The sequence below is a fragment of the Coregonus clupeaformis genome, chromosome 35 (assembly GCF_020615455.1).
Source record: "Coregonus clupeaformis isolate EN_2021a chromosome 35, ASM2061545v1, whole genome shotgun sequence".
In the NCBI taxonomy this organism is placed as follows: domain Eukaryota; kingdom Metazoa; phylum Chordata; class Actinopteri; order Salmoniformes; family Salmonidae; genus Coregonus; species Coregonus clupeaformis.
This window is the reverse complement of record NC_059226.1, coordinates 15,011,018-15,072,340: the sequence shown is the minus strand read 5'-3', so window position 1 is coordinate 15,072,340 and position 61,323 is coordinate 15,011,018. Positions and strand designations below refer to the sequence as shown.

The window sequence follows — 61,323 nt, the reverse complement described above, 5'->3', positions numbered from 1 at the left end:
GGTCAGTTTGACAGTTTTAAGTAATTCATGAATCACTGCAATGCAGGATCATGAAATGTAAATGTAAATAGTGAAATAATTATATATGTATTTTACATAAAATGAATCGGTATTTGAATTAATTAATGATACATTTAATTACACATTTATGTATTTAATTCTAATTTTAATTAATTAATGACACATTTAAGTAATTATTTAATGGTGTATTTATTTATTTAATTGTGGCACTTTTAGTCCTCCATATCAAATAGCCACCCTTTGCCTTGATGACACCTTTGCACACTCTTGGCATTCTCTCAACCAGCTTCATGAGGTAGTCACCTGGAATGCATTTAAATTAACAGGTGTGCCTTCTTAAAAGTTAATTTGTGGAATTTATTTCCTCCTTTATGTGTTTGAGCCAATCAGTTGTGTTGTGACAAGGTGGGGGTGGGGTGGGGGGGTGGGGGGTATACAGAAGATAGCCCTATGTGGTAAAAGACCAAGTCCAAATTATGGCAAGAACAGCTCAACTAAACAAAGAGAAACGACAGTCCATCATTACTTTAAGACATGAAGGTCAGTCAATACTGAAAAGTTCAAGAACTTTAAAGTTTCTTCAAGTGCAGTCGCAAAACCATCAAGCGCTATGATGAAACTGGCTCTCATGAGGACCGCCACAGGATTGGAAGACCCAGAGTTACCTGTGCTGCAGAGGATAAGTTCATTAGAGTTACCAGCCTAAGAAATTGCAGCCTAAATAAATGCTTCACAGAGTTCAAGTCACAGACACATCTCAACATCAACTGTTCAGAGGGGACTGTGTGAATCAGGCCTTCATGGTCGAATTGCTGCAAAGAAACCACTACTAAAGGACACCAATAAGAAGAAGAGACCTGCTTGGGCCAAGGAACATGATCAATGGACATTAGACCGGTGAAAATGTGTCCTTTGGTCTGGAGTCCAAATTTGAGATTTTTGGTTCCAACCGCCGTGTCTTTGTGAGACGCGGTGTGGGTGAACGGATGATCTCCGCATGTGTAGTTCCCACCATAAAGCATGAAGGAGGAGGTGTTATGGTGTGGGAGTGCTTTGCTGGTGACACTGTCTGTGACTTATTTAGAATTCAAGGCACACTTAACCAGCATGGCTACCAGAGAATTCTACAGCGATACGCCATCCCATCTGGTTTGGGCTTAGTGGGACTATCATTTGTTTTTCAACAGGACAATGACCCAACACACCTCCAGGCTGTGTAAGGGCTATTTTACCAAGAAGGAGAGTGATGGAGTGCTGCATCAGATGACCTGGCCACCACAATCCCCCGACATCAACCCGATTGAGATGGTTTGGGATGAGTCGGACGGCAGAGTGAAGGAAAAGCAGGAAACAAGTGCTTAGCATATGTGGGAACTCCTTCAAGACTGTTGGAAAATCATTCCAGGTGAAGCTGGTTGAGAGAATGCTAAGAGTGTGAAAAGCTGTCATTGAGGCAAAGGGTGGCTATTTGAAGAATCTCAAATATAAAATATATTTTCATTTGTTTAACACTTTTTTGGTAACTACATGATTCCATATGTGTTATCCCATAGTTTTGATGTCTTCACTATTATTCTACAATGTAGAAAATAGTAAAAATTAAGAAAAACCCTTGAATGAGTAGGTGTGTCCAAACTTTTGACTGGTACTGTTGTATATACTGTATGTGAGTTGAGTAGTAGATCAACGTTATTCGGTTCAACCTGTAAAATGATTTGAGTATGCCTATCACATATTCTTAGCACTTATTATGAAGGTCTAAACATATGTTTTTAATTTAATGTACTGATAAGTTCCTTAATTATCCTAAATCAAAGACAAATAACCCACTACAGACAAATTCCAAAAGAAAGAAAACTGTCCTCATTTTGATGATTATTACATGCAGAAAATGAGATAGTAACCACAAAAGTAACACCATTGGAAATTATAATTAATTGTACAATTAATTATTCAGAGATCAATGCCCCAAAAGACACAAGTTATCAATGTTTGTGTTTGCTTTAAAGTTCCTAGGCCTCGTTGAAAAGGGTGCATGAAGGAGAGGCTCCCATCACTGATCCCTTAAAAGACATCTTTGGGATCACAGAAGACACAACTCTGCAGTCACTGGGTGACTCTTCCTGTGGCTCACCTGAATTTACCAGAGCTCTCGTGGGGGAGGCTGTGCATCAACTTAACTCTTCCCTCTCAGTAGTAGTCTCCAATTCACCTTCAGGGAAATCTTCCCCACTGATAAGTGACAAGCAGTATGCCATGGAGGCTGCTGAGAAGATTATGTGTGTGATCTCTGACACGATGCAGAAGATTGGAAAGGAAGTGGCAAAATGCAAGCTCACTCCATGTGAATCTGATCAGGACATTGAGTCCTTCCTTGGACCAATGACAGGTAAGGTCCTGACAGTCATTGTTGACACAATGGGAGGATGCAGCAACACATCTAGAAATGGACAGGGGGCAGTGGACATTCTTCAAGAACTTGCAGAAAAAGTCCACATTTTGTCATCACCAAAGGATCTGGAAGACACATCTGCAGCAGAAGAGACCAACAATAATGTAGGGACTGACTCTATGGTGCGCCAAAACATTAGAATACTTTCAAGTCCAGAGTTCAAGACAGAAGCTTTGAGGGCTGTCAATGGGATTCTCCAGAGGTAAGTCAACAGTTTGTCACCCTCTAGCTCTCTTCATTCCTTTAAGTCGTCAAGTGCTGCTACTAGCCTAACAAATATGCATGACTCTGCGGCTCCCCCATCAGCCCTCACCTCTCTGCAATGTGTTCATTCTACAGACACTGTTATTATACAGGATTTGTAGATTATATAGTCTTTAGCAGAATCCATTCAATGCACTTCAGAGGTCAATGCAAATCCACTCAATGTCCCCCAACCTGGTCTGAAAAATATATATTCTCTGAAATATACAAGTTTGTCTCTGGTTGAAGGCTAACCAGAAGAGTTTTTCAGTCAGCCTCTTTTATCTCATGGCAAAGGTGTGAGCAAATCTGTCATCCCTGAACAGCCACAGGATAATTTGCAATCCGCTGAAATGGTTGCACCATCCATCCATGATCTACCACAACCTAGCCACAGTGAGGCCCAGTTGTCAGAGGTCAGCCCAGTGGAGGATGTAGAGATTGACGCCTGCAGCAAGGAAGTTCTCAGTATGATCCTGACTTCCTATAAATCTGAGGACCAAGAGGAAGAATGCTCTCCTGTCATGAGTAGAGAAGCATCATCAGTCCCCAGTGCCATCCAGTATCTGGACAGTGTCATCACCCAACTGGATGACTTCACTACTTCAAGCTTTTCTCTTTCTGCTTGTGAGTCATCATCCGATGTGTGTCCACGGGAGAGCGCAACGAGCACCAAAGCCCTTAAATCTTCATCTGGTCTCCTAATCCCAAGCATCAGGAAACTATCCAGTCAGAGTTTCCAGAGAAAAGCCCAAGAGGGAGTTTGCGAGGTACTCCTGAGATCTGAGAAAAATGTAAGTCTTAGAACACCCTCTCAGAACTCAGAGCCCTGCAGCAAAGCCGCTAGCCAGACCAAGATGCCCACCGTGGTAGACGACATTGTCTCTGTGTCGTCTATGAATATTGATTCAGAGTTATCTAAAATCATAGACACATTTGTGACGGATGCAGAGAACATTGTAGAGGCCTTTGAAACTGATGACAACATGGAGCAGGCTGTTTTAGATTGGCCAGAAAGCACAGAACCCGCAGAGTGGACATCATACCAGGAAACAGAAAATATTTTCTGCCACCCTTGGTATATGGAACAACATGTGAAGCAACCTTGCAGAGTTTTTCAGCTTGGGGTCAGCCACAGTTGGAAAGGAAGCCCTTCAGGAGGACAGCTCTGGGGACATTGAGGTCCTCCGTAGAAGTCAAAGTGACTCTCAAGTAAGCCAAGGCAACCTTGACACCAGTACCAAGGAAGTCCTTGGTGAGATCCTGACCAATTTCAATGCAGAAGTGGCAAAAGCTCAGTCCTCGACCTCTATTGGAACAAGCTCTCTTGACGAGTCCCTTGCAGCTTGTCTGTTCATGGAGGTGTAATATCAAACCTGGATGCTTTTTCCATCTCAAGTTCCCCCTCACCCTCAGAATTTATGTTATCCAGTTATAGAGATTCTTCTGAATCCTCTTCTCAACTCTCCCCTGCAAAGCGGAGTGCCACCAGTGCAAAACTAAGTGAGACCGCTACAAATATAATTGGAACTATCGAAAGGATCTCCAGTGAGGACTTTAAGTCCCAAGCCACTGAAGATGTGACTGATGTGTTACAATTTGTATGTCGCTCTGGATAAGAGCGTCTGCTAAATGACGTAAATGTAAATGTAAATGTAGAGTACATCTGCCAGCAGATTAGTCACATCACTTTCCTCTATCAACGCAGATCAACCGTCTTTCACCACTTCTCTGAATGTGGAATCTGAAGCCACTAATATAGTGGTGACATTTGTAACTGACATGAAATGTATCGTACTGTCTGCCGGGCATTCTGCAAACCAAGGCAGTCTCAGACCTCAGACTCAAGCAACGATTACAGGACAAGCTGCGTAATTTTTACAGTCGGCTTTTGGCCCTTAAAGACACAGATCAAGTCACATGTCAAGGAGAAGAGCCTTCAGAGCAAGGTGAAACCAGGACTGCTCCTGCTTTGATCCAAAGCTCTACTAGCTCCAGTAAGAGTTAGCCCATACTCTCAGGAGTTATAACTCTTCGTAGAGGGCAAAGCAAGAGTTCCAGACCAATGGTGTCTCCTACAGGCCCTGTGATGAGTCAGTTCATTGAAAATAGCACCAAAGAGGTCATCAGCCGGATTCTGATCTTACATCAGAAGTTAAAAGAGTGGTCATCTTCCGATGGTAAAAGGTAATCTGAGTCCATTGCAGCATCAGAATTTGTAGACAGCATTATGAACTGGGTAAAGAATGTATCTGCTTCTAGGTCCTCATCTTCACAGAATTTGTGTGTTTCCTCAAATGAAGTTATTTGTGAGCTTTCGAATGAGGAATTTCAGAGGAACGCCACTCGACGAGTGGGAAGATTTCTCATGAAGTCCAGTTAATGTTTTTCAACCACAGTGAGTTCAACTACATAACATTTTGGGAACTATGATGGAAAATGTAGCTCACTGTGAAGGCAATGACTATCATTCACCAAGGACCACCTCCAACTTATCAAAGTCTTCCTCAAAACCATGCAGGTCAGAGGACTCATTTGGAATGATGACACTCTCATGCAATGTTCCCTCTAAGCTGCGCACGTGATTTCCTCCAGGACTGCCACGCAGAAGAAATGCCATGCTGCACAGAGATGCAATAGATTGAACTTCACTGAGTTCGCCCCATTAGTTTGCACTATATAGATCAACGTTTTTTCTGTGATCGAATCAACATTATATCAGCCCTTTTTCAATGCAACAAATCAAAACAAATCTAACTTTGCAAGATTGAGTCTGTGATGTTGTTGTAGGCAGAGCCAGAGCGCAACGGAGTAGAATTATATTGACCGGGGGCCTGTTGCACAAAAGTAGAATTAAGACATCCGGGATAAATGACTCAGCTGAGCTCAATGAAGCCAAAACATGTGCGTCCAGGCTTAATTGGTTGCACAAAGACCAAGCCAGGATGAGCAGACACGGATTAATTAAGCCAGGTGAAACCAATCCTGGATAGGTGCGCGCTCACGGCTCACTCAAATAGACCCCGCCACAGATCACAGATTAACTGATTTACCATGGCAACTAGAGCCGCGTACTTTTCCCCGTCGGAAGCACAAATCCTCATGGAGGCATACGAGGAGGTAAAATATATAATTAAGAAGAAAGGCAACACCGCCACAGTGATAAAGCAAAGAGAAAAAGCGTGGCAAAGTATTGCAGACCGCCTGAATGCGTAAGTAGTGCACAATTACACACTCACCGCTCCGCTGAAACATCACAATTACAATTCAAATATTTAATTCACATCTCCAAAAATGCAGTTGTACTGTATTTATGAAACGGTTAAATTTTTTAATTGAAATGCACTGCAGATATGAGTGAAATTGTGTAAAGTAACTCCATCACACTGTATAAAGCTATGATAAATTTTTTGATATTTTTACTGAAAACAAGACAAAAATACCAAGTAATTTTTTGCAGTGTGACTCCATTAAATGTGTGTGTGTGTGTGTGTGTGTGTGTAGATTAAACATGAACGGGCCAAAACGGACATGGCAGCAGGTCAAAATCAAATACAAGAACATTCTGCAGAATGGTATGGTCCCTGACTAATATTTAACAAAGCACAAGCATATATTGTACCCAGAAGGTGCCTGCTCACACATTGTCTGTACTGTTTTAACAGTGAAAAAGAATACCCACAGACAAGGCACGGGTGGTGGGTCACCAAAGGCTGACCTTACCCCAGCAGAGGACATGGCCTTGGAGCTAAATAAAGGCAGGCCCGTCTTAGAGGGGATCCCTGGGGGGAAAGAGACGAGCATAGGTTCCTCCCAAGATGCCACCCGCTTCATTCAAGGTATGTCCTTCCATCTCTACATGGGATACAACCACATTCATATTGAATCAATTTGGACTGTCTGACTTTGGTTTACCTATTGCCTTGCAGTGTCTGGCAGCACTGTGTTCCTGTTAGAGCCACCAGCACAAGCACCAGACGATGCTGATCCAGTGAGTACTCCATCAAAGGCATACTGTAGGCCTGGCATGTCTTGTCTACTAGCTTCAATATGAATCCGATTAAATGTGATAGGGTGAAGGCCCCAGTGCAGCAGCAACAGCACATGATGGAGACGATGATGAGGAGGAGACCATCTCTCTGGATTCCAGAAGGCATGAGGTATCATGTTAAGACTGTGAAAGTACTATTTACTCTACAATGGTGAGGAGTCCTCATCAAAATCAAAAAATCTAATTTCTTTTACAGGACCCAGATGCTATACAGTGGGAAAACCAGCCTGGCAACATAGTGCGTATTAATAAAAGGACACCACATCCTGCCAAATTCCAGCTGCGCTAATTGTATTGTGTTCACAGAGCTCACAAGCTATCAGAAAGTTGTATGGCAACCACCTCCGGCGCCAAATAGAACTGGCAGACATAGACATTCAGTACAAGAAGAAAAAGATGGAAAATCTTGCACTGGAGTCAATTAGGAAACTGGACCTTGAAATAAAAAAACTTGAGAGGGAGGTGAGATATGCCTTCAATGTACACTGTATGCTAACTGTAACACAAATGTATTAATCATTATTTTTCTTTCCTCCCCCAGCTCCAAGAAGATGACACAGCTCAAAATAAAAATTAGGTATATTCTCGTAAAGTCAAGTGAGCCATGACATATGAGCTCTTATTGTGAGCACACAGGACGGTGGCATCTTTCTAAGGTTTTTTTTATTTTCCCAGCAATCAGTACAACCAAGTCATCGTTATAAGGCATCGCCCTCTTTTGCCCACCCCCCCAGCACCAGGTGTGGCCACTAGCCTATATGAAGGCCCAAAATTGTGTGTTCCTTTCTGCTCTGACAATGGCATGCCCATTCGTGCGAGATGTGGTGGATGAAGAAGCACTTGTGCTGAGGAGAGCCTTCAGGCGAGAAAGGGTCTTCAGGGACCGGTTGGACCCACTGGCCTTCCCTGATGACCATCTATATGAAAGATACAGGTTTTCTGCAGATGGCATCAGGTATCTATGCAGACTACTGGGTCCCAGGATTAAGCACCGCACTGCACGGAGCCATGCACTGAGTGTGGAGCAAATGGTTTGTGTGGCCTTGCGCTTTTTTGCTAGTGGAGCCTTCCTGTACTCAGTGGGGGATGCAGAACAGCTGAACAAGGCCACAATTTGCCGCACAATAAGGAGTGTGTGTCTGGCTATCAAAGCATTAGCAGATGTCTTCATCTCCTTCCCTGGCCACAGAAGACTCTGTGACATCAAAGAGGAGTTCTATAGGATTGCAGGTAAGAGGATCTACAAATTACAGGACAACTGTTAACACATAGTAGGATACTCATTACTTTGTGTGACAGGTTTCCCCAATGTCATTGGTGCAGTGGACTGCACACACATAAGGATAAAAGCCCCCTCAGGTGCCCATGAGGCCGATTTTGTGAATAGGCAATCCTTTCACAGCATTAATGTTCAGGTGAACATAACTTTTTGATATTGTCCATTGACGAACACTCTGCATTGCCAGTGATGTGCATTGATTGGTGTAATATTCCTCATCTTATGATTTCAGATGGTCTGCAATGCTGACTGTGTGATCAGCAATGTTGTGGCAAAATGGCCTGGCTCAGTCCATGACTCCAGAATCTTTCGGGCCTCTGAAATCTATCAGTGCCTATCACAAGGTAAGCCACACAACCCCTATTTATAACCATCATGGCTGTGTCAAGAATATCACTGTGTTTATGAGGTAGTAATGATGAGATTTTGTGTTGACAGGTGAATTCTCTGGTGTGTTGCTGGGAGACAGGGGGTATGGCTGCCAGCCTTTTCTCCTGACACCTTTCACAGACCCCCAGGAAGCACAGCAGGCCTACAACCATGCCCATGCCAGGACCAGGGCCAGAGTTGAAATGACCTTTGGCCTCCTGAAGGCACGCTTTCACTGCCTTCACAAATTAAGGGTCAGCCCTGTTAGGGCATGTGATATTACTGTGGCTTGTGCTGTCCTCCACAATGTGGCCTGCCTGAGGAAGGAGAGGGCCCCCAGAGTGCCACCAGCCATGGACTGGGACAATCCGGCAATCTTCCCTGATGACGACAGTGGTCGGCTGCTGAGGGACCAATATGTGTTGAATTATTTTAGTTAGTATGTGTGCTTTCAATTTTGGTTAAATATGTCCTGCGGTGGCAGAGGAATTTGTTTTTTTTGGGTTCGTTTTTTACGAATTTGGCCTCATGATGTTTGTGCGGTATACTGTGTGTAATACAAGGCTGCAGGGAGGCTACTGCATCCATTCATTTGTCTGTTCAGTTGATGTGTATGGATTTGTCCTGCATTTATTTTAGTGTGCAGACATGCAGGGTGTGTTATATACAGACCTTTGAATGTGTATGTATCATTTTGTATAATATGCTTGGATTCTGTGCTTTCCATCTTGTAGAGTCACTGTGACTTCAGTTTCGAAAGGAGCTGATGGTTTACCTGCTTTGTTTTGTCCTTATTCAATAAAGGAACATAATGTTACACATTGTGTTTTTATATTCATATGGAATGTGTATTTGTTTATATGACAGAGTACTAGGGCCACACTGAAGAAAAAGGATAAAGTCATAAATTTATGAGGCTGGTTCTTTCTGCAGAAAAGCTACATATTGTTTTTACAGTTTTGATACTTATGACAATGTGATACTTAATATTCTGGCACATCAGCATGTCTTTGTTTATGAAACCATACTGAAGTACAATTTCACGAAATGCCCCACATCTGTCATTTTAACAACTGTCCTCCTTTAAAACAACTGGTTACAATATTATGACTTGTGTTTTTTTCCCTCTGTGGCCCTAATATTCTATCATTTTATATATAGCCTTATAGTCTATGGGAAACTGTAAATTATCTAATGATAGCAACATCATCTAAAAATCATTTTTTATCCAAAATCATTGAAATTAATGATCACAAACGTTTAAATAATGACAGTGGGTCTAGTTATATGTGATAACAATGTATAGTGAGCAGTGAAATAACTATTGGTTTCCATTTGTGGTGACTGCTGACTGACATTAGGGATGAGATTAAATAGATCCTGGAATTTAGCCTGGTCTGGAGCAGGCTAGCTCCACAGAATAAATCTCCATGGTAATTTATACCATAACATATCCTCCTGCCCCCTATCCATCTTTAGTGCAACCGGATTACGGATCAATTGAGCCAGGATCACCAAGATATCCTGGCTTAATCCCTTATCCTAGTTTTGTGCAACAGGCCCCGGGGTAGCCCACAAGCCGTCTTTCAATCACCCGCGAGTGAATGCTATTTTCAGATCAAAGCCGCTCGTGTGCACATTTGTTGATATTCTTTGCTAGTTAGCGAGTTATTAGCCCAGTTATAGATAAGTATAGTCCAGCAATGGGGAGTTAATAATTAATGCTTCCTACGAGAGCACAAAACGTGTATGCTACGTTTGTCTTTGAAAAGCCAGTCAGGTAAAAAGTTGATGCCTTAATTAAAGGGGCAGTGTTGTATTTTGAGGCAGGCTTGAATATGCAAATAAGCCTATAGGCAGAGGTGTAGCCTAAATTGTCTAATTCTCTGTATGGTAATAATAATTGATTTGATTTTGTAAAGTTGTTTATTGCATAATACAACACAATACAATGCAATTTACAATCACCTATTTGTAGTGGTGTAAAGTACTTAAGGAAAAATACTTGAAATTACTACTTAAGTCGTTTTTTGGGGTATCTGTACTTTACTTTACTATTTATATTTGTGACAACTTTCCTTCTACTTCACTACATTCCTAAAGAAAATAGTGTACTTTTTACTCCATACATTTTCCCTGACACCCAAAAGTACTCGTTACATTTTGAATGCTTAAAATCACACTTATCAAGAGAACATTACATTTACATTTTAGTAGAAGCTCTTATCCAGAGCGACTTACAGTTAGTGATTACATATTTTTTTTATACTGGCCCCCCGTGAGAATCGAACCCACAACCCTGGCGTTGCAAACGCCATGCTCTATCAACTGAGCTACATCCCTGCCGGCCATTCCCTCCCCTACCCTGGACGACACTGGGCCAATTGTGCACCGCCCATGATTCTCCCGGTCGCGGCCGGCGGTGACAGAGCCTGGATTCGAACCAGGATCTCTAGTGGCACAGTTAGCACTGCGATGCAGTGCCTTAGACCACTGCGCCACTGCGCCCTCGTCATCTCTTACTGCCTCTGATCTGCTTCATTTGTAAATGATGTCTGAGTGTTGGAGTGTGACCCTGGTTATCTATAAATTAAAAAAACAAGAAAATGGTGCCGTCTGGTTTGCTTTATATAAGGAATTTGAAATTATTTATACTTTTACTTTTACTTTTGATATTTAAATATATTTTTGCAATTACATTTACTTTTGATACTTAAGTATATTTAAAACCAAATACTTTTAGACTTTTACTCAAGTAGTATTTTACTTGGTGACTTTCACTTTTACTTGAGTCATTAAGTATTAAGGTATCTTTACTTTTACTAAAGTATGACAATTGGGTACTCTTTCCACCACTGCCTATTTGACCCATGCTGTTACAGACCAAGTAAAAAATCATTAATTAATGTCAAGCCCTTCATAATGTAAAAACGTTTTTAAAAGTCTCATGCAATGTAGGCCTGCATTGAAAGTCATAGAAGTCAAAAGCTATTTCCATTTGATCATGTTATGGGATTTGCTCCATTGGTTTGGCTGGAAGGCCTACATTATGCTCAAATAGCCACAATAGCATATTGGCTACTGTCTGAAACTGTAAGGGTACAGCCTCAGTGTTCACTGTAAACGCGCGCCGGAAGTTGCACAACATTCTCACAAAGTTCAAGTTTCCGCTCACAAAAAAAAAATGCTCCCAGGGACTCCCATTCCTAGTGAGTTACCTGTCTATAGTTGTCTGACTGTATGAAGTACAATTATTGATTACTGATGTAGTTAACACAATCCTGGATGTTGTAAAATCCAGCAGGACTACAGGAAGTAATCTCCAAGGGTAAGATCCTCACTCTATCCAATCATCTAGTTGATGAACTCCAAAACCTGATTTTGAAACACAGAAACCTGTTTGTTATGGAATCTGTGGCAGCGGGGAAAAGTGTGTTAGACATTGTTCTATCGACTTTCGCGATGAGGGATAAACAATCAGGGAAGCTCTTTTCCTCTGAGCCTGTGTATGCCTTTGCTGAAGGGTCACTGAATAAGTTACTGTTCCCTCTTCTCATCCCTTGCCTCTTGCGAAATCTCTGCAGTCTCCAACAGCTCTTCACAGCTCTATGACAATGTTGGGAATCTGTTCACAATGGTCCATCAAGTCAATGACAACATTGGAAAGCAAGCAACATCTGAATCCTCTGTTCTCCCCACTGAGTCCGAGGTTGAGAAACAGAGTGATGCCAATCTTCCTCAGATTGAGGCTGTTCAGCTTCAATTTAAAGGTAGACAAGAGATGGAGGTTCTGGTTAAAATGTTCCTATTCCATTTTAAAACACTTGTATTACAACACTATTGCAACACTATTATTGAAGTGTTGATCATGGGTATGCTGTTCTCTTGCCACACAATATAATAATCCAACAATAACAATATTCTATCTCAGTTGCTAATGACTAGCAATGTGAAGTGTAGAAGGAGTTAAAGAAATGCACTAACCATTTTGTCCATTAACATTGTCTTTTTTTGTATGGTAACAATTAGCGCTCCAAAAAGATCAACAAGAAGAAAAGCCATGCCTCAAATGAAGCACAGGACCAGGCTAAGTTTCCACACGAGGATGACTATTGCATACGTATATCCATACATTAAGACCTCTCTGCTATATATGTTTAACTGTGTAAATAGAATTATAAATATATAGTCCCCTGTAGCTCAGTTGGTAGAGCATGGAGCTTGCAACGCAAGGGTTGTGGGTTCGTTTCCCACGGGGGGCCAGTATGAAAATGTATACACTCACTAACTGTAAGTCGCTCTGGATAAGCGCATCTGCTAAATGACTAAAAAAAACGTTAAGTTTAAATATTCAAAACGAACTGAAGTTATGGGACAGTCCTGTATTGCAGCCCCTTTTGGGGCTAGGGTTAGGGTTAGGGCTGGTGCTAGGTTATATATTGAAGATGTAAAATGACACTCTAATAAAGGCTCTAAAATTTGCTCTGAAAGATTTGGAGGAGGAAGTTGGAATGGGTTGGAATGTTTATAAGGGCAGCTCACAATTGGCTTTCCAAAGTGACCAAAGTGCATACTGTAGCTGTAACAGCATTGGGAGCGCTCCCTGCTTCTTCCCAGGAAACGAAAAAGGCATGTGAACAGCCTGGATGCTTACATTGTGTGTATATTTATGAGAGCTGGAGTTCATAGGAAAGCTTAGTCAGCCAACATTACATTGACATTTTAGTCATTTAGCAGACGCTCTTATCCAGAGCGCCTTACAGGAAAAATTAGAATGAAGTGCCTTGCTCAAGGGCACATCGACAGATTTTTAACCAAGTCGGTTCGGGGATTACAACCAGCAACCTTTCGGTTACTGGCACAACGCTCTTAACCACTAAGCTACCTGCCGCCCCGTCTGGATGCTTCACACGAGTGTGTCTTCACACATTCTCCTTATCTTTTGCAGAACCAATCCTTCCTGATTACACTGTATGGATACAGGTAGCTCCCATTCTGACCAAACAGAGATTAGAAAAATTACACATTTCTTGTTACACATTAAAGGTTTATTATATTTACATTTTAGTCATTTAGCAGACGCTCTTATCCAGAGCGACTTACAGTTAGTGAGTGCATACATTTTCATACTGGCCCCCCATGGGAAACGAACCCACAACCCTGGCGTTGCAAGCGCCATGCTCTACCAACTGAGGGTCAGGGGACTACATGCTGGGGGGAAAAACACTTTAGTGCAAAATATATGGAATCAACCGATTTAAGGCAAATAACAGATCAAGTATAGTACAACAATTGTAGAAAGTTATTTCCCCATCAGGTTTACTAACAAAACCATTCTGTTAATAAGATCATTTTAAACAAGGACACACTTGATCCGCACTAGACCTATATAAATACAGTACGTTGTCACAAGTACCATTCAACCTTCTTAAAATACACACATTAGAACATGTACAATGTCTTACTTACTTCAGCGTGAAGAGGATCTTTCATCATCAGGGCTAGACTAAATATATAGATAACACCTTTACAGACTTTCAGCAAGCGTGATGTTTATGACACTGTAAGTGATGACTAAAACACACACAATGCTGGTTAAGATCAATTCACACTTCTCATTCTGATTTCCTCATTCTGTGTTCTTTCAGAAGTTGTAAGAAAACAAATTCCCTGAGGAATTCATTGTATGAGTGAGTCAACACTGATTTCTAAAGGGAAGAATACTGGTAACACAAGAAAATGGCTGGTGGGACGTTTCCACTTGTTACGTTTGTCTTGTGTTACTAAACACTAGAATAGGAACTTCCTAAACAGGGGATGACACATCTCTTGACACCTACCAGGAAATGACTTTAGGGCTGACTAATAACCCTCTGATGCCGGAGTCTGGTTGAGCGGTAACGCTCTCGATTCCCAGACCACACATGCCTCCAAGGCGACGGGATCAAATCGCAACTCGGCCGTTCGTCTAAAGCCCTTCCTCACTTTTTGTCTGTACATGTCTCCCGACTTCCTACTGTCCTGTAAAAATATATAATAATAAATAAAACAAAGGGAAGGAGATCGGAACTCCTGGTCTATAAAAAAAAAAAAATCTCTCTGCCAAACCACATACAGTACAAATCTCTTGACACCCACAAGGAAATTACTCTAGGGGTGACCATTTCAAACAATAAAAAAAACACATAAAGTATAAATACATTATAAATAAATAAATACATGCATACGCAAACATATAAATTCAAATACACAAACAAATGATATCCCAGTACTTCATAAATATATAAAAAATTAAAATAAGTTTAAATAAGTATCTCAGAGACTGTCAACAGACAAATCAAATCAAACAGCGGCCATTGTTTAGCTCACATCAGAGTTAGCGGGAGTGCAGGCGGGGACTTGCCACTATCTGCCAGCTATCCGTGTTGCTTTATCTCAAGGAAACTCTGAGACAGCCATCAGAGGTGGGGTCGAGTGACAGGACAAGCTAAGAACAAAACCCTCATGGGGAGAAAGAGATAAAGAAAAGCAGGCACTCAGTCCTTGACCAGTTGCTATTGTACCAATTGATGGGGAACAGATAGAGCAAGGCTTGAACCAGCTCCCTGCAGTTACAGGATGAGGTCCAGACGTTGGCAGATAGAGGGACGCTACACAATTGGTTTTGATGCCATCCCCTATCTCAGATAAATAAAGTGCTCCGCTTGCTTCATGTTTTCCAATGTCCCGTTTGACCTTGATTGACAGATTAGATAGAAAGACTGAAGAAGACTTGAACAGAAATGAAATATGTTTCAGCCAGGCTACATCACTACGCAGTTGCCTCAGAAGTCCAATCGGCTTCTGGCACGGACGACCCACCTCCGGTCCTCCATCCATGTCTGCACAGGTTTTGCTGCTGCTGTAGGGTGCAGCACAGCCCCTTTGTCCTGGCCTGAAGGGGTGCCGTTCAGCCCCTCTGTCCTGGCCTGGAAGTCAGGTGTTCGACGTTGCGCAGGCTGCGTTTTAGGTTCTGTGTGAAGTCACGGAGCTGCAGCAGGGTAAAGTGAGTGGCAACCTGAACCTCGTACTCCCCTGGGAGGCGTGAGGCCAGCCCCGAGGCCTCGTACTGGGCCACACTGCTCATCTGGCCCGGCTCCTGCATCTGAACAACACAAAAACACACACATACAGAAGGTTATTAACCAAAACGAACATCTCAAGTGTGATGTTATGAGTGTAGGACCTCTATGATATGTGTGTATCTGTGTGTGATCTTGTGCCAGTGTGCATGCATCTACTTCTATTACTCAGGGAGTTTGTGTGTGTGTGTGTGTGTGTGTGTGTGTGTGTGTGTGTGTGTGTGTGTGTGTGTGTGTGTGTGTGTCAGTCTCACCATGTTGACCTGGGCCAGCAGGTCTCTGATGTCAGCCAGGAGTCCTGTCACCTCGTCAGTGGTCACACGCTCCTTCAGCACACCCAGCACATCCTGATACAGCTGCAGTCCCGCAGACATACTCCTCAGACACACCTCCTGTAGGGGGAAGCACACAGCAGGTCAGACAACTAACCTGGACCATGTCCAGTAGGCTAGGACACAACGCAATAAGGAATCGTGTCAGAACTATTCATGTCAGCTTTATTATTCTATCTGCAACATTCAGGAGAACCATAGCATTGTTTCACCTTCACAAACACATGCAAACACACACACACACACACTCACCAGGGTGAAGTCGATTTGGTTTACGGGTCTGCAGACCGTCCTGAGTTCTGGTGCTGCGGGGATGCCCAGGGAGGTCACCATGGTCTGGTACTGCATGTTCCTATACTGGCTGGACGGGTCAAGGGTCAGGCCCTAGGAGAACAGGAGTGGTGTGGTTATAGAGCTGGAGCCAATATGTAATGCATGATATACACTACCAGTCAAAAGTTTGGACACACCTACTTATTCAAGGGTTTTCTTTATTTTTACAGTTTTTTACATTGTAGAATAATAGTGAAGACATCAACACTATGAAATAACACATATGGAATCATGAAGTAACCAAAAAAGTGTTAAACAAATCAAAACATATTTTATATTTGAGATTCTTCAAATAGCCACCCTTTGCCTTGATGACACCTTTGCACACTCTTGTGTGCACTTGATGGTTTTTGCGACTGCACTTGAAGAAACTTTCAAAGTTCTTGAAATGTTCCACATTGACTGACCTTCATGTCTTAAAGTATTGATGGACTGTCGTTTCTCTTTGCTTATTTGAGCTGTTCTTGCCATAATATGGACTTGTTCTGTATACCCCCCTACCTTGTCACAACACAACTGATTGACTCAAACGCATTAAGAAGAAAATAAATTCCACAAATTAACTTTTAAGAAGGCACACCTGTTAATTGAAATGCATTCCAGGTGACTACCTCATGAAGCTGGTTGAGAGAATGCCAAGAGTGTGCAAAGCTGTCAGCAAGGCAAAGGGTGGCTATTTGAAGAATCTCAAATATAACATATATTTTGATTTGTTTAACACTTTTTTGGTTACTACATGATTCCATATGTGTTATGTCATAGTTTTGATGCCTTCACTATTATTCTACAATGTAAAAAATAGTAAAAATAAAGAAAAACCCTTGAATGAGTAGGTGTGTCCAATCTTTTGACTGGTAATATATATACATAACCTGGTTGTTACTGAGTTAGTGAACGGTGGGGAGGGACAGAGGGGTATGTGTGCGTTGAGAGCACTGGTTAACAGAGAGTCAACAAGCCAGAGCAGCACACGCGCACATCGTGACAACTTTTTACCAGTTGTCGGTAGGCTATTTAGGTTGGTAATTATGGAGACACCCTTTTTCCATAAAACATATTAACGCGCTAGAACTGATATAACGGCGACAAAGCATTTGGAAATGACTTTAGGCGCACTAGAGCGCTTTAGATAAATTCGCTCCGTGGTGGTTTAAATAAACTGCATTCTAATGTCGACCTTTCTTATGGATAACCGTATCAAGCGAAGGGTTTTACTCAAGCTCAGGTCTATGGTCTGGAACGCTGCGTGCGTGAGTGAGTGGAAATTCGAAATTCGAAATGGAAGATATGGAACTCCCTCGCGTGCTTCTGTTATGGGAAAAAGTCCACAATGAAAATGACATTAAATGTGGAAAATGATACGCTGCATTTGCATCTGTTGGCCATCAAGTATGCGATTAATTGATTTGCTATTGTAGGCTACTGTAGCCTAGCATTTGATACAGTACAATAAATATGTTGAAATGACGATATCACTGGAGTCATGCAAATCAATTTGTGCCACTTGTGTAGCCTATCTGGAGCTGCCAAACGGATTTAATAAATAGCCTATTTATCAGTGTTATGTTGTAGCCTTGTGTTATTATGCAATTGTTAATGGCCATGTTAGTTAATTAAATTGGAAGTTATCAATTGTGATCATGGTCACAGCTCTATCGCGAATGTATCATTCTGCATATTTAATGTCAGTTTCGTTGTGGACTTTTCCCTGAAATTAGATGTTGGCCTATCAGGGGCTATAGGCTACCTGCATCTAGCTCAGCAAACCATGGCAAAAGTTTAATTGCAATTATAAACCCAGATTTTAATCAGTAGTCTATTGAAAAAACAAGTAAATCTCGAAAATAGGCCATTTATAATGGTTTGTAGTCTTAACATCTGGCACATAATGAAGGCACAATTGCCAGAAAATAGTGTAACATTCGTTTTTTGTAGTCCACATGTTTCTTGCACAGAGATTGAGATCCTCTGTCCAACTTTCATCACTCAAACTCTCCTGCCAGATGTATCTATAGTTATGCACACGAGCAAACAATATTTATTTACCATTATATAAACTCTGTGGTTTGAGCCCTGAATGCTGATTGGTTGAAAGCCATGGTATATCAGACTGTGTACCATGGGAATGCACAACAATTATTTTTACATTTAAGTCATTTAGCAGATGCTCTTATCCAGAGCGACTTACAGGAGAAATTAGGGTTAAGTGCCTTGCTCAAGGGCACATCAACAGATTTTTTTTCGGCTCAGTAATTACAATTAAATTTTTACTATTGTAATTACATTGTTAACCAGTTTAGAATTGCAATAAGGCTCCTCAGGGGTTTGTGGTATATGGCCAATATACCACAGCTAAGGGCTATGTCCAAAGAGCAGCCCTTAGCCATGGTATATTGGCCATATACCACACCTCCTAGGGCCTTATTGTTTAATCATAGCTGTCAAAACAATTTAAATCTACATTGATGGAAAATGATCTGAAGAGTTTATTAAGGGCGATTTATATTTTCTCTTGCAACATTCTTAAACTTGCAATAATTATTATTTTGATGGAAACCCGAATTTTGCTTCTAAGCCTACTTTGTTAAAAATTAAGTTGATATTCCTTCTTAATTCGCTCAATAATGTTATGGAAAAAAGGTTTCATGGATAAATGTGGCAACTCCTCTGTTTCAATTTTTTTATTTTAAAGGGCTAGTTTTCAGGCCTTGTGGGCGTTGAGGGGGGCAACACCGGGACACAGGGCCCTTCCTCCTACTTGACAAGCACTAGGCCTACTGTCCTGCAACAGTATGGGAAGTAGCTACCTAGTAGCCAATATCAGGGTGACAGGCAGAGTAAGAACATGCATACAACGCATGAAGTAACATCACACATATCATAAAAATAAAAATAGTACAATTTGTAAATTAAAATGTACAATTATTTGTGTAAAACTAACAGTGAAATACAACTCAGACTCATCCTCTGGCTTATAAACAGAAGAAACTCGCAGTACGGTAGCTCAATAGTAGTTGCGTGAAAAGAAACGGAAGGGAAAAAACACCGCTCAATCAAAACCATCAAACCGACACACCCATTCCTTTCGACACCCACTAGCCCATAATCCGGTCGTCATATTGGGATGCAGCTACCCTTTCTCGCCCAAAAGGGAATTTCATTTTTGTCTAACGGTCTAAGAACATTGGTTATGTAGTATATGATGAATGGTGGTCATCATTGCTGTCAACAAAAGGAGTCTGCTCATACTGAACATTGATCATAAGGTTTATTCAGACCACAAGCTTCAGCATGAGTAACAGACTTGCAGGGTCTGGAGAGCAGTGTCCTCCAATTCTAATGGCTGCTCTGGGGTTTATTGTCTAAAACCCTTCTTATATAGACAATACCAAAATAAGGGTTACCCCCTCTTCTGGCCAATCACCAGTCTCCCCTCGGGCGTCACCCTCCAAGCGGCACATTTCAAATAACATCATAAACCATCCCCCCTCTGGCCTGAACAACCAACATTCCATTTCGTCATGAAAAACATTTAACAAAGGCATAATCTTCAGATACGATAGTTGCTCCCGTGGGACACCGGAGTTCATATCCCGCGGGTTACAAGTGTTACACATTTACCTCCAGCTATAGGTGATAGGTATTGTTCTTTATGAGATAGCCTGCTTTGCATTACTCAGTTTAAATGTGCCCTGCCGCCTGCTAGGACTTGTTTTATGCACAAATGGTTTAACATAATCCAACGGTCATTTCAACTAAAATCGAGCATTAAAGACCATACAAAGCTGCGTATTTTTACCAATAAAAGTTGGCGAGAAATTACATACAGTAAAGACAATACATGCTAGGTATAAACAGGGCATCATCGCCGTCCCATGGACTTACCGTGATGTTGACACTTGACCAGTGAACCACAGGGATGTTGCCTAGTATTTTTTCGACCAAACTCATTGCGTCCACTGACTTCTCCGGAATAGGTGCGGACCGTGCCAGAAAAGCTAAACAGCAGAGCAGACCTACAACTTTGAGAAAGAAAAAACTGTTGCAGAACGATTGTACGATGCTAGAGATTATTAACAAGTTGAACTGTGAGGCACAGCCAGTGCCGCTCAGAACCGTATTCAAGGCACACATGCCATAGTTCATTGGAGGTACGCAGTAGCCACGCACAATAAAAATGCTTCCGAGCCTTCCACTCAAAATACGTCGAAACTATTCTGATTTTCTTCAGACAATTTTGCAAAACAGAATATTGTTTCCAAGTAAAAAAAAAAGTTTCATCAAGCAGAGTAAATACACTAATTAAAAATATAATATAAAATAGCACTTACTTTTGAGAGTGTTCATTCCGCCTCTGTATGGTTAGTCTATTTTGCTAAATATTCTTTCTTATCTGCCATTTGAAGGAAACGTGAAGTATTTATATGAATGAAAGTACGTTTCATGGGAATTTCCTCTGAAGGGTTATTTAAACCTGCAATAGTGAGTGACTAAGAGATGATTAGGCTACCTCTTGAACAATGGCAGTACATTTCACAATATAAATTAATTGAATTAAAGCTGCGCTTATGATTAAAAAAAGGCAAATAGCCCATTAGGCTATCAATACAGAAACTACATTTAAGCCTAATTGTTCTATTCTGCTGTTTTATATTTATTATAATCTATTGTTATATTACTAGGCCCAATATTATTTTATTTCCAATTGCTTATTATGAAGCACTTTGAGCTGCATATTATGAGACAAATACATGAAACAAAGCTATTAATTAATTACCATAATCTTTAACTGTATTTACATTTCACATTCGTTTTTGAATAAATTAAATAGCCTGAAGTGGACGGTCGCGCTCCGGACAATAGGCGATACTTGAAAATAGCCATCTGCGATTTATAAAACAGTCGCACAGCCAAACACACTTCAGATGTTGACATCGTGGCGAGCTATGACTGAAAACAACCTCAATACATTTTAGTGACGTTCATGTACGCTACATTACTCAGAAAAAATAAATGTACTTATTTTCACAACTCCAGTTGTAGCTGTTTGAAGTTTCACTGATGCTACCCTCTGAGTAGGCCTATATAAAGGAAATAAGGTTGGTTTATCTAATGCAATTAAAGATTAATATCCCCATTTGTGAAATCTTTATTTCCGCACCAAGAACAGTAGTCCTCCCACTGGGCACAGACGTCGATTGGTGTTGGCATGGGCACTTCGCTTCATGAATGTGACAGGAAATGACTGCTATATTATATGACTGGTATATGACTGCATTCTTTGACTAGTTGTGATGAGAGGCAGGAGGAACAGGAGATTTGAACAATGGGGTAGAAAAAAATCAAACTAGCTGAGCTCAATGACGCACAGTTCTGAAGAGTACCAACACATTCTTTGATTTTCTAAAGGTATTTTGACATGAGTTTCCAGAGAGCTGCATTTCAGAAAGCAGTTGTCAAGATGTTTTATTGCATTTCGCAGGAAGAACAATCAAGGAGGCAACATCATTCCTGACGGAAAAGCTACAAATACAAGGTGCTCTGTGCCAAATGGCTCTGTACAAATGAGTGTTCCACAACGAGGAATGAAATTGACAAAGATGTTTTATTTCTGTTCCGGCCTCAGTCAGTACAGATACACCAAATGCTTCTCCCAGCAAGTACTTAAAAAGTAGAGGGGACAAGGTTACAGTGACACCTATGACCATGTCTAAAACAGGGACAATGAGGACCAGTGGTAGGGTTGAATTGAGATGTTCTGACTGTATGTTAGAATTGTAACATACAGTGGGGAAAAAAAGTATTTAGTCAGCCACCAATTGTGCAAGTTCTCCCACTTAAAAAGATGAGAGAGGCCTGTAATTTTCATCATAGGTACACGTCAACTATGACAGACAAAATTAGAAAAAAAAATCCAGAAAATCACATTGTAGGATTTTTTATGAATTTATTTGCAAATTATGGTGGAAAATAAGTATTTGGTCAATAACAAAAGTTTCTCAATACTTTGTTATATACCCATTGTTGGCAATGACACAGGTCAAACGTTTTCTGTAAGTCTTCACAAGGTTTTCACACACTGTTGCTGGTATTTTGGCCCATTCCTCCATGCAGATCTCCTCTAGAGCAGTGATGTTTTGGGGCTGTCGCTGGGCAACACGGACTTTCAACTCCCTCCATAGATTTTCTATGGGGTTGAGATCTGGAGACTGGCTAGGCCACTCCAGGACCTTGAAATGCTTCTTACGAAGCCACTCCTTCGTTGCCCGGGCGGTGTGTTTGGGATCATTGTCATGCTGAAAGACGCAGCCACGTTTCATCTTCAATGCCCTTGCTGATGGAAGGAGGTTTTCACTCAAAATCTCACGATACATGGCCCCATTCATTCTTTCCTTTACACGGATCAGTCGTCCTGGTCCCTTTGCAGAAAAACAGCCCCAAAGCATGATGTTTGCACCCCCATGCTTCACAGTAGGTATGGTGTTCTTTGGATGCAACTCAGCATTCTTTGTCCTCCAAACACGACGAGTTGAGTTTTTACCAAAAAGTTCTATTTTGGTTTCATCTGACCATATGACATTCTCCCAATCCTCTTCTGGATCATCCAAATGCACTCTAGCAAACTTCAGATGGGCCTGGACATGTACTGGCTTAAGCAGGGGGACACGTCTGGCACTGCAGGATTTGAGTCCCTGGCGCCGTAGTGTGTTACTGATGGTAGGCTTTGTTACTTTGGTCCCAGCTCTCTGCAGGTCATTCACTAGGTCCCCCCGTGTGGTTCTGGGATTTTTGCTCACCGTTCTTGTGATCATTTTGACCCCACAGGGTGAGATCTTGCGTGGAGCCCCAGATCGAGGGAGATTATCAGTGGTCTTGTATGTCTTCCATTTCCTAATAATTGCTCCCACAGTTGATTTCTTCAAACCAAGCTGCTTACCTATTGCAGATTGAGTCTTCCCAGCCTGGTGCAGGTCTACAATTTTGTTTCTGGTGTCCTTTGACAGCTCTTTGGTCTTGGCCATAGTGGAGTTTGGAGTGTGACTGTTTGAGGTTGTGGACAGGTGTCTTTTATACTGATAACAAGTTCAAACAGGTGCCATTAATACAGGTAACGAGTGGAGGACAGAGGAGCCTCTTAAAGAAGAAGTTACAGGTCTGTGAGAGCCAGAAATCTTGCTTGTTTGTAGGTGACCAAATACTTATTTTCCACCATAATTTGCAAATAAATTCATTAAAAATCCTACAATGTGATTTTCTGGAGAAAATAAATCTCATTTTGTCTGTCATAGTTGACGTGTACCTATGATGAAAATTACAGGCCTCGCTCATCTTTTTAAGTGGGAGAACTTGCACAATTGGTGGCTGACGAAAAAAAAATGTAGACCTCCACAAGTCTGGTTCATCCTTGGGAGCAATTTCCAAATGCCTGAAGGTACCATGTTCATCTGTACAAACAATAGTACGCAAGTATAAACACCATGGGACCACGCAGCTGTCATAATGCTCAGGAAGGAGACGTGTTCTGTCTCCTAGAGATGAACGTACTTTGGTGCAAAAAGTGCAAATCAATTCCAGAACAACAGCAAAGGACATTGTGAAGATGCTGGAGGAAACAGGTACAAAAGTATCTATATCCACAGTAAAACGAGTCCTATATCGACATAACCTGAAAGGCCGCTCAGCAAGGAAGAAGCCACTGCTCCAAAACCGCCATAAAAAAGCCAGACTACGGTTTGCAACTGCACATGGGGACAAAGATCGTACTTTTTGGAGAAATGTCCTCTGGTCTGATGAAACAAAAGTAGAACTGTTTGGCCATAATGACCATTGTCATGTTCGGAGGAAAAAGGGGGTCTCTTGCAAGCCGAAGAACACCATCACAACCGTGAAGCACGGGGTGGCAGCATCATGCTGTGGGGGTGCTTTGCTGCAGGAGGGACTAGTGCACTTCACAAAATAGATGGCATCACGAGGAAGGGAAATTATGTGGATATATTGAAGCAACATCTCAAGATATCAGTCAGGAAGTTAAAGCTTGGTCGCAAATGGGTCTTCCAAATGGACAATGACCCCAAGCATACTTCCAAAGTTGTGGCAAAATGGCTTAAGGACAACAAAGTCAAGCTATTGGAGTGGCCATCACAAAGCCCTGACCTCAATCCTATAGAACATTTGTGGGCAGAACTGAAAAAGTGTGTGCAAGCAAGGAGGCCTACAAACCTGACTCAGTTACACCAGCTCTGTCAGGAGGAATGGGCCAAAATTCACCCAACTTATTGTGGGAAGCTTGTGGAAGGCTACCCGAAACATTTGACCGAAGTTAAACAATGTAAAGGCAATGCTACCAAATACTAATTGAGTGTATGTAAACTTCTGACCCACTGGGAATGTGATGAAAGAACAGAAAGCTGAAATAAATCACTCTCTCTACTATTATTCTGACATTTCACATTCTTAAAATAAAGTGGTGATCCTAACTGATCTAAGACATGGCATTTTTACTAGGATTAAATGTCAGGAATTGTGAAACACTAAGTTTAAATGTATTTGTCTAAGGTGTATGTAAACTTCCGACTTATATAATGTTATTATGGCCTTGTGCCTGCAGAGAAACAAACAAACAACTATTACAAGAGGGAGGGAAAGATAAAAAAACAACAAGGCATCTTTGCACTCTCTCCTCTCAGAGGATCATGGGAAACGACAGCACTCTCTCCTCTCAGAGGATCATGGGAAACGACAGCCCTCTCTCCTCTCAGAGGATCATGGGACACGACAGCACTCTCTCCTCTCAGAGGATCTTGGGAAACTGTTGACATCATCTTCTGCCATCTCCTTGGCGACACTCCAGGTCCTGCTATCCTTGCCAGTGATATATGTGACTACGACAGGCTGATCATACGCACACCTACAGGGAGATACACAGTGAGAGATGGTGTTAAAGGTATACTTCAGGATTTTGGCAATGTATGCTAGCATGCTAGCAGATACCCATAGACTTCCAGTCAACACTAGTTAGCATTGGCTCACGAAACTAGCTCTAACTTCCTTCATACTGGACACAGACACATACAAATGGTATCCACAAGTTTATCTATCCCTTTAAATATCAACAAGTCATGCAGGTATTACAAATGAAGAGCTATGGCCAAAAACTGTTAAAAAGAAGAGGAAGACATTTGAAAATGTGAAGTGAAAGACTTGGCCACTGACCTGTCTTTGAGTGCATACATCTTTCAACTTTCAAAGATGGAGAGGGACAGTTCATCGCTTGATCAGTGGAAGGTGGTCAGGGAGATCGTTGATGAAGATTAAGTCTGGTGATGATCTTGTAGAGGGTTACTGGACTTCTACTTCACCCACTTGGGTGATGCCTCAGCAGCTCTGTGTGCCAGAAAGCTCCCCACACACAGTTCAGAGTAGTAGCCACTAGTATTCTGGCTGCAGTACAGACGATGATGACAGAATGGCGCCAGAGGAGATGGCTGCCGTTTTACGGGCTCCTAACCAATTGTGATATTGTGTGTGTTTTTTCGCGTTATTTGTAACTTATTTTGTACATAATGTTTCTGCCACCGTCTCTTATGACCGAAAAGAGCTTCTGGATATCAGGACAGCGTTTACTCACCTCGTACTGGACAAAGATTTTTTCTTTAACGAGTCGGACGCGAAGGATTTTCTTCAGACTCCCGACAAGGCCCAAATCCCCGTCATTCGCATGAGAAAGAGACAGAGATATCGGGGACGTAGGTCGGGTGCCTTGTAAGGATCCGATGGTGAGTAATGTGCCTCTACCATCAGTCCTACTAGCCAACGTACAATCATTGGATAATAAAATAGACAAACTAAGATCAGGGATATCCTACCAACGGGACATTAAAAACTGTAATATATTATATTTCACCGAGTCGTGGCTGAACGACGACATGGATAACATACAGCTGGCAGGATATACCATGCATTGGCAAGATAGAACAGCTGCCTCTGGTAAGACAAGGGGTGACGGTCTGTGTACATTTGTAAACTGAGGTGGAGTATTTGCTCGCCTGAGGTGGAGTATCTCATGATTAGCTGTAGACCACACTATTTACCAAGAGAGTTCATCTGTATTTTTCGTAGCTGTCTATTTACCACCACAAACCGATGCTGGCACTAGGACCGCACTCAATGAGCTGTATAAGGCCATAAGCAATAGGAAAACGCTCATCCAGAGGCGGCGCTCCTAGTGGCCGGGGACTTTAATGCAAGGAAACTTAAATCTGCTTTACCTCATTTCTACCAGCATGTTAAATGTGCAACCAGAGGAAAAAAAACTCTAGACCACCTTTACTTTACACACAGAGACACGTACAAAGCTCTCCCTCGCCCTCTATTTGGCAAATCTGACCATAACTCTATCCTCCTGATTCCTGCTTACAAGCAAAAACTAAAGCAGGAAGCACCAGTGACTCGGTCAATAAAGAAGTGGTCAGATGACGCAGATGCTAAGCTACAGGACTGTTTTGCTTGCACAGACTGGAATATGTTCCGGGATTCTTCCGATGGCATTGAGGAGTACACCACATCAGTCACTGGCTTCATCAATAAGTGCATCGATGACGTCGTCCCCACAGTGACCGTACGTACATACCCCAACCAGAAGCCATGGATTACAGGCAACATCCGCACTGAGCTAAAGGGTAGAGCTGCCGCTTTCAAGGAGCGGGACTCTAATCCGGACGCTTATAAGAAATCCCGCTATGCCCTCCGACAAACCATCAAACAGGCAAAGCGTCAATACAGGACTAAGATTGAATCATACTACACCGGCTCTGATGCTCGTTGGATGTGGCAGGGCTTGCAAACTATTACAGACTACAAAGGGAAGCACAGCCTCGAGCTGCCCAGTGACACAAGCCTACCAGATGAGCTAAATTACTTCTATGCTCGCTTCGAGGCAAGCAACACTGAAGCATGCATGAGAGCATCAGCTGTTCCGGATGACTGTGTGATCACGCTGTCCATAGCCGATGTGTGTAAGACCTTTAAACAGGTAAACATTCACAAGGCCGCAGGGACAGACGGATTACCAGGATGTGTACGCTGAGCATGCGCTGACCAACTGGCAAGTGTCTTCACTGACATTTTCAACCTTTCCCTGACCGAGCCTGTAATACCAACATGTTTCAAGCAGACCACCATAGTCCCTGTGCCCAAGAACACTAAGGTAACCTGCCTAAATGACTACCGACCCGTAGAAGTGCTTTGAAAGGCTGGTCATGGCTCACATCAACACCATTATCATTAGTCCCACTCCAATTTGCATACCGCTCCAACAGATCCACAGATGATGCAATCTCTATTGCACTCCACACTGCCCTTTCCCACCTGGACAAAAGGAACACCTACGTGAGAATGCTATTCATTGACTACAGCTCAGCGTTCAACACCATAGTGCCCTCAAAGCTCATCACTAAGCTAAGGACCCTGGGGCTAAACACCTCCCTCTGAAACTGAATCCTGGACTTCCTGATGGGCCGCCCCCAGGTGGTAAGGGTAGATCACATCTGCCACGCTGATCCTCAACACGGGGGCCTGTCACGATCGTCGGGAACAGAGGAGGACCAAGGCGCAGCGTTGCAGGCAAACATACTCTTTATTTAGCGATATTACGACAACATAAACACAACGATAACGTGACAGTTCACGGTCTAACACAAACCAACTAGAAACAAGATCCCACAAACACTAAGGGACACAGACTGTTTAAATATGGCTCCCAATCAGAGACAACCAGCAACAGCTGCCTCTGATTGGGAGCCACTCTGGCCAACATAGAAATAGCACCCATAGAATACACCATAGAACATAAACACATAGAACTTACACACCCTGGCTCAACATATAGAGTCCCCAGAGCCAGGGTGTGACAGTACCCCCCCCCCCAAAGGCGCGGACTGCGACCGCGCCTCAACAAAACAAACCAGGGGAGGGCTGGGTGGGCACTCCGCCTTGGAGGCGGATCCGGCTCTGGGCATGATCCCCACTCCTTCTCTAACCCCCCACAGTACCCCTGGTCCGGTCTGGCCCTGCTGGCCGGAGCTGGACTGAACACTGGTGGAGCGGATTGCTCTAGCTCCGACGTGGAGCAGCTGACCGGTACCGGACCAGGCACCGGTGGAACAGGCATGGGCTGTGCCGGACTGACGACGCACACCACTGGCTTGGTGTGGGGAGCAGGAACAGGCCGAGCCGGGCTGACGAAGAGCACCACTAACTTGGTGGGGAGAGCAGGAATGGACCGGGCCGGGCTGGCGACGCGCACCATAGGCTTGGTGCGGGGGGCAGGAACAGGCCGGACTGGGCTGGCGACGCACACCACTGGCTTGGTGTGGGGAGCAGGAACAGGCAGAGCCGGGCTGACGAAGCGCACCACTGACTTGGTGGGGAGAGCAGGAATGGACCGGGCCGGGCTGGCGACACGGACCATAGGCTTGGTGCGAGGAGCAGGAACAGGACGGGCCGGGCTGGCGACGCGCATCCTAGGCTTGGTGCGAGGAGCAGGAACAGGCCGGGCCGGGCTGGCGACGCGCACCCTAGGCTTGGTGCGGGGAGCAGGAACAGGCCGGGCCGGGCTGGCGACGCGCACCATAGGCTTGGTGCGGGGAGCAGGAACAGGCCGGGCCGGGCTGGCGACGCGCACCATAGGCTTGGTGCGGGGAGCAGGAACAGGCCGGACCGGGCTGGCGACGCGCACCACAGGCTCGATGCGGGAAGCAGGAACAGGCCGGGCCGGGCTGACGACGCGCACCACAGGCTCGATGCGAGGAACAGGAACAGGCCGGACCGTACTGGGGACACACACCACTGGCCCTACGCGGGGATCAGGAACGGGCTGGACCGGACTCGTAACACACCCCAGTACCTCTCGCCGTGCCTCTACACTTTCCCTCCCCTTTAATACCAGTGGCCCCCGTAACCTGGCGGCCTCCTCTGCCAACCCGCTGGACAGCTCTATCGCGGCCTCCTGCTGCCCCGACGTCCACGTCGTGAGCCCCCCCCCTAAAAAATTTCTGGGTGTCTCTCCTCCCCGTGGACCAGGCCTCCCTAGTTCTCGCCAGACTCTCACCCCACTGCTCCAAAGTCCAGCCACTCTGCTCTTCACTTGGCTTGGCCCAGTCGAGACTCTTAATCCACTGCTCCATAGTCCAACCTCTCTGCTCTTCACTTGGCTGGGCCCAGTCGAGACTCCTACTCCACTGATCCCAGGTCCATCCTCTCTCCTCTTCACGCTGCTTGGTCCTGTCTTGGTGGGATCTTCTGTCACGATCGTCGGGAACAGAGGAGGACCAAGGCGCAGCGTTGCAGGCAAACATACTCTTTATTTAGCGATATTACAACAACATAAACAAAACGATAACGTGACAGTTCACGGTCTAACACAAACCAACTAGAAACAAGATCCCACAAACACTAAGGGACACAGACTGTTTAAATATGGCTCCCAATCAGAGACAACCAGCAACAGCTGACACTCGTTGCCTCTGATTGGGAGCCACTCTGGCCAACATAGAAATAGCACCCATAGAATACACCATAGAACATAAACACATAGAACTTACACACCCTGGCTCAACATATAGAGTCCCCAGAGCCAGGGTGTGACAGGGCCCCTTAGGGGTGCGTGCTTAGTCCCCTCCTGTACTCCCTGTTCACCCATGACTGCGTGGCCAGGCACGACTCCAACACCATCATTAAGTTTGCCGACGACACAACAGTGGTAGACCTGATCACCGACAACGATGAAACAGCCTTCAAATGATTTTCTTAAACCCACCTTGGTCAGAATCAATCCAAAGGTTCGCCTCTTGGACTTGGGTTTTGAGGTGATTCATGCATCATTGCCTATCTCTCCAAATTGTAATTTGTGAGAAAATACAAGTGATTATTACTTGGCCTTTGTCTTATTAGAAGTTCTGTCTTATTTAACGTCCTAAGCATAAAATAATGGTTGTTTTAACTTATGCTCCTTCCAACCTCCCTTCCAATTGCTGGGTAGCATTTCTTACAGAAATATCTAATTTGATAGGCCTACATGTAAAAGAGGAGAGGTGTCATATCCCCTCAACCAGTATGAAAGAGATTAAATGATACACTACCACTTCAGAAATACCTTGCATATCTGGCAATGCATGGATTTGTGGTTGATGTGACACTAAACTATTACTTTTCTCATCGGTGCCCCCATTTTAGAAAACAGTCAGACATCAGCAGTTGTGGTGTTTATGTGTGCTTATTCTCTGAAGCAGTTTTATTAGAGGACAATGTGAATATGCTTTTTCACAATGGCATGCGAGAGTATGTTTTATATAATAATAAGCCATTTAGCAGACACTTTTATCCAAAGCGACTTACAGTCATGCGTGCATACATTTTTGTGTATGGGTGGTCCCGGGGATTGAACCCACTACCTTTGCGTTACAAGCGCCGTGCTCTACCAGCTGAGCTACAGAGGACCACATATGAGTTATCAGAGAGAAAATTACTACGTAATACATTTGAAACTCTACAGAAAATGCCTTTGCTGCCCTTGATAGATAATCATCACATCTCTGTATTATGTATTATCTTTCAATCTTGTCTCTGTTATTGGTTTTGAAAACTTGGTTAATAGGCCGTCACAGTAGTCTGCTAACCTTGATAGAAAAGCAACACATAAAGGCCTATAACTTGTTAATAATGTTCTCCATTGTTGTTCTGAAAGCTTGATTATACTGTGTACTGTTAGCCTTGTTGTCTCTTTTAATACATTTTAAACTCTACAAAAAGTGCATAATCATGACAATATAGCTTGTAAATAATTGATAAATAAGAAGCACATATCAGCCTACAACTTGTAAATAATTGTATCCATTGCTGTTCAGAAAGTCCCCCTCCAAAACGAATCATATTTGGTTAGTAGAGACCCTACTGAATATTTTACACACCAATTTAGCTGAGACAGGTAGAATAGTTTCCTCTCTACAAGCCAATATGTATCTCGTGTAGAGTCAATTACAGTGTTGCATTGGGGTTATAGAGGGGGCAGTGAAAAGCCAGCAGCAGGCAGTGCGACCCTACTGAGTATTTCCCACCCAATTTCAGCTGAGACAAGTAAAAAAGCTTTCTCTCTACAAGCCAACAAGTATCCCATATACCGCGTATTATATTGCAGTGAATGGAGTTGGTGGAGTAAGGAGTCACAAGTACTCTGTGTTAAACCCGTTGCCCAGCACAAGAGACCCATTTCAGTTTTGCAGACTATATTGTGTAATTCCAATAACATATATTAGTATTTTATTAAAAAGTATATTTCTAAAAATATAGCTTACACAATAGCTTTCCACATGACAGTATTTGTGTAAACTTTCAAAATAAATGCTGGTATAAATAATACGGTAAAATCCGTCAAATGTCCATTTATTTTTTCGAAGGTGGCTGCAATGCTGTGAAAAACAGTTAATATATATAATAATAAATAATATAATATGCCATTTAGCAGACGCTTTTATCCAAAGCGACTTACAGTCATGCGTGCATACATTTTTTTTGTGTATGGGTGGTCCCGGGGATCGAACCCACTACCTTGGCGTTACAAGCGCCGTGCTCTACCAGCTGAGCTACAGAGGACCACATATATATATATATATATATATATATATATATATATATATATATATATATATATATATATATATATATATATATATATATATATATATATATATATATATATATATATATATATATATATATATATATATATATATATATATATATATATATATATATATATATATATTTCCCAACGTTTACCATGTTTTTGCAGGGGGACCGTTATTATCAAAATAACAAAAAAATAATCTGCGATCCTGCTGCCAGCAAAATATCTGGCTGCTAGGAGAACGGTAATGTAGTAGCCAATCATCTTCATTACGAGTCCTCTGCCTCAGCACCAAATTCCTCTACTGCATCTCCCATTACTCTCAAGCTTCAGGTGACTCTTAAATTGATAGGCCTACATTGTAGGCGTACGGTAACTAACTCAAGTTTACTCCAAATGCTAGCTACTTAGCTACCGTTAGCCCAAAACAACAATGCTTAAGGTCACTGGGTGGAGCTGCAGACGATCCTTTCCGGTTCATATGAAGGAGCCGTAACTGATTGTGCGTTCAAGACAACTGGGTACTGTGAAAAAACGATGTCAAATCATGACATCAGTGATCTTTATGTCGGAATGTCGAGCTCTAGAAAGAAGCCAGAAATCCCGACTTGGAATTCCGAGTTGGATGACCGTTTTTTTCAGAGTTCCCAGTTGTCTTGAACGCACTGAAGTCAGAAGTAGCCGATTTCAGACTTACCAGTTGTTTTGAACATTGCAATGGAACTCAGATAAAACGTGCTCCGACTGGGATTTTTTTTTTGAACGGTCATCCAACTCCTGGAGCTCCGACTTTTCGACTTGAAGATCAACGCGTTAACGTTACGATTTTTGCCAGCCTGAACTCGTTTTGTTTCCGAATTCCAAGTTGTCATGAATGCACCAAAAGTAGTAGGCCTGCATTTCCATCATGGCATAATGCATACGTTTTATTACATTTGACATTTTATATTTTATATATACATTATATATTTAGCAGAAGCTCTTATCCAGAGCGACTTACAGTTAGTGAGTGCATACATGTGCTAAATAGTGCATAGTAGGATTACTATGCCTTCACAGTATGCAGTTTAAGTAAGTAGTAGGCAAGCCAGATTTCGGACACACCCAGTGACTGAAAGGCAGCATTTACGGTGATATGGCCTCTGCAGATGTCAGGGCATTCATACTTCTTGTGCATCGCAGAGCAGCGCAGAGCTGTTGTGAAGGAAGTTGTCAAGGAAGTGAGTTTGTGTTTATACAGGACCTCCCGCCCCCACCTAAGGTCAACCAATCATGTCAATGCGGAGCTTTATGTAGCCCTCCGCATTGTAAATACTGTAATGACCCAGCTGGGTCATAAAGTAAAAGAGAGACGGGCACCAGGTGTACAGGCAGAACACAGGTTTATTCCTAAATGGGCTATTGTTCAGGCCACAACCCACGCCGCTAAACCTCGAACATACACAAATAGAACATGTCAAATCAAGGGTCCCGAACCGAAGCGAGAGATATGAGACCGTAACCCCTATTTAATCATTCCCAAAATCCCCCGGGATTACCCAACGATAACACATCCATGAACACAGAACACAATACAGGGTCGTTACATAGCCCCCTCCTTTCTAAACCCTAGCCCCTAGGGTTACAAAACAAAATCCTTAAAACGACCCGGAGGTCGCATCAGTCTCTTGTGCCTCCCCTTGACTCCCACTGGTGGACCCCCAGAACACTCATCTGCCCCAATGTCATTTCCAGCACCCCGAAGAGGCAGCCCCGTCCCAGGCTCAGCTTGCATTATAGTCTCCTCGCTAGACTGTCCCCGTGTGCTCACATCAGAGTCCTCACTTCCATTCCCTACCGTTTTCCTCCCTCTGTAGGGCGCCAATCGGGTCCCGGTGGACCACCACCTTCCTGCCCCGTGGGGAACCTCCACCGGTACGTCACCTCCCCCCACTCTCTCTATCACCAGGCACGGCCCCACCCAGGCACTGTCCAACTTTGGGCACCGCCCCTTCTTGCGCGTGGGGTTGTGAAGCCACACTCGTTCTCCCGCTCCAAAGTGCCTCCCCCTAGCGCGTGAGTCATAGTGGCGCTTTTTGGCGCATTCCTGCGTTCTCGAGTTGCTCTCTTGCGAAGGTGTGAGCCGCTTCTAACCGGTTCTGCAGTCGACGAACATAGTTCGGGCCAGGCAAAACCCCGTCGTCGTTATCAGGAGGGTGGCCAAACGTCAGTTCGGCTGGGGTGCGCAACTCGACCTAACATTAGTAGCGCTGGGGAGCACGCAGTCGATTCCTGAACAGCCGACCTACATGCCATGAGAATAAACGGTAAGTGGGTGTCCCAATCTCTCTGGTGTTTTGAGGTAACGATAGCCAGCTGTTGTGCTAATGTTCTGTTAAATCTTTCCACCAGCCCATCACTCTGGGGATGAAGCGGAGTAGTGCGCGTCTTCTCCGCGCCTAACCGTCTACACAACTCTGAGAACACCCGTGACTCAAAGTTTCTCCCCTGGTCGCTGTGTATAGACTGTGGCACCCCGAACCGACTGATTATTCCCCCTACCAATGCATCAGCTACTGTTTCTGCCTCCTGGTCTGGGAGAGCGTAAGCCTCTGGCCACTTGGTGAAGTAGTCCATAGCAGTTAGAATCCACCTGTTACCGCTGTCTGTGATTGGAAACGGTCCAACTATGTCTACCCCCAGTCTCTCCATGGGCTCCCCTACTGGGAATTGTTGTAGGAGGGCGTGTGACTGACCTGGAGGTCCTTTCTTAGCAGCACACTCATCGCACTGCCTGCAAAAGTCCTCCACATCCCTCCTGTGCCTGGCCCAATAGAAGCCTTTACGTACGCGCTTTAACGTTTTGGAGACCCCAAAATGCCCTGCGCCTACTCCCCGTGAAGCTGCTGTAACACGCTCCTTGCAGCCTTTTGGGAACCACTACCTGCCACGTCATTTCTCCAGTAGCTGGCTTTTTCCACCCCTCTGGAGCACTCCCTCAGCCACTCTAAGGACTGAGAATTTAGCCCAGAGTCCTTTGGTGACTGGTGATAGAGGGCTACTTCCCCATGGCGGTCGTCTTCTCTCTTCCACCCACCCCAGCACAGGACGCAGCTCTGCGTCCTCCTCCCTGGCGACGCCTCCACTCCCCGACGTCCACAGCCTCAAGCTCCCGGCACTCTGTCACCCTCAGCTGACTCACCGTGGCGGTGACTCCCTCCTCCATGCACAGTTCCCTCTCTCGCTCCACCCGTTTGGCGCAGTACCCACAGCCGTCCTCAGCACACGGGCGGCGGGACAAGGCGTCTGCATTGCTGTGGCGAAGGCCGGCCCTGTGCTCCACCTGGAAGTCGTAGGGTTGCAGCTCCTCCAACCAGCGGGCGATCTGACCCTCTGGCTCCTTGAAGGAGAGAAGCCACTGCAGGGGCGGAGTGATCCGTCCGCACCACAAACGGCAGGCCCCCAGGTAGTACTTGAAATGGCGTACTGCTGCCACGACAGCCAAAAGCTCCCTCCTTGTCACGCAGTAGCGTTTTTCAGCCTTATCAAAAGTTCTGCTGTAATAAGCTACTACGTGCTCCCCGTCAGAACCACGCTGAGCCAGCACGGCCCCCAAGCCCTCATTGCTTGCATCGGTGTCCAGAATAAACGGACGGTTTGGGTCTGGTGAGGACAGGACAGGGGGCCTCCACCAGGGCACGTTTGAGGGCCTCAAACGCCCGCTGGTGCTCTTCGGTCCACTGAAAGACAGTGTCCTTCTTGAGAAGGTGGTTCAAAGGAGCTGCTATCCCCGGCAAACCCTTTCACAAACCTACGATAGTAGGATGCCAGACCCAGGAAGCTCTTAACCTCTTTTTTTCCTTTGGAATTGGCCACCCCCTCACAGCCTCCACTTTGTCTGGCAACGTGCTGATACCCTCACCACCCAGCTGATGACCCAGGAACGCCAACTCCCTTTGCATGAAATGGCACTTTTTCGGGTGTAATTTTAGCCCCCCCCCGAGATCCTCTCCAGCACTCGCCTAAGTGCCCCCAGTGCCCCCTCAAGCGACGTGCCGTGTACCAATATGTCGTCTAGGTACACGACACACTCGTCTCTCGGAACCCCCGCCAGCACTCTGTCCATGAGCCTCTCAAAGGTGGCAGGAGCATTACAAAGCCCGAAGCACAGCACCTTGAACTGCCAATGGCCCCTATCCGTGGAGAAGGCCGTTTTTCACGTGCCCCAGGCGAGAGGGGCACCTGCCAGTAGCCACTGCGCAGATCAAGGGAAGAGAACCACGAGGACCCTCTGACGTGGTCTAGCGACTCATCGATCCTCGGTATGGGGTAAGAGTCTTTAATGGTGACAGAATTTAGGCCCCTGTAGTCCGCACAAAACCTAAGTTTACCCCCTTTCTTAGGCACCATGACGACCGGCGCGGACCACGGGTTGTCTGATGGCTCAATGAAATCGGCCCGCAACATGTCAGCAATAGCTGTGGCTGCTGCTTCCCTCTTGGCAAGGGGAATGCGACGGGGCCCGAATTTTAATGGGTTGGTTGTCCCCAGTGTCGATGTCGTGCTGAACCAGGTGCGTTTGCCCTACCTCATCTTCCCCCCAAGCGAAGCTATCTTTAAAGTCAAACAGCAGCTGCTTTAATTGTCTCTGTTGTCCCTCGTCCAGACCTTGACAGTTTTTCAGCCACACAGCCTCAACGGCGTCGATAACTTCCTCCTTCCCCCCGTCGGGCTGATGGGGTGAAGGAGCCAGTGTGTTTTGGGCTACTGGGATGCCTGTGCTTGCACCATTATGGGAGTGAAGGTCGTTGCCGCCGGAGACAGCTGCTGGGATGGAACAACGACCAAGGAGCAGCCGGGACGACCAGTGGAGTTTCGGCAAGCTTGGAGGAAGACGGAGGGACAGCCCTGCCCCCTGCTGGCCCTCCCGTGGCGACATTCCCACTGTGGGCCCCCCGACAGCCTCAAAGTGCCCGAAGCTAAGTCCAACTGAGCCCCACAGCTTTTCAAAAAGTCCATTCCTAGTATACAGGGGTCCTGTACCGCTGCTACCCACACCGGACACCCCACAGTTCTCCCCCCACAGTCACAGACACCCGACACTTCCTAACATGGGGGCTAGCTCCCCCGTGACAGTCCGTAGCTGGACAAAGGTCGGCTCACCCGCACCCCAACAGGTAGTATGTCTGGTCTCACCAGGGTTACTGTAGAGCCCGTGTCGACCAGGGCCAAACATTCCACCCCCTCTACCTTGACGATGACATTGCAGAAGTCCCCAATGGTGGTACGTCCCACCACAACTACCGGACTAGGAAACACGGTGGCCGCTACACCCTGGGGAAGCAGGTCCCCACCCTCTTGCCTGCACTGCTGGGTACATCTTCTGCTTACTGTGGGTTCGGGGCGGAGGAATGGGCCCGCGCTGCCCCCTGCGCGAGAACCCGCTGTCGTTTCCCTGTTGACTGGAGAATCTGCCACACTCCCGCTGAATGTGGCCAGTCTGGCCACAACCCCAGCAGACAATGGAAGTTGAGCTGACACTGCGATGTTGTCTGGAGCCCTTCTCAATGACAAGCGAAGCGGTCTTGACTAACCCTCCCAACTCGTCGACCCACTCTGGTTTGGTGACCCCCAGCACCCCGGCCGCCGCTGCTCTCACCTCTGGTTGACTGGCAACTTCCACTCTCACTCCCTCACCCCCAGATCAGCTCCCTCTTCCTGGCTATCTCCACTGCAGCCCGCAGAGATGCTGGGTCCGACATCTGCACATGCTTACCCAGTTCGGTGGAGGAGGCGCTCTAATGAAACTGTCCCGTGCCAGCTGCGTCTTGCACCCCAATCGACATATTTGCATAAGCCCGCCTGGTCAGGCTCAGAATATCACTTGCCAACGCCTTTAATGATTCCCCCTGAAGTCTCTTTTTGTTATTCAGTTCAATCCGCAGCATGTTGGGCTGTGCATCGCTGCCCAAGCTGGTCCCCCAATGCCTCCACTAGCGCACCGTAGTCGCCCCTCTCGTCGGGGCTAGCGTTAGCAGGCATTCCGACGCCTCCTCTGACAGGCTCAGGGCAAGCTGTAACCCTTTCGTCTCGTCAGACCACCTCCCGGCTCTAGCCAACAACTCGAATTGAGTGAAAAAACTTCCCATTTACCTTGTCCATTGAACTTTGGAAGTTTAGCCGCTACCGTGGCTAATGGCAATAGGGCGCTGCCATCTCTGTTTACATAAGGAGGTCCAGCCATTTCCGCGCGCGGTGACGTCGATATCTCCGTCGCCGTGACGTCTGTTCTGGTCGAGCGGTTTGAAGGAAAACCCGCCCGTTCTGCCATCTTGCTGACTGACAATTTAACTCCCGCCATGTGGCTCTCCAGCTCTTCTACAGCCGTCCTCGCCTGACCCTCCCGACCGGGTACACCCGAGCCCCCCAACGGCCACTTTGTCCGACTCTTCCTTAACTTTCCGCCTCGCCCCGATCATCCTGACCGTAGATGCGAGTCACGCTAAAGCTAACCACGGCCTATACTGAAACAGCTAACTCGCCTAATCTCGATCTATCCCGTCGTTCGAAAGCACTTCTGACACCAATGTAATGACCCAGCTGGGTCATAAAGTAAAAAGAGAGACGGGCACCAGGTGTACAGGCAGAACACAGGTTTATTCCTAAATGGGCTATTGTTCAGGCCACAACCCACGCCGCTAAACCTCGAACATACACAAATAGAACATGTCAAATCAAGGGTCCCGAACCGAAGCGAGAGATATGAGACCGTAACCCCTATTTAATCATTCCCAAAATCCCGCGGGATTACCCATAAGAACGATAACACATCCATGAACACAGAACACAATACAGGGTCGTTACAATACATTTGAGAGGCACATGGTGATTTCCTACAGACCTTGATTTGGCCTCTGCATACCTCTTGAGGCTCCGCAAATGCGTCACACGCGCAATACGAAGCCTCCAACCACATTTTCAGATCAATCATAAATTGGCTTTAATAGATGATAAGGCTACCCACCTCCTGGTGAACTTGCTATACCTTGGCGTGCATTCAAAAACCAGAACAAGAGCAAATATATACAGATAAAGATATAAAGATAAATGAAGGTGACAGAAACTATAGGCTATATAAGACACATTTTTCTATTCGGCTGTATTACATTTATTATAATGCTATTATTGTTATATTATTCGGCCCAATGTTATTTTATTTCCTAGTGCAAAATAAATAATTATTTTACTCTTATTTGTCATTTGTGGATGGGAAATTCATTGTAGCCTATAATCTAGAAAAATGTCACGAGTTTTTTATTCAATTCAATAGCCTATAGTACACGGTCGCGCTGCGACAATACAGTATGCGTGAAAATAGCGATCTGCGCTCTACTATACAGTCGCACAGCCAAACACACTTCCAGGGGAAGTTCGCATGTGTATCTGTGTTGACATCATGGCGAGCTGTAAGTGAAACAATTTCAAGGAATTTTCAGTGACGTTCATGTAGGGCTATTACTCAGGGAAAATACATGTGTATAATTTCACAACTCCAGTTCTAGCAACCCTCCATGTAGGCTTATACAAAGGATATACGGTTGGGTTATCTAATGCTTACTTCATATGTTGATGTGTCAGAACAATTCAAGACGAATATCCCCATTTGTGAAATCATTATTTCCGCACCAAGTACAGTAGTCTTACTTCAGGCTGTGCTATGGGCATTGCACAATGAGTTCAAGCCCAGACATTCTTGATTGCAAGGTGTGCCCTCTGTGCTCTTGATTTACAAATCACTTTCTTAGGTAATAACCGGCCTCATTCCCAGCTTCTTAATGTATCAATTTTTCATGCCGTTTATTAATAGCCTATATCACTTCCAGGATTGGAATGACAGTGCTATAGGCACGTTTTGATTGTATAAATAATTTTCTAATGTAGGCTAGGGCTTTTCCAGTGGTTGTTGTTTTGCATAATGCTAAGCTCTTGAATATCAAATGTATCATTATGACTGATCCCTGACAATATAATCTACAATACATGACCAAAAGTATGTTAACACTTGCACGTCGAAATTCCCATTCCAAAATCATGTGCATTAATATGGAGTTGGTCCCCCCCTTGCTGCTAACAGCCTCCACTCTTCTGGGAAGGCTTTCCACTAGATGTTGAAATATTGCTGCGGGGACTTGCTTCCATTCAGCCACATTGGTGAGGTTGGGCGATTAGGCCTGTCTCCCAGTCGGCGTTCCAATTCATCCCAAAGGTGTTCGATGGGGTTGAGGTCAGGACTCTGTGCAGGCCAGTCAAGTTCTTCCACACCGATCTCGACAAACAATTTCTGTATGGACCTTGCTTTGTGCAAGGAGGCATTGTCATGTTGAAATAAGAAAGGGCCTTCCCTAAACTGTTGCCACAAAGTTGGAAGCACAGAATCGTCTAGAATGTCATTGTATGCTGTAGCGTTAAGATTTCCCTTCATTGGAACTAAGGGGCTGAGCCCGAACCATGAAAAACAGCCCCAGACCATTATTCCTCCTCCACCAAACTTTACAGTTGGCACTATGCATTGGGACAGGTAGAATTCTCCTGGCATCCGCTAAACCCAGATTCCTCTGTCAGACTGCCAGATGGTGAAGCGTGATTCATCACTCCAGAGAAAACGTTTCCACTGCTCCAGAGTCTGATGGCGGTGAGCTTTACACCACTCCAGCAAATGCTTGGCATTGCGCATGGTGATCTTAGGCTTGTGTGCGGCTGCTCGGCCATGGAAACCCATTTCATGAATCTCCCAAAGAACAGTTCTTGTGCTGACGTTGCTTCCAGGGTCAATAGGGAACTCGGTAGTGAGTGTTGCCACCGAGGACAGACGATCTTTACACGCTACGCACTTCAGCACTCGGCGGTCCCGTTCTGTGAGCTTGTGTGGCCTACCACTTCGCGGCTGAGCCGTTGTTGCTTCTAGACGTTTTCATTTCACAATAACAACACCTACAGTTTACCGGGGCAGCTCTAGTAGGGTGGAAATGTTACGAACTGACATGTTGGAAAGGTGGCATTTTTTACATTTCATTTTTTTTGTCATTTAGCAGACACTCTTATCCAGAGCGACTTACAGTTAGTGAGTGCATACATAATTTTTTTATTTTTCATACTGGCCCCCCGTGGGAATTGAACCCACAACCCTGGTGTTGCAAACGCCATGCTCTACCAACTGAGCTACATCCCTGCCGACCATTCCTTCCCCTACTCTGGACGATGCTGGGCCAATTGTGCGCCGCTCCGGCTACGACAGAGCCTGAATTCAAACCAGGATCTCTAGTGGCACAGCTAGCACTGCGATGCAGTGCCTTAGACCACTGCGCCACTCGGGAGGCATCCTATGACGGTGCCACATTGAAAGTCACTGAGCTCTTCAGTAAGGCCATTCTATTGACAATGTTTGTCTATGGAGATTGCATGGCTGTGTGCTCGATTTAATACACCAGTCAGTCAGCAATGGGTGTGGCTGAAATAGCCGAATCCACTAATTTGAAGGGGTGTCCACATACTTTTGTATATATAGTGTATTTTGCCGAGCACCATGACATGTTCACTATTCAATTTGCACCTTAGTAATTGAGTAATCAAGCATGATACTCTAGAACTTTGTTCTCTTTAAATCTTATTGTCCACTTTGAACCGATCCATTTTCTAAAGTATTTTTTTATATATATATATATTTTTTTATGGGGGTAGATCAGCTTAATATTGCAGATAGATTGTAACTTCCATCAATGTAATTGTCTGCATCACTTCCAATCCCCCATGTTTTTTATATATATACTCCCCTTTATTACTTTTCAACCCCGCCATCCTTTCCCTACTTGGGGTAAATTAGTGAACAACAATGCCCAGGCCTCTACTTCCAGCCTATACTTACTATCTACACCTTATGAACATATTCAATTTTACAATAATTCAATTTGATTTGTTTTTGCTCCTGAACTTCTTCTACTCTCAACCTCTCTGATCATTTTCATGATGTCCATCCGGTTTGCTTCTATATGCCATATCTTTCTAACTGTGCTCTTTCCCAAAAGCTCCCAACATACAATCTATATACTTATTATGGACACAGTATGCTTACATTATTAGTTATCTTGTTATTATTTATTGTTATTTGTTATTAGTCCCATCCTTCAACTCCATTCAATACCTCCCATCTACCTTTTTTACACCATCCATATAGGATTTCTATTTGCCATATATATTTCAACCGTACTGTGATGTTTTACAAAAGTTCTGAACCTTTCTATTCTCATTGATTCTACAGATTGTGAATTAAAAATAAACATTTTTGCTAAAAGTATTATTATATTATTGATCGATTGACTATGACTTTTCAGATCACCCAGTAATGCTATCTGCAAGGTTAGCTTCAGGTAAATATTGCAATCCTTTAGCCATTCCTGGACCTGTGTCCAAAAACAAGCTACAAATGGACAGAACCAAAACAAATGATCTAATGATTCTGTCTCTTCACAGCAAAATCTGCAGAGCTGGGAAGATTGTATCCCCCATATAAATAACATTCTATTGGTAGCAAGAATTTTATATAATAATTTAAATTGAAAGATTCAAATTTTTGAATCCAGTGTCATTTTGCGTGTCAATTCATAAACACTATGCCATGGGATCGGTACGTCAAAAATCTCTTCCCAACTATTTTGCAATTTATATGGGACAGCTGTCAATCCTTTGGTCCTTAAGTGAAACTAATATACTTTTTTATTTATCACAGTTTTCCTTAACCAATTATGTTCTTTAATGCAAGGCCGACAGACAAGTTCCTTACTTTCTCCCCCTTCCACTTTCCTCTTCCACTTTTGCGGTAAGGCTGCAATTATTTGGTTGTAATTTTGGGTAGAGCAGACATTTCCATATGTTTTTGTTAGCTGCATGTGCGACATAACTCCACCAGTCCTACCGATGATATCATTTACGAAGATTATACCTTTTTTAAACATTCTGTCAAAAAATTTAGTTTTTTTGTCAATTAGTATATTTGAATTTAACCACAATACGGTGGGGGGAAAATTATTTAGTCAGCCACCAATTGTGCAAGTTCTCCCACTTAAAAAGATGAGAGAGGCCTGTAATTTGCATCATAGGTACACGTCAACTATGACAGACAAAAGGAGAATTTTTTTCCCAGAAAATCACATTGTAGGATTTTTAATGAATTTATTTGCAAATTATGGTGGAAAATAAGTATTTGGTCAATAACAAAAGTTTCTCAATACTTTGTTATATACCCTTTGTTGGCAATGACACAGGTCAAACGTTTTCTTTAAGTCTTCACAAGGTTTTCACACACTGTTGCTGGTATTTTGGCCCATTCCTCCATGCAGATCTCCTCTAGAGCAGTGATGTTTTGGGGCAGTCGCTGGGCAACACAGACTTTCAACTCCCTCCAAAGATTTTCTATGGGGTTGAGATCTGGAGACTGGCTAGGCCACTCCCTACTGTATTTGTTGCATTATTTGTTCTGTCATTTCTGGAGGATTCAGTTGAAATTTCAACCAACTTTCTATGGCTTGTTTTAGAAATAGTGATACTTGGGAGATTATTTCCTTTTCAAATAACTGAAAATGAGAGGTTGTAATCTGAATAAAGGGAAAAGGGCCATTCTTGAACATTGGGTGAGACATTCTTACTAATTTGCTTGAGAACCAGTTCGGATTTAAGTATAACTTTTGTATGACTGAAGCTTTTAGTGATAGGTCTAATGCTTTAATATTTAATAATTTATGTCCTCCGAATTCATATTCATTATATAAATAGGCCCTTTTAATTTTGTCTGGCTTGCCGTTCCAAATAAAATTGAATATTTTTTTCTCATATAATTTAAAAAACTGTTCGCTAGGCGTAGGCAAGACCGTAAGCAAAAAGGTAAACTGGGATAATACTAAAGAGTTAATCAGGGTGATTATTCCACAAATTGACAGGTATTTACCTTTCCATGGTAGCAAGATCTTATCTATTTTTGCTAACTTTCTATTAAAAGTTATTGAAGTGAGATAATTTACTTCCTTTGGGATATGTATTCCGAGTATATCCACATCACCATCAGACCATTTTATTGGTCAACTACATGGTAATGTAAAAATTGTATTTTTTAGTGATCCAATACGTAATATAGTACATTTGTCATAATTTGGTTGTAATCCAGATAGGTTACAAAATGTATCTAGATCCTCTATGAGGCTGTGGAGGGATTCTAGTTGTGGATTTAAAAGAAAACATGAATCATCAGCGTACAATGACACCTTTGTTTTTAAGCCCTGGATTTCTAATCCTCTGATATTATTATTGGATCTGATTTTAATAGCTAACATCTCGATGGCCACAATAAATAGATATGCCGATAGTGGACAACCTTGTTTCACTCCTCTTGACAGTTTAAACATTTCTGAGAAATAGCCATTATTTACTATTTTAAACTTAGGGTTACTATACATGATTTTGACCCATTTTATAAGAGATTCTCCAAAATTGAAATGCTCCAGGCATTTATATATAAACCCCAGTCGTACTTTATCAAATGCCTTTTCGAAGTCTGCTATGAATAGCAGGCCTGGTTTCCCATATTTTCCATAGTGTTCTATTGTTTCCAATACTTGCCTTATATTATCTCCAATGTATCTTCCATGTAAAAAACCTGTCTGATTAGAATGAATAATATCCGACAATACCTTTTTTAATTCTATGCGCTATACATTTTGCTAGAATTTTTGCATCACAACACTGAAGTGTAAGGGGCCTCCAATTTTTTAAATGGACTGGATCTTTATATTTTCCACTTGTATCCTGTTTCAGTAATAATGAGATCAGACCTTCTTCTTGAGTGTCAGATAATCTACCATTTACATAGGATTGGTTCAAACATGCTACTAACGGTCCTCTTTGTCACGCTCGTCGATAGAAGTGGACCAATGCGCAGCGTGATGAGTGAACATACTTTTATTTTAGATTCACCACACGAACAAAACAACAAAACGATAACGTGAAGTCCTTGGTTACAATACAAAACCAACACGGAACAAGATCCCACAAAACACTGTGGAAAACAGGCTGCCTAAGTATGGTTCCCAATCAGAGACAACAAGCAACAGCTGATACTCGTTGCCTCTGAACCACCCCGGCCAACACAGAAACACATGAGCTAGATAATCAACCTAGAACACAAAACACATAAAAACAACACACCCTGGCTCAACATAACTGAGTCCCAGAGCCAGGGCGTGACACTCTTAGTATATCAAAAAAGGTTTGGTATACCTCGACTGGTATGCCACCCAACCCTGGAGTTTTCCCGGACTTAAAGTCTTTAATTGCATCCAGAAGTTCATCCTCTGTAATTTCACCTTCACATGAGTCTTTCTGTATGGCTGTTAATTTGACATTATCAATAGAAAAAAATCTCTACAATTAGCTTCAGTTAGAGGAGATGGAGGCGACTGAAAAGAAAACATATGCTTAAAGTACTTTGTTTCCTCCTTCAAAATATCATTTGGTGAATCATGGGTGACTCCGTCAATTGTAACCAGTTTCATTAAGTTATTTTTGGTAGCATTCCTATGTTGAAGATTAAAAAAGAACTTTGTTCATTTTTTCCCATATTCCATCCAGTTTGCTTTATTTTTATAATACACTGCTCAAAAAAATAAAGGGAACACTTAAACAACACAATGTAACTCCAAGTCAATCACACTTCTGTGAAATCAAACTGTCCACTTAGGAAGCAACTCTGATTGACAATAAATGTCACATGCTGTTGTGCAAATGGAATAGACAACAGGTGGAAATGATAGGCAATTAGCAAGACACCCCCAATAAAGGACTGGTTTTGCAGGTGGTGACCACAGACCACTTCTCAGTTCCTATGCTTCCTGGCTGATGTTTTGGTCACTTTTGAATGCTGGCGGTGCTTTCACTCTAGTGGTAGCATGAGACAGAGTCTACAACCCACACAAGTGGCTCAGGTAGTGCAGCTCATCCAATATGGCACATCAATGCGAGCTGTTGCAAGAAGGTTTGCTGTGTCTGTCAGCGTAGTGTCCAGAGCATGGAGGCGCTACCAGGAGACAGGCCAGTACATCAGGAGATGTGGAGGAGGCCGTAGGAGGGCAACAACCCAGCAGCAGGACTGCTACCTCCGCCTTTGTGCAAGGAGGAGCACTGCCAGAGCCCTGCAAAATGACCTCCAGCAGGCCACAAATGTGCATGTGTCTGCTCAAACGGTCAGAAACAGACTCCATGAGGGTGGTATGAGGGCCCGACGTCCACAGGTGGGGGTTGTGCTTACAGCCCAACACCGTGCAGGACGTTTGGCATTTGCCAGAGAACACCAAGATTGGCAAATTCGCCACTGGCGCCCTGTGCTCTTCACAGATGAAAGCAGGATCACACTGAGCACATGTGACAGCTGGAGACGCCGTGGAGAACGTTCTGCTGCCTGCAACATCCTCCAGCATAACCGGTTTGGCGGTGGGTCAGTCATGGTGTGGGGTGACATTTCTTTGGGGGGCCGCACAGCCCTCCATGTGCTCGCCAGAGGTAGCCTGACTGCCATTAGGTACCGAGATGAGATCCTCAGACCCCTTGTGAGACCATATGCTGGTGCGGTTGGCCCTGGGTTCCTCCTAAAGCAAGACAATGCTAGACCTCCTGTGGCTGGAGTGTGTCAGCAGTTCCTGCAAGAGGAAGGCATTGATGCTATGGACTGGCCCGCCCGTTCCCCAGACCTGAATCCAATTGAGCACATCTGGGACATCATGTCTCGCTTCATCCATCAACGCCACGTTGAACCACAGACTGTCCAGCAGTTGGCGGATGCTTTAGTCCAGGTCTGGGAGGAGATCCCTCAGGAGACCATCCACCACCTCATCAGGAGCATGCCCAGGCGTTGTAGGGAGGTAATACAGGCACGTGGAGGCCACACACACTACTGAGCCTCATTTTGACTTGTTCCAAGGACATTACATCAAAGTTGGATCAGCCTGTAGTGTGGTTTTCCACTTTAATTTTGAGGGTGACTCCAAATCCAGACATCCATGGGTTGATACATATGATTTCCATTGATAATTTTTGTGTGATTTTGTTGTCAGCACATTCAACTATGTAAAGAAAAAAGTATTTCATAAGATTATTTCATTCATTCAGATCTAGGATGTGTTATTTTAGTGTTCCCTTTATTTTTTTGAGCAGTGTATATTACACTTGATCTTTCTTGAATTAATTTCTCCATTCTTTTTGTTTTTCCTCTAATTTATTCTGAGCCTCTATGTTACAGTTTTTATTGCCATCTATCTGTTCTGTTAGACTTTCTATTTCCTTTGTTAGTATAAACTCTTTTGACCTAAATTGCTTTTGTTTTCGAGATGAGTACTGAATTGCATGGCCTCTAAAGGTACATTTAAAGGTGTCCCATACAATAAGTGGATTTGCTGTACCTATGTTATGTCGGAAAAAGTCAGTTATAAATTCCTTTGTTCTAATTATAAATAAATTATCATCCAATAGGCTTTGATTACATTTCCAATATCCTCGCCCACGTGGAAATTCAGTAAGAGTAATGTATATGCCAATTATATGTTGATTTCTAAAGTATTATCAAAGACATAAGTATTATCAATAGAAAGACTTAAGTATTAGCTGTATACTTTAACAAATGAAATCAATAGCACATTTGACAAATAATCACAACCGGCCAGTAGGTGTGTATATATATATTTAAAAAAAATAATAATACAATGGATCATCCCTCCCATTGATAAATGGCCAAAAAACATGCACCAAGGTTCTACTGTCACCCTTCACCAAAGCCAAACATTTTTTATTTTCATAGATGCAATGACAATTGTTAGTGTATGAATTAAAGGGATACTTCGGGATTTTGACAATGAGGCCCTTTATCTACTAATAGGTAGTTTCACGAGCCAATGCTAACTAGCATTAGCGCAATGACTGGAAGTCTATTAGTATCTACTAGCATGGTTGCCTCATTGCCAAAATATCCCTTTAAACTGACTTTCCACAACCATCATTACCTTACAATGGGCCTTGAACTGTACAATATATCTGTGGTTGTGTCCCAATAATCTCTCCTTCCTGCTAAAGTGTGACTCGTTCACTAGTCTCCAACATATTGAAAAGCATTGGATTGGTGATGACATGGGCATTTGTTCACTTGAATTTGACAGGAAATTACTGTTATATTCCATGACTGGTTTACATTTTACCAGTCATTAACTTTAAAATCCATGAAGCGAAGGGAACAAGCGCACACTTCGTGAGAAAAGGAAATTGGGATGCAAACTATGTGATGAGGCAGGAGGAAGAGAGGGAACTAAGTTAAGAAATCAGAGGAAGGAACAGGAGCATTGAACAACATGCACAGTTCTGAAGAGGGCCAACACATTCATTGATTTCCTCAAGGTATTTTGAAATATAAGTTTCCAGATATCTGCATTTTAGAAAGGGCAGCGGTCAAGATATTTAATTGCATTGCGCAAGAACAACAATCAAGGAGCCAACATCATTCCTGACGGAAAAGTTTACAAATACAAGCTGCTCTGTGCTAAACGGCTCTTAGCTTGCCAGACATTCACTGTACAAATGAGTGCTCCCCAAGTGAGAAATTCAAATGACAAAGAATGTTTATTTGTGTGCTGGCCTCAAAGTCAGTACAGATACACCAAATACTTCTCCCAGCAAGTACTTAAAAAGTAGAGGGGACAAGTTTACAGTGACACACGCATGACCAAGTCTAAAAACAGGGACAATGAGGACCAGTGGTAGGGTTGAATTGTGGTGTTCTGACTGTATGTTAGAATTGTAACATACTTATAAAATGTTATAATGGCCTTGTGCCTGAAGAGAAACAAACAAAAAAAATTATAAGAGGGAGGGAGTAGGGAGGAAAGGGAAAAACAACAAGGCATCCTTGCACTCGCTTCTCTCAGAGGATCATGGGAAACTGTCGTCATCATCTTCAGCCATCTCCTTGGCAAACTCCAGGTCCTGCTGCTCCCGCTCTCTGCGCTCCTGAAACGTAAACACACAAGCATTATGTCAACACAGCTGCCATATGGCACTTTTTGGGACCCCTAACCAAATTCACATAGAAATCTGTGTTATAGATTTGTCATTCTCATTGAAAGCAAGTCTAAGAAGCGGTAGAGCTGTTCTATGTGCGCCATATTTATGCCTCCCGTTCTTAAGTTTTATTTTTGCGACGTTTACATTCGGTTTTGAAAATATATTTTTGGTTATGGAAAATATATTTCACAGTGGTTTAGATGGTACCATGATTCTCAAACTGAAATTAGGCAAACTATTAGCAACCAGAAAATGGCGGAGTGATTTCTGCATAGTGCATCCTTAAAATGATGAAGTTTGCAAATAGTTCACATTTTAGAATGACAGTAAGCATTGTCTGAAATTCTAGTCCCAAATAAACATTTGACAAAACTAGTTGACAACAATGCCCCCTTGTGGTCACAATATTAAAATGTAGTTCTGCAGCACAGATGTCTTACCATGTCCTACAACAGAACCCTCACTAGGGTCAATTTCAGGGGCTAATACAAGGAGTAGTACAATGTTGGTACACACCTCTGCTGATTCTAGGTCCTTGTTGTAAGCCTTGGGTGGAAACCTCATGGCCTTGACAGACATGTTGTGTATGTCCAGGCAGAAGGAGATCCTCTGGTGGAAGGCCAGCTGGGGCTCCCTGGTACCGTAGATGTCCATGGTCTCTTTAGACTGAACATAGCCCTTCTCATGGTTGATGCTGGCCTCAATCACTCCATCACGGATAGCCTGGAAGAGAGGGATGGAGGTTGGGAGAGAGAAAAATCAGAAAGAGACTGCGGTAGTGTTCCATTGTGTCACCTGTGACTTAGGACAGTTGAGGACTGCATGCCGTATTTATCACACACAAGTGATGTGCTTTTCTATTAATTTAATAACTTTAGGAAATCCTTGCATGAGCTGACGTAGCGCAGGAGGTGGGGATAAGGTAAGGGTATGTAGTAATTCAGGGGGACTCAACTACTATTTGAGGTCCGGTCGCATATTTCCTAGGTGGCAAAGGTCCGGATGAATAATGTAGTTTATTGGTGTGGTAACAAACCCCCACTTCGCAACCCATGCGACCCCAAACTGTTCATCCCCCTCTTGTTGGCGGAGAGAAAAAGCTAATTTCTTGCAATTCAACACATTTTTCCATGTCTTGTGTGTTCATGATACCCGAGTGACTCAACAAAATCAAATGGGGGCATCCCTGGGGTCGAGGCCCCTGGGCCCGCAATCTGGCCAAGATCACTACAAGATTTAGATAACTGGTTAGCCTAACTTACCTATCTAGCTAAAACGGCCTAGTAATTGATCAACTGGACATTTCAGACAAATTATAAATAGCTCTCTAAGGTCTGTCAGTGAATGACAGAGGAAAACTGCCCATGCACTACAACATTTCAAAATTGCGCATTCTACTATTACAACTCTCAACAGCAGTAAGTTGAAAGCCAGACTAAGTAAAAACATTATTATTATTATTTTTTCATCCACTTCTTATTGATAAAGTAGGGCCCCGCGGTCCGTATCGACCCCGTTCTGAGTCCGGTCCGGACCAAGGTCCACCAGTTGAGTATGGCTGTAGAATATCATGTTACCTTGGCCACTATGAACTCAGCATCCTCTGGACTGTCCAGCTGCAGCTTCTGAGCGATGTCTGCCAGGGATATACGTGAGTATGACAGGCTGATCATACGCACACCTACAGGGAGACATGGTGTTAAATATGAACAAGTCATTCAAGTATTAAAAAACGGTTAAAAAGAAGAGGAAGCCATTTGAGAATGTGAAAGAATAGCCCAAAGTGAAATGCCTGGTCACTCACCTGTCTTGATGACATTGTGTCGAAGGCGGATGATCAAGGTGTAGGTGCCGTCTGCCTGGAACTTCTCTCCAAACTGATCCAGGGCCTGGTTGAACTTGGCCAGGTTACCCGTCCTAACGGCTGTGTGGGAAGAGACCAGGGTTCACATCTTACTCACACTAAAGACTCATTCTCTTGACCCAGCTTGCCACCAATTTACCCTGAGTGAGCAGGAAGTAGGGCGCTAAGGATCGCTTCAGGGGAGCCTGGCGGAACTGCAGCCTGTCTGGGATCTCCCCAAGCAACAGCTCCACCACAATCAGCAACTTGTGGACCTGGAAGGGATGGAGAGAAGATGTGAACAACCTGAACTTTTTTGTGGTATACAGTGGGCTATTTTATTTGTTAAGCACTTTGAAATGAATCCTGTGAATTACTAATTCATCCCTGAAAAACGAGTTAATACAATTTACGGCCAAGTGGCAAACAATAATGCAGGCATTAGGGATGGAGGTGTGAGCATGCTGGTCTGGGCAGATGAGATGTAGTCATTGTGTGCGTCTAAGTTGTTGTTCGTGTGTGTAGGTTTGTGTATGAAGTGGAGAAACTAAATGAAGAAATGTCAAACTAAATATTATATATTTTAAAAAAAAAGAAGAAATGCATCATCCCCTGTAAGAAATGTGCTCTATAAATAAAGTTTGATTGAAAATACTTTGTCAGGCAATACATTATGGGAAATTTGAGAGTCAACTCTTAATAGTTTCTCCTTTTTAATAAGGTAGCCTAGTGGTTAAGAGCATTGGGCCAGTAACCAAAAGGTCGCTGGTTCAAATCCCTGTGACGACTAGGTGAAAAATCAGTCGATGTGCCCTTGAGCAAGGTTCTTAACCCCAATTGCTCCTGTAAGTCGCACTGGATAAGAGTGTCTGCTAAAAGAGTAAAATGTAATAAATTCACTGAGGAAAAACTGCATGCTGTGTGTGTACTGACTGTCTGTTTGAAGCCCACAGCTGTGTGTTGGGGGGCCTTCCTCAGGGCGTTGGTCAGGGTCCTCCTGGCCTCTGTGTACTCCAGCTGGATGGCCTTGATACGACCTGGAGGGGGGAGGGAGAGAATGGTCAGAGTGGAAAAGCAGAAAACTAAGGCCATAACTACAAATTCATTCATATTCTGAGGCAGTTTATTATAGTCACTTCAAAACCTGTAGAGGCATATTGGTCTGAAAAACATAATTCAATTGAATGTGATTAAACTAAACAACTTCTGATGTCTTCAACTAGTAAAATGTTTAAAATGTATCACGAGTGACACCTTATTTCAACAGAAATGTGTATGCTTAGGGCACCTCCCCCTCTCTCTCCTTCCCAGTCTCTCTCACCGGTGTAGTAGAGGTAGCGGGCCCACTCATTGTTGTTGGCCAGTTCGGGGAAGACTGACTTGGACACCAGCTTCTCAGCCTGGTCGTACAGGTTGTACTGCAGGTAGTTCCTCAGCAGCAGGTTGAGCAGCGTGGCCTGGCCGTCGGCGTCGTGCCGCAAGGTGGCCGTCCTCAGACGCGTGTGCAGGAAACTTTGAGAAGGGTTTTATTTAGTTTAATATACACGACTGGCCTACTGCCTTTTGAATCAACCTCCATCTTTCCCCACCGTCATCCTCTCCATCTGTTTAATTAAGTCAGAAAATACTTTAAATATATCTAAAAAGGAAGAAAAACAGTCAGTGATAAAGTGTTGGTGGGCTTACCTACGCACGGTGTCCAGCTGGTTGAGGAACTCGTAGACGCGGGAGTGGTAGTAGTAACACTTAGCGGCCACCAGGTCCAGAGCCCGCCGGTTCTGAGGGCCGATCTTCTGCAAGAGCTCGTCTGACACCTTCTGGGCCTACAGAGAGAAAAGTGAGAAGCTAAGAACCAAGTCAGGCAGTCGGGCATTAACACAGTCATCATTTATTTCTAATGACTACGGTGTGATGGTGAGCATTGTAAATATCAAAGAGAATTCAGAGCTCAATCCAACATAAATATGTACTGTGCATGCATGAGAGCAAGACAGAGGCATGAGAGAGTGTGTGAGCTCAGTCAGCCCACCTCTGTGTAGCGTTTGTTGTTGGTGAGGTAAACCACCAGGAGCAGCTGCAGGTAGGCCTCCGCCTCAGGGATCAGGGGGGTGGCAGCTGCCTTCCCTGTACGGGGCCTGAACTGGACATCTCCCTCGGTGTCCATGGGCTGGATGGATGCAATAGATGGAGGGGAGAGGGTGTTGGTAGAGGAGGGGGAAGGAAAGACAGAACCGGACAGAAAGGGACCAAAGGAGCCAAGTGGGCAAAGGAGACAGAGAAAAAGGCCATGAGTAATAGTTCATAGCCAAGGTTTCTCAACAACAGTAGTAGTAATAGTAGTACCACAGTCGTTTCTATCTGATGCGATCTGCACTCATCGTACCTCCTCCAGGAAGCTGAGTAGGAACTCCTTGCCGGCGGCGTTGGAGGTGTAGAAGCCAGACACAGCCTTGTGCAGCACGTTGGGGTTGAGGCGGCGGCTGGTCGAGGGCAGGGCGCGCAGGGCCCTCAGCACAAAGCGAGGCTCCTTGCCCGACACAGCCTTCTCTATCTGCTTCACATGCTCCTTGATGTCTATAACGGGAGAGGGGGAGTAAGGTCATAAGGAGAGACCTTTATAGAAGAGGGATGAAAAAAAGCTGACAGCTAATGTCAGTTCTTTCACTCATCTCAAAACGGATTTATTTTTCAAATACAATGTAGTTACTGACATGACAAGCTAGATCGCTACAATTGGATACAAAAATATATAAGTACTGCTTTGACAGGTTACGGCAGTAAAGTGATTTCCAACTGACACACATTTAAGTAAACATTGCTAGCAAACTGATTAACTTGCTCACTGGCTAGCTATGACTAGGGGATTCCGTTGTTAGATAGCGAACTAGCTACTACTACAGCGAGTGAATAAAAGTCAGACCAGCGATAACGCAGTTAGTCAGACCATATAGTAACAGGCGAACTAGGTCAGTTAACTATATTCTCTCTCACGATAGCTACATTTCAACAATATATTACCAATTACACCTGGCAATTTAGCTAGCTAGTTACATAGACTAACAACTGCTTTCTAACACTAGCTAGCTAACTAACATTCAATACGGTAGCAAAAACCCGAAGCAGTTGTTTTCGTGGCAATCTTAAGTATCTGACATTGAGTTTGAATATATCCCTTTCAGGATTTCTGTTATATCGCAGCTAACCATCTAGTGTGAGGGTATCAAGTTCCTTGGGTTTCTTTTCTGCAGTAGCCGAGTCTTCCTCCGGCATCTCCACATCCTGTGGCACGGGGCCCGCATCCTTCTGTTTCTCAGCTTTGGAGTCCTTGGGTTTCTCGCGTCTCTTGGCTGTTGTCTCTTTCATACTGTCTGAAATGAAAGGTGCAAGTAAAGTAACAACTTATCTATCAATAAGACATGTCAAAATAAACTTCGTAGATTTCACAGTTAGTTATTTGACTCCAGTCAACACTCACATTCGTCTCGTCGGCAGAATGACTGGCAACTATTGTAACGCGCAAAGGATTATGGGGGACATACCATACTAGTTGATGCTGACAATATCGAGCAGTCAAAAGTAATAGATGTCTTCTTCTTCTTCTTCGATGAGGTTTAACGGCGGTTGGCATCCAATTTGTTGCATTACCGCCACCTACTAGACTGGAGTACAACTCCCTTATATTTTGCTTGAAAAATAAAATAAAGAAATACCCTACCATCTAACACTACACTCACAAATTCAAAAATATTATTAATAATTAACAACTCCACTATTTAAATATATTAATTCCTACCTCATGCCCTCAACCTGAAATCATGGGACATCACCACTTAACACTCCCTGTAACTCTTCTGATGTCAAGGCTCGCACACCCAAAACCTCTCTGCAGCTGCCACCACAACCTCCATTTTCTTTGACTTACGTTCCATCCCTACAGTACAATTAATAACCATTGCTATAAATGCTAAAAATCCAATCTTACTGAAACATACACTACCGTTGAAAAGTTTGGGGTCACATAGAAATGTCCTGGTTTTCCATTAAAATAACATCAAATTGATCAGAAATACAGTGTAGACATTGTTAATGTTGTAAATGGCTATTGTAGCTGGAAACGGCTGATTTTTAATGAAATATCTAATTGATCATTAGAAAACCCTTTTGCAATTATGTTAGCACAGCTGAAAACTGTTGTGCCGATTAAAGAAAAATCTCAGACTGGCCAATAAAACGAAAAGATTAAGATGGGCAAAAGAACACTGGACTTTTTCTTTGCAACTCTGCCTAGGTCAGCATCCCGGAGTCGCCTCTTCACTGTTGATGTTGAGACTGGTGTTTTGCACGTACTATTTAATGAAGCCGCCAGTTGAGGACCTGTGAGGCATCTGTTTCTTAAACTAGACACTCTAATGTATTTGTCCTCTTTGTCAGTTGTGCGCTGGGGCCTCCCACTCCTCTTTCTATTCTGGTTAGAGCCAGTTTGCGCTGTTCTGTGAAGGGAGTAGTACACAGGGTTGTACGAGATCTTTAAATTTCTTGGCAATTTCTCACATGGAATAGCCTTCATTTCTCAGAACAAGAATAGACTGATGAGTTTCAGAAGAAAGTTATCTGTTTCTGGCCATTTTGATCCTGTAATCAAACCCACAATTGCTGATGCTCCAGATACTCAACTTGTCTCAAGAAGGCCAGTTTTATTGTTTCTTTAATCAGCACAACAGTTTTCAGCTGTGCTAACATAATTGCAAAATGGTTTTCTAATGATCAATTAGCCTTTTAAAATGATCAACTTGGATTAGCAAACACAACGTGCCATTGGAACACAGGACTGATGGTTGCTGATAATGGGTCTCTGTACGCCTATGTACTGTAGATATTCCATTCAAAATCAGCCGTTTCCAGCTACAATAGCCATTTACAACATTAACAATGTCTACACTGTATTTCTGATCAATTTGATGTCATTTTAATGGACCAAAAAATTGATTTTCTTTCGAAAACAAGGACATTTCTAACTGACCCCAAACTTTTGAACGGTAGTGTATATAACTTGTTGCCCTATCCCTCTGTATTGGTACATATCTACTACTCTCACCACTCCTCCCCCTTGACCCATCTTCCTCTACTTTCTTCACTGCCTCAGCATATGACAACTTCTTCACTACTCTTACCCTGGAAACCTCAACCTGCTTCTCTCGCACGGGACATTTCTGATCCCCAGCGCCATGGACACCCCTACAATTAGCACATACCACTACTTTCCCCAATGCTACACATTCCTTTGTCTCATGCCCTTCTGCACACTTCTCACACCTTGGAACCTCCCTCCTACACACTGCTGCCACATGCCCATAAGTTTGACACCTGTAACATCGTAATGTATTCGGCACATAAGCTCGTACAGGATAACTTATATATCCTAACTTCACTTTGTCAGGCAAAGACTCAACTTCAAAACTCAAAAGAACAGACAATAACTATTTTGTTTCCCCACTCTCACCACCCTGTTTGCGTCGCACCAAACGACGAGCATCACAAACACCAGGAATCTTCCCCTTCAGTTGGTCAACTTTTACATTTACTGCTACCCTAGTAATCACTCCTTTCAATGGCGCCCTTTTCTTGAGAGCGAAACAATTCACAATTCTTTCCCCCATTTGTTTAAATCTGAGTGCCTTCTCCCTCTGACCAACAGAAACACAAACAATTATCACTAGACCACTTCTGGTTACCCTCACCGATTCCACTATTCCCAACGCTTTTTTCACCCATCCTGAAACCACAAATGGATCAGCCAAAAGGCAAGGGTCCACTTTTTCCAAAAACATCACTCCTACTGTCACAGACTCATCTTTATCCTGACCCTCTGTGCAAGCCTCGAGCTCCGAGTACTTCACCACACCTACCACCTCCGATACTTCACCCTCATTCACTTCCATTTATCCTCCTGTCTTCAGCTCACTTTGCTTACATTTTTTACCATTCTTCTTTAACAAATCTTCTCCCTTTTTTCCACCATTTTTAACCGACTCAAGCTCACAGTCTTCCTCCCTCTCTCTCTTCGACCTCCTCTGCCTCTCTTATTCCCTCCATTCCTCCTCCGTCATCCATGTTTACGTCTCCTTATGATAATACTGCACTTCTCCTGACATACATCTGTTTCTTTCTTTCTCAAGGGACGCCATTTACGAGGCTCTCCCATTTGGCCCACAACAACCGTGCCCGCAATGCAAACTCCGCAGTAGTCAGTGGATGTATACTTCTTCCGCTTCACCCGTAATAAATAGCTGATTAAAGTGATCATTTTAACTGTAATGCTACTTTTAGTATGAATAGTTAATATTATTATTTTAGAGAGAAATCGCATATTTTTAGGGCCACACTCATCTTCCTAAATAATCAATACAATTTATGGCGAGCTGTAATCAAATAAATTATGTATTGTAGGCCTACTGTGCTTTGACAGAGTTGTAGCCTATGAAGTAATTTATTTGAAGGCCATTTCTCACATTGACACATATATAACGAACAAAAATATAAACGAAACATGCAACAATTTCAAAGATTTTACTGACAGTTCATAGAAGGAAATCAGCGAATTGAAATACATTCATTAGGCTCTATTCTATGGATTTCTCGACTGGGCAGGGGCACAGCCATGGTTGGGCCTTTGAGGGCATAGGCCCACCTACTTGGGAGCCAGGTCCACCCACTGGGGAGCCAGGCCCAGTCAATCAGAAATATTTCCCCCCCCACAAAAGGACAGAAATACTCCTCAGTACATCCAACCCTCCTCAGACGATCCAGCAGGTGAAGAAGCCGGATATGGAGGTCCTGGGCTGGCATGGTTACACGTGGTCTGTGGTTGTGAGGCCGGTTGGATGTACTGCCACATTCTCTAAAACAATGTTGGAGGCGGCTTATGGTAGAGAAATGAACATTCAATTCTCTGGCAACAGCTCTGTTGGACATTCCTGCAGTCAGCATGCCAATTGCACTCTCCCTCAAAACTTGAGCCATCTGTGGCATTGTGTTGCGTTACAAAACTGCACATTTTAGAGTGGACTTTTATTGTCCTCAGCACAACATGCAGCTGTGTAATGATCATGCTGTTTAATCAGCTTCTTGATATGCCACGCCTGTCAGGTGGATGGATTATCTTGGCAAAGGAGAAATGCTAACTAACAGGGATGAAAACAATTTTGTGCACAACATTTTAAGAGATAGATTTTTGTTCATATGGAACATTTCTGGGATCTTTTATTTCAGGTCATGAAAAATTTGACCAACACTTTACATGTTGCGTTTATATTTTTGTTCAGTATACATCATTAGTGGGAGAATTTACTTTGTGAGGCAATCCACTTACAACGTTTATGACCATTGAAGAGGCTTAGGCGCACACATACAGTAATTACACTGATTGCTATTTCAACATTATTTATTTGAGCACTATGATGATCCCACTGCAAATTCCATGCATGCCACACAGGTCTACTGTAAAGACACCAAACCAAAGGCAAGAGATGTGCCATAAAGTTATATAATCACATCTCCCTTGACAGTCTTGAAAGAGAAAAGGGAAAGGATTGATCAGGGGGTAAACAAGAATGAGCTGTTACCATGGAAATGGAGAAAGTGCTGGCATGCCAACAGAGTGATGAGACACACATCAAAGGCTGGGAGGATGGTGCAGGAGGTAGTGGAGGGGGGGATGCAGCGGTCCCGTCCCATGCTGTGCCATCTCCTGCCACCGTGGGGCTCTCTCTCTCCAATAAGAAGGGGACATGCGATCTTACACAGACAGCGGTCAACAAACCAAAGCCTGTTCCACCCACACGAGCCCAGAGTGGCATATGGGACAGCATGAATGTTGTGGGAGGTGTATGTGAAGTGTGTGTGTACCTAAACAGACTGGAGAAGGGGAGACCCACTACCTGTTCAATAATATGAGCATACAGTGCTTTCGGAAAGTGTTCAGACCCCTTGACTTTTTCCACATTTTGTTATGTTACAGCCATATTTTATCTACACACAATACCTCATAATGACAAAGCAAAATTGGTTTTTAGAACATTTTGTAATTTTATAAAAAAAATATAAAACTGAAATATCACATTTACGTAAGTATTCAGACCCTTTACTCAGTACTTTGTGGAAGCACCTTTCGCAGCGATTACAGCCTCGAGTCTTCTTGGGTATGACGCTACAAGCTTGGCACACCTGTATTTGGGGAGTTTCTCCCATTCTTCTCTGCAAATCCTATCAAGCTCTGTCAGGTTGGATGGGGAGCGTCGCTGCACAGCTATTTACAGGTCTCTCCAGAGATGTTAGATCGGTTTCAAGTCCGGGTTCTGGCTGGGCCGCTCAAGGACATTCAGAGACTTGTCCCGAAGCCACTCCTGCATTGTCTCGGCTATGTGCTTAGGGTCATTGTCCTGTTGGAAGGTGAACGCTTTGCCCCAGTCTGAGGTCCTGAGGGCTCTGGAGCAGGTTTTCATCAAGGATCTCTTTGTACTTTGCTCCATTCCTCTTTCCCTCGATCCTGACTAATCTCCCAGTCCCTCTCGCTGAAGAACATCCCCACAGTATGATACTGCCACCAACATGCTTCACCATAGGGATGGTGCCAGGTTTCCTCCAGAAGTGACGCTTGGCATTCAGGCCAAAGAGTTCAATCTTGGTTTCATCAGACCAGAGAATCTTGTTTCTCATGATCTGAGAGTCTTTTTAGGTGCCTTTTGGCAAACTCCAAGCGGGCTGTCATGTGCCTTTTACTGAGGAGTGGCTTCCATCTGGCCACTACCATAAAGGCCTGATTGATGGAGTGCTGCAAAGATGGTTGTCCTTCTGGAAGGTTCTCCCATCTCCACAAAGGAACTCTGGAGCTCTGTCAGAGTGACCATCGGGTTCTTGGTCACCTGCCGGACCAAGGCCCTTCTTCCCCGATTGCTCAGTTTGGCAGGGTGGCCAGCTCTAGGAAGAGTGTTGGTGGTTCCAAACTTCTTCCATTTAAGAATGTGTTCTTGGGGACCTTCAATGCTGCAGACAATTGCTTCGACCTCATGGCTTGGTTTTTGCTTTGAAATGCACTGTCAACTGTGGGACCTTATATAGACAGGTGTGTGCCTTTCCAAATAATGTCCAATAAATTTAATTGACCACAGGTGGACTACAATCAAGGTGTAGAAACATCTCAAGAATGATCAATGGACTCGATTTCGAGTCTCATAGCAAAGGGTCTCAGTACTTATGTAAATAAGGTATTTCTGTTATTTATTTGTAATACATTTGCAAAAATTTCTAAAAACCTGTTTTTGCTTTGTCATTATGGGGTATTGTGTGTAGATTGATGAGGACATAACAAAAAAAATCAATTTTAGAATAAGGCTGTAACGTAACTGTCACGATCGTCGTTAAGAGAGGAGGACCAAGGCGCAGCGTGATGAACGAACATGTTTATTTATCTATAGTGATGAATACTGACAATGAACAAAACAACAAACGACTCGTAACGTCCTAGGTAACATAGACCAACACGGAACAAGAACCCACAAACACAAAGGGAAAAACAGACAGTTTAAATATGGCTCCCAATCAGAGACAACCAGCCACAGCTGACACTCGTTGCCTCTGACTGGGAGTCACTCAGGCAAACATAGAAATACACACATAGAAATGAACACACCCTGGCTCAACATAATGAGTCCCAGAGCCAGGGTGTGACAGTACCCCCCCCTAAAGGCGCGGACTGCGACCGCGCCTCAACTAAACAAACTAGGGGAGGGCTGGGCGGGCATACCTCCTCGGCGGCGGTTCTGGCTCCGGCCTTAACCACCACCCTCCAATACACCCCCCATAGTGCCCCTGGTCCAGTCTGGCCCCGCCGGCTGGAGCAGGACTGGACTTAACAGGAGCGATCCTTACCAGGCTGTCGACTCGCACCCCTGGCTTGGTGCGTGGAGGAGGAACGGGCCTTACCAGGCTGACGACTCGCACCCCTGGCTTGGTGCGTGGAGGAGGGACGGGCCTTACCAGGCTGACGACGCGCACCCCTGGCTTTGTGCGTGGAGGAGGAAACGGGCCTTACCAGGCTGACGACTCGCACCCCTGGCTTGGTGCGTGGAAGAGGGACGGGCCTTACCAGGCTGACGACTCACACCCCTGGCTTGGTGCGTGGAAGAGGGACGGGCCTTACCAGGCTGACTTCTCGCACCCCTGGCTTAGTGCGAGTGGCAGGAACAGGCCGGACCGGGCTGGCGACGCGCACCGTAGGTTTGGTGCGAGTGGCAGGAACAGGCCGGGTCGGGCTGGCGACGCGCACCGTAGACTTGGTGCGGGTGGCAGGAACAGGCCGGACCGGGCTGGCGACGCGCACCGTAGGTTTGGTGCGAGTGGCAGGAACAGGCCGGGTCGGGCTGGCGACGCGCACCGTAGGTTTGGTGCGAGTGGCAGGAACAGGCCGGGTCGGGC

General features: G+C 44.0%; 2 protein-coding genes across 3 annotated transcripts; both read right to left on the bottom strand.

Moving 5' to 3' along the window:
* Positions 1–15,236: 15,236 nt before the first annotated feature.
* LOC121550430 lies at positions 15,237–20,548 on the bottom strand. Its single transcript, XM_041862682.1, has 5 exons — positions 20,533–20,548; positions 20,087–20,223; positions 16,121–16,252; positions 15,791–15,928; positions 15,237–15,559 (listed from the first exon to the last, which is right to left on the bottom strand). The coding sequence occupies exons 1-5, from the start codon at positions 20,546–20,548 to the stop codon at positions 15,365–15,367; spliced, it is 618 nt and encodes a 205-aa protein (XP_041718616.1). The 3' UTR covers positions 15,237–15,364.
* A 27,159-nt stretch (positions 20,549–47,707) lies between these two features.
* On the bottom strand, positions 47,708–54,412 carry LOC121550479 (26S proteasome non-ATPase regulatory subunit 3-like). Of its 2 annotated transcripts, none has more exons than XM_041862747.2 (12): positions 54,326–54,412; positions 54,054–54,218; positions 53,234–53,424; positions 52,880–53,017; positions 52,537–52,673; positions 52,172–52,362; positions 51,784–51,887; positions 51,011–51,125; positions 50,812–50,931; positions 50,585–50,688; positions 49,524–49,730; positions 47,708–48,953 (listed from the first exon to the last, which is right to left on the bottom strand). In XM_041862747.2, exons 2-12 carry the CDS (start codon positions 54,211–54,213, stop codon positions 48,876–48,878), a joined length of 1,545 nt encoding a protein of 514 aa, XP_041718681.1. In that variant the 5' UTR covers positions 54,214–54,218; positions 54,326–54,412; the 3' UTR covers positions 47,708–48,875. The 2 variants fall into 2 exon arrangements, with proteins under 2 accessions (XP_041718681.1, XP_041718682.1); XM_041862748.2 differs by having other exon boundaries at positions 54,054–54,214; positions 54,326–54,382.
* Positions 54,413–61,323: the final 6,911 nt, after the last annotated feature.

What these genes read in the sequence shown, in the direction of transcription:
- LOC121550430 (XM_041862682.1), bottom strand. An exon ending in GGTCAAGTGTCAACATCACG is followed by an intron (nt 16,253 to 20,086) that starts GTAAGTCCATGG and finishes CTGTTCTCCTAG; the next exon opens with GGCCTGACCCTTGACCCGTC. An exon ending in TGCTGGCCCAGGTCAACATG is followed by an intron (nt 15,560 to 15,790) that starts GTGAGACTGACA and finishes TGTGTTGTTCAG; the next exon opens with ATGCAGGAGCCGGGCCAGAT.
- LOC121550479 (XM_041862747.2), bottom strand. Translation starts at nt 54,213, where the DNA reads ATGAAAGAGACAACAGCCAAGAGACGCGAGAAACCCAAGGACTCCAAA. An exon ending in TACTCAGCTTCCTGGAGGAG is followed by an intron (nt 53,018 to 53,233) that starts GTACGATGAGTG and finishes GCATCCATCCAG; the next exon opens with CCCATGGACACCGAGGGAGA. An exon ending in ACAACAAACGCTACACAGAG is followed by an intron (nt 52,674 to 52,879) that starts GTGGGCTGACTG and finishes TTCTCTCTGTAG; the next exon opens with GCCCAGAAGGTGTCAGACGA.